Genomic DNA, 53,821 nt, shown 5'->3' with positions numbered 1-53,821 from the left:
GAATAGAACAGAATTTAGGGAATAGAATAGAATTTATGGAATGGAATAGAATTTAGGGAATGAAATATAATTTAGAGATTGGAATGGAATAGAATAGGATTTAGAATAGAATAGAATTTTATTGGCCATGCTCTCAGCGTACATAAAATCAAATAAACATTTGTCAAGAATCATGTGGTACGACACTTAATAATTGTCATAGGGGTCAAATAAGCAATGAAGAAGCAATATTAATAAAAACCTTAGGATATAAGCAACAAGTTGCAGTCATACAGTCAACATGGGAATGGAATAGAATTTAGAGAATGGAATGGAATAGAATTTAGGGAATAGAGTAGAATAGAATTTAGAGAATGGAATATAAAAGAATTTAGAGAATAGAATAGAATTTTATTGGCCAAGTGTGATTGGACACACAAGAAATTTGTCTTTGGTGCAGATGCTCTCAGTGTACATAAAAGATAAGTTCATCAAGAATCATAAGGTACAACACTTAATGAAACTCCAGGTACAAATAAGCAATAAAATCATATTAGGAACCAGTCAATATACATGGTAAGGATTGAGAGTTTTGTGTGTGAATTCTGGGAGTTGAAGTCCACAAGTCTTAAAGTTGCCAAGTTTGAAGACGTCTGCAATAGACCCCCGACCATCCTCTGGCATCCTGCAGGGACTACAACACCCATAGGCCTCCCCCAGCCTTTCCCCCGCGGAGACATCCCAGACGGTTTTGTGTGTGTTTTCTAAATTCGATTTACGACCGATTCATCGGGGGCCGCCACGCTGATGACCTTGCAACCGGGCGGAGACGATGGTGCAAATGCCCGTTGCAAGGGGGAGGACGCCAACGCCCATCATCCCCAGCTATCAGAAGCTCAGTCGTAGGGGGGGGGAAATGAGTGGCTGCTTCCAACGCTACCACGCAAGGGTGGACTCTACAAGAATAACAACAACAAAACAATAGCAACAATAAAACAACAATTAATATAATATAACAAGAAAACCACAACAATAAACATTAATAAAGCTCCGCCCAGCCAGGCAGCTCAGCAGAAGTTATACGGATGCTAAGACCCAGCGGAGGTTCGGCCACGGCGGCGGGAGCGCTCTGCGCCGCGATTGGCTGTCGCCCGCGGCAACGGCGGACGACGGCGCGCGCCTCTTTCGTCGGGCGCTGGGGCTCAACGGCCATCGGGCTGCGGCGCATGCGCAGAACCGCGAGCCCTCCTCCCAGGGGGCGGGGCCGAGGAAGCCCCAAGCAAAACAAAGCCCGAAGCCAGCCGGGCGGTCGCGGCGGCGGCGGCGGCGGGATGAGTCGCCGGCTGCCCGGGCTGAGGAGAAAGCGCGCAGCGGTGGCGGCGTCGGCGACCTGAGAGGCGCGCGGCGCTCTCTATGCCCCCTCCCCCCGCCGCGGCCCCCCCCGCCCAGCTTCGCCCGCCCCCCCTCCCGCGCCTCCCCCGCAGGTGGGTAAGTGGGTGGACGGCGGGACCATAATAATAATAATTTATTAGATTTGTATGCCGCCCCTCTCCGAGGACTCCCTGCCCGGGGGGGAGGCCCTGCTGAGCCTGGACTACAAAGCCCATCTTCCTCGGGGAGGGGGGAGGGGCTTGCTTCCCCTCCCCTTTTGGGTTGGGTGCCTAGACGGGGGGACTACACATCCCATCCTCTTCAGCGCGGGTGGGGGTCCCTGTTAAGAGGCACATGATCCCCTCCCTGGAGATTGGGGGAGCTTAGGAGGGACAGGGAGGATGGGACTTGGTTCCTCTGCCATTGTGGGTTTCTGGGTAGCTTGGACTACACACCCCATCCTCCTCAGCGCGGGTGGGGGTCCCTTTTAAGAGGCCTATGATCCCCTCCCTGGGGATTGGGGGTGTTTAGGAGGGACAGGGAGGATGGGACTTGGTTCCTCTGCTGTTGTGGGTTTCTGGGTGGCATGGACTACACATCCCATTCCTCTCTGAAGTCTTGGATGGCTCCCCGCCAAGAGACCCATGATCCCCAGCCTCCCTCCCTCCCTGGGGATTTGAGGACCTTAGGAGGGATGGACGGGGAGGATGGGAGTTGGTTCCTCTGCTGTTGTGGGTTTCTGGGTGGCTTGAACTACACATTCCATTCTTCTCTGAACTCTTGGCTGGTTCCCTGCTAAGAGACCCATGATTCCCAGCCTGCCTACTTGAAGACTACAGAGGATGAGGAAGATGAGACTTTGTTTCCTTTGCCATTGTGGATTCTTAGATGGATTGGACTAAAGATCCCATCTTGCCCAGCTGAGGATTGGGGAGGTTGGGGTTTCACTCCCCTGCTGCCGAAAGTTCTGTGGTTTGGATTCCACATCCCATCTTCCAGCCTCTGCCTTCTCCCCAACAAAACCCATTCTCCCCAGCAGATGCCTCCCTAAGGATTAGGGAACCTGGTTCTGGGAGGGCTGGGGAAGATGGGGCTTGACTCTCTTACGGCTGCGTGTTCTAAATGGCTTGGACTACAAATTCCATTCTCCTTTTCTTGGCCTGTCTGCACAGCCGCCCAGATCTCATCCTATTTGCTGGAGATTGGAAAACCAATTGCTGGGATGGCTGAGGAAGCCATGTTTCCTGTTTTGTGTGCGCGTGTGTTCTGGATGGACTACAAATCCCATTCCCTTACACCTTTGGGGCTGTCCCCCACCAACAAAGACCTATCGTTCCCTGCCAATGCAGCATTGAGAAAAACCAAACACAATTTATTTTTACTTATTTTATTGGATTTATCACTGCCCAACTCCAGACAGCTTCTGGGAAAGGCTAGACAAGACTGGACTACAACTCCCATCTGCTTCCAATCAGCCAGGCGACTGGCATCCCAGTGAGCCTTGGAAGAAGGAACGGTCCCCCTGGAATCCTCCCCAGCCCTCATCCGGGCCCACCAATCCACTTAAGAGCTGTGTTCAAGTGGGTTGCGCTATAAATCCCATCACGCCCACTGGCTTATATTTGGACTGGGTGCAATGGATTTATGGCGCAAATTTATGAACGCACAACGGCCTTTTCATTACGGAAACATCGGGCATCTTCCAGCATTATTCTATTTTAAAAACCGCACTGCAAAAATATCCGTGCACAAATGATTTGCGAGGACGTTAACGGCCCTCTTGCTCGCGCGTGTGCGCCTGAGACGTTGCCCCCCCCTCTCTTGCACATGCTGAAGCTTCCACCTCCCAAAGGAAGCATAATCTGGATACTACAAGGCGGTGGATCTAAAATACAGCCTGGTGTTAACAACTACAGCCTTGTATTGTGCTATATTATAAATGCACCGTGTTATAAAACTGCAAAACCTTCAGCCTCTTGCAGATTTCACACATGTGAAAAGCTTCGTCGACTGTCCTTGCTGATAAGCTATTATTATTATTAATAATAATAATAATAATAATAATAATAATAAGGTTTGTATGCCGTTCTTCTCCAAAGATTAGGGGCGGCTCACAAGATACAATATAAAACAATGCATACAAACAAATCTAATTACAGTAGTTAAAAACGACACACTAAAAACCCAATATATTAAAATCAATGATTTCATAACCCTTTAAAAAAAAAATATTGACACCCCCACAAACACACACGCACATCTTCCTTTGGAGGCTCAGGTGGCTTTGAGCGATCCCTGATGATGCAATTTGCGATCCAAGTTCTCTCGCTTCGTGGAGAAGGAAAGGAAGACCAGCCGTCTCAATGAATGAAACCCCGTCTTCGGAGAAGAGTCGGACCCTCCAAATGTCATGCGAAATTCCTCGGGTGACTTTAGAGCCCGTCCCGCATTCTCGCCTTCTTAAGGCTGCGGAGAGGAATTGCAGGCCAGTCGGAGAGAGCTGTGATATATACTGTGGCTTGGAAAGGCCGGTAGCGACACAACAGCCGATGCACAATAACAAACGCAAGGCCCTCCTGAGAGAGAGAGTGTGTGGTTTGTGCTGCAGGAGGCAAAATGTGCTTCCCCTTTCGGAAAACATCCGCCGTGTGCAGGAAAAGAGGGGTGGGTTGACGTGAAGAGGAGGCCAGGGACTTGGGATGGACAGGAATTGAGGATGATGGGGCTTTCCCCAAAGCCAGGATTATTGTTGTGCAGTGCATCCCCTGATCTGCAAGGCCTCTAAATTGTGAGTTTTATCGGGAAGGATCCTTTCATCCTAACCTCTCCAGACACATTCCTCTTTTTTTTCCTGCTTTTTATTGTCCCTGAATGGGTTTATTGGTTCATCCATGGAGTTGCTATTGGTTTTTTTTGACCCAGTCCTGTTTTGAAAACAGCAGAGTTGCAAATGTTTCAACTCAGTCCTGGGCTTTCAAGTTGCAAACCAGAGCTGGTCTCAACCAGGTCTCCTTTCCAGCTTCTCAGGGGAGGTTCTGAACTTGGTACCCTTGTAGAAAAGGAGTGGGGGGGCTTAAACCCCCCCCCCCAATCCAGCTGCTTTCCTGGGAGGTACAGGTGGTTTATTTTGAGCATGTGGTAGAGTCATCAACCTCCCTGGGTCTCTTTTATCTTCTCCTCCTGCCTCTGCCCCGTTGTCTTTGGTGAGTGTGCAGTTTGGGGAGGGGGGGGACAGTCTGAGCGATGATGATGTTGGTCGTCTGCTCAGAATCTGTGCATGTTCCTATGACGATCACGGTAAGGCACGGACAGACTGAGTGGGGGGGGGGAGGGGGGGACTCTTTCTACGTGCCGTCCCTTGTCCACTTGCTAATCGGGTCGGAGGCTGCGAGACCGCGGTCGGTGCCCCCGAGTCAAAACAAGGAGTCAAAACAAGGAAGCCCCAGAGGTAGGTGGGGAGGGCGAACTGTCACTCAGAGGCAGCTGATCTCTCTCTCTCTCTCTCTCTCTCTCTCTCTCTCTCTCTCTCTCCCTCTCCGCATTTGCGTCGCTGGGGGCTTTTCGACTCCTTGCCACTTTTTGCCTGCTTTTAATTTGAGGTTGAGTTTGTTTTGGTTTTTTTGTTTTGGTTTTTTTGTTTTGGTTTTTTGGATGGCTTGCAAGCTTTTTGGCCCATGGAAAGCCCTTTGTTGTTGTCCTTTGTTGTTCCTCCATGCAGTTGTGCACGCCGGTTGGGGTATAACCGAGGGGCCACGCTTTACATAATACAGCCTGTTCATTCACCCCCCCCCTCCAGCTCTGTTTCTTCACTTTAAGCCCCCTCCCCTGCCAGTGGCAAGCGGCTTCCTGCCGGTGAGACCAAGCTCTGCCGTAGCTGTTTGTCAACACTGTAGAAAGAACAGCATCTTGGGTCGGCTCTCTTGTTATTATTGTTGTTGTTATTATTATTTTATTATTATTATTTTTCTTTTCTCACTTGGATCCAGCAGGTGCTGGCTGGCTGCAAGAAGGTCTGAACACTGTCTGGGACTCGGTTGCCGCACGTTCGCCTCCTTCTCCAGGTGCCGTGTTGCCTAAACCAGGCTTGGAGGTGTCTTGTCTATTTTTAGCCAGCTGCCTCTTTTTGCAACGGCGGCGGCTACAGGGAGAGAGAGAGAGAAAAAAATTAAAAGTCAGATTCTCCTGCAAAAGCTCCTGCTGCCCACCAAGACCAGGAAGGAAGGAGGAAGATGCTTGGGTGAAAAAAAAAAATCAAGACTTTTTTTTTGCTTGGAGTCCCAAGCGATGCCGGATTGCTTGGGAAACCCCTGACGCGTCCGGGATCTTGGCTTGATTTGGGTTGCAGCCTGGTGAGATCTATTGTTTGGTCCTTTTCCTGGAGGGAGGGGGGTTTGATGTGTTTGCATGGAAAATGCCTACGCTTGTTTTGAACCCAGTGCCCTTTTTTCTCTGTCTCTCTGCTTTGACAGGCTCTGAAATAACTCTGGGTATTTTTTGCACCGGAATGCTAGCAGCGGGTTCAGTTTAGAGGCTTAGAGACCACTTGGTGGGCGACGAATAAAAATAAAGGCAATGGCTTGGCTCCCAATCAATGATCCTTTACAACGTCTGATTTAATAACCAGGGGCGCCTTTTCACCTTTAACAAAGATGAAATATTAAGTTCCCGCTGATTAATCCTAAACATACAAGGGATCGCCGACCCGATTGTAATAGCTCTTATTTTATTTTGTTTTTACCTGGAGCGGCTGTTGGGAGCTTGCCAGTTGTGCTCAGCATATTTTATCAATGAAAGAAAAGGGCTTTAATACTAACGGGTATGAAATGCATATTTATGACGGAGTGGTACGTGTGCCTCGAGGCCAATTCAAGTTTGACCTGTTGCTTTTGCGGGCTGGGTTTGGAGTGGCTGGATTCCTTTATTTATTTATTTTGGCAAACCTTGTTTTTTGTTGCAGGTAACATGCTGAAATATTTGTTTATACATCCGGGTGCAGCCGAGAGCCAGCCCTCTATGTTTGAAGATTGGCTACTGCTTGGCTACCAGCGGCTCTTATTTTCTTTAAATGATGTCATGCCAGTAGGCAGAATTGTACAAGGTGCCTGAATGGAGAGATTTTTTGGAGAATTTTAACAGTGCGCCTCAAAATATTGGGAGCGCATTGCTCCTCTAATAAAGTGGAGGAAAGAAACCAACGATCCGGCAAAGCGATTTAGCCTGATGTAAATTAAAAAATCCATGCCACAACTCCCCAAGAATCATTTTTTAAACAAATAGCTTTTGATCTCTGATTCTAGTGACTTTGGCTGGGCTTAAAATAGATTTTCTAGAAAGCCAAGCCAGTCAATTTGAATTTTCTCTCGCTTTCGAAGCAGTGCTAGCTGCGATGGCTTTTGTGTGTGTGTGTGCGCGGGCAAATGTTTAGGTTGTGTCCTTTGCTTTGTTGTCACACTTGTGCTTTGTCAGATGGCCCTTTTGTTCCAGAAAATTTGCATTGGTCAGGCAGTTAGAAGCAACCCGCCGTTGATATGAGCATGCCTAGCTTTGTGTGGCTTTACTGGAACTGAATTCATCGGGTTTGGTATTGTTGCTGAATTTGTGGTATGGAAGTTGTGAATTTGTGGTATGGAAAACGTAGGAATTGCAGGTACATGCAAGGGCCTTCCCGCTTTGCAAACCTTCCCAGGGCCCAACATCTTAAACATATGTTCTTAGTTGACCAACGCTCAGCCTTGCTGGATGCCATAATCCAGTCCTCAAAGTCTTGATCCCAAACACAATTGCACGATGCTTTCTGGTTTCTATATATCTCCACTTAATCCCTATATTACATTTAGTAGACTTGGTTCATCCCAGCAGGATTTCTAAGCATGGAACCCTTGCTTATTCTCTGAATTTGGTTGTTTTCTTCTGACATCTTATGACCCAACCAGGTAACATCATCAGAGATAGCAGGAGAAAAAACAACCAAGCTCAGAGAGCATCAAGGACCTCCCTGTTCAAACCTGAGCTGCAAATATTCTCTCCTATATTTCTAGATGTCCTAAACAATGGCCTTTTTTGCTTTACAGCATGGGGTTGTTCACCATCTTTCAATTGTAGAACTTATCAAGGAACACACCGTACCATAACTTCGAAGCACACCTGAGTCACAACTCTTTCTTTTTTTTAACACACAGTATTTTTCGGAGTATAAGACACACCGGAATATAAGACGCACCTTAGTTTTTGGGGAGGAAAAGGTTGTGGTTAGCTCTGGCCCAGCTCCTGCCCCAAGGAATGTGCAGGTGGATGTGGGGGAAACATCCACATGCCGCAGGCCTGTTTTGCTCCCGATGGAATCTGCCGACGAAGCCTCCTCTGACCAAGGAAGCGTGAGCGACAGGGAAGAGGGGAGTTTGGCAGACAGCCCAGGAGGAGATCAATCATCTGTATCATCCCTGGATTCTGAACAAGAATTAATGACACATCCACGCATGCATAGAGTGATGCATAGGAGACAACAACTGAAGGATTATTACAGGAAAAAATGAGGCCACCTGTGGTTGGGTGGGGCTGCTGTAATTAGTGCTACAGATAAAAGTGCAGCTTGGTGTTTTAGCCTCATGGCAGTTTATCTGATTCATTGTTTCGTCAAGATCGTGGTTTTTGTGCTGTTCAAGATTGTGTGTGGACTCTCTGGACTTTAGAATTGGACTCAATTTCCCAGTTATTGGGTGAGAAATTGGATTGCATTTAACCTGTGCCTTGTGTGTACCGGACAATCCCTTTGACATTTAAAAAGGGAGCTGTTTCTGTTTTTCTGTTGATAAATACTTTTGGGTTTTCCTTTTATCGTGTGGTGTGTGTCTTCCTGGACTAATTACCCTGTAATTACGGACAGTTGAAACATGCTGGCAGAACAGAAAATAGGGGATAGAATCTGCTTACCAGCTATTCATCTGGCTAGCATCCTTAGTCTGGTCAGTTTCAGCACATTATTTTATCCCCTGGTTAGGGCTTTAAAAGAAACTTTATTTGGAGAGAGAGTAACAATGAAAGAGCTTGCAAGCCAGTAAGAGCTGGGAACATTGTTAGAATCTAGTTAGGGCTGGAAAGAAAAATTCTGAGCAACAAGAAAGCAATGAAAAAAACTGCAAAGACTTAGGGCTTGGAAAACATTCTTTTCAGAGAATAACAATGAAAGACCTTGCAAGCCGGTAAGAGCTGGGAACATTGTTAGCACCTGGTTAGGGCTGGAAAGAAAGATTTGAAGCAAGTAGAACATTAAATAAAAGCTACAAAGACAGGGTTTGGAAAACATTATTCACAGAGAGTAACAGTAAAAGAGCTTGCAAGCGGGTAAAAGCTGGGAACATTATTAGCACCTGGTTAGGGCTGGAAAGAAAAGTTTGGAGCAAGTTAGAGCAATGAAAAAAACCTGCAAAGACAGGCTTGGAAAACATTCTTAGCAGAGAGTAACAAAGAGCTTGCAAGCAATAAGAGCTGGGAACATTGTTAGCACCTGGTTAGGGCTGGAAAGAAACTTACTTGGAACAAGTTAGAGTAAGGGGGAAAAAACCTGCAAAGACTTAGAGCTTGGAAAACATTCTTCCCAGATAGTAACAATGAAAGAACCTGCAAGATAGCACTTAGTTAGGGCTGGGGGGAGGGGGAAGTTTCGAAAAAAGCTGCATTCATAGTATAAGACGCACCTGAAATTTCAGCCTCTCTTAGGAAAAAGGTGCATCTTATAATCCAAAAATATGGTTAAAAGTTTTGAAGTTGAAGTTTCTACATTTTTTTCCCTTTTAGCACCGTTAAAAACTCCTTACTCCTTTAAGTTTTTGACTAAAAACAATACTTCATCGTGGATCATTGCTACACGAACTGGTCCTATTTTTGAAAAAAAATAAAACTCTTCTCATGAAAATGCATAAAATACTGTACTAGTATCTCTGAAAGTAATTTAAAGTAAAGTTTAATTGTGGTTTTACTGTTTTCCATTGTTTTATATTTGACGTATTGTATTATTGTACACTCTTATATTTGACTTATTGTATTATTTTACATGGTACACTGTACCATGTGTGTGTGTGTGTGTGTATTTGTTTTTGTAGATTTTCACATGTATAGGTATGTAGGTCTTGCCATATTCGGGTCTTTTCCCATGTAAAATTGATAGAATCTTGGTGATGTTTCGACAAGGTACTCTAGTCATTTCAGACCGGTGTTTTCAGCTTCGTGCTAGTGCGAACAAAGCTTTTTGTCACACTAGCACGAAGCCGAAAACACCAACTGAAGATGACGAGTGAGGCCTTGTGGAAACATCACCAAGATTCTATCAATTTTACACAGGAAAAGACACGAATACACAAAGACCTACATAGGTACATACATACGTATGTATGTACATACGTACGTATATGTGTAGATTGTTGTGAGTTCGGGTTTTTCCCCGTGTAATATTTTGAGTGTCTTTGCGACGTTTCAGCGAAATCACATTCGCCATCATCAGGCTGAAGTTATTGGCTTTGTGCTGCTTTGCTCACAACAATCTACATACATATACCCGTGAAAGTCTACGAAAACATATATACGCTGCTCAAAAAAATAAAGGGAACACTTAAACAACACAATATAACTCCAGGTAAATCAAACTTCTGTGAAATCAAACTGTCCACTTAGGAAGCAACGGTGATTGACAGTCAATTGCACCGGCGGTTGTGCACATTCAACTTTGTACAGAACAAAGTAGCCAAAGAGAATATTTCATGCAGTCTTTGAGTGTTCCCTTTATTTTTTTGAGCAGTGTGTAATATTTTTAATCTATTCCCTTGTCATTTTTCCGGTTATTAAGTAGTCACAACTTTTGCTTGTGGGCCTTCCTCCCTGATCTTGGCCTAGGTACCCCCCCCTTCCAAATTTCCCATTATCAATGCATTTTTTCAGCCATCTGAGACAGTTTGGGGCAGGGAGGGCCCGGGAAAACCTGCACGCCTTTGAATTTGGTCTTCTTCCGAAACGAGATAGAACAGATGGGCTTTAACTCTCTTGTCGCTCCATCAGTTGCTGTTGTGCTGCCATTTTCCTGCCGGGTTAATTTTTTTTAAAATAAACTAAAAAATTTTTGGGTGGCAGATGGGTTTCTTGAATGCATTTCCAGAATGGATGGGGAAGTGGCAGGGATCTTGATCCCCCTTTTCTCTGGGACGCCTTCTGGCAATTGGGCTGGAGAGCCGAAGACGCCGCAAAAGCCCATCGTGGTTTCTCATCCTTCTTCCTTCCCTCCCACCCAATCCCCCCCTCCCCAGCTGAATCCATCACAACAAAACACCAGCTGTCTTCCCCCCCCTCCCATCATGTGGCTGCTAGAGTCAAATCTCAGAAACTACATCTTTATTCATACTAGAGATTCAAGGCAAAGAAGCGTACCAAGGGAGGTTGGTTACGAGGACCAGAACGTGGGTAAACTCTTGGGATGTGGAAAGCACTGCACGGGGACCTTCACTTTCAACAGAGCCTTGAGCCCAAATCGGATAGGATGGAGGGGAACATTTATTTATTTATTATTTAGATTTGTATGCCGCCCCTCTCCGCAGACATTGGTAGCTCGGGGTTAGACTGTGGGGTCCTTGGTGATCCATAGGAAGGAGGCCACTGAGGAGGTGTCGTTGGTGACCTTTTGAGCTTGGTTGTTTTCTTGCCGACGTTTCGTGACCCAGCTAAGTAACACTATCAGTGCTGGAAGGAAGAGGTTTGAGGAACTGGAGGATTGTATGGGACCTTTGATGCTGTCGGAGCTTGGTTGTTTTCTTGCCGACGTTCCATGACCTAGCTAATAATAATAATAATAATAATAATAATAATAATAATAATAATAATAATACAATTCCATCTGTCCGTCCATTACCCTGGGGGGGGAATTATTGACCTCCTCAGAGAGGGTCTGCAACTTGGACGTCCTCCTCGATCCACAGCTCTCATTAGAGAAACATCTTTCAGCTGTGGCGAGGGGGGCGTTTGCCCAGGTTCGCCTGGTACACCAGTTGCGACCCTATTTGGACCGGGAGTCACTGCTCACAGTCACTCATGCCCTCATCACCTCGAGGTTCGATTACTGCAACGCTCTCTACATGGGGCTACCTTTGAAGAGTGTTCAGAAACTTCAGATCGTGCAGAATGCAGCTGCAAGAGCAATCATGGGCTTTCCCAAATATGCCCATATAACACCAACACTCCGCAGTCTACATTGGTTGCCGGTCAGTTTCCGGTCACAATTCAAAGTGTTGGTTATGACCTATAAAGCCCTTCATGGCACCGGACCAGATTACCTCAGGGACCGCTTTCTGCTGCACAAATCCCAGCGACCAGTTAGGTCCCACAGAGTGGGCCTTCTCCGGGTCCCGTCAACTAAACAATGTCGTTTGGCGGGGCCCAGGGGAAGAGCCTTTTCTGTGGCGGCCCCGGCCCACTGGAACCAATTCCCCCAGGAGATTAGAATTGCACCCTCCTCGCCTTTCGTAAGCTCCTTAAAACCCACCTCTGCCGTCAGGCATTGGGGAACTGAGATATTCTTTCCCCCTAGGCCTTTACAATTTATGCATGGTATGGTTTGTTTGTAGGTATGATTGGTTTTAAAATAAGGGGTTTTTAGTTGTTGTAGTATTGGATTTACATGCTGTTTTTATTATTGTTGTTACCCGCCCCGAGTCTCCGGAGAGGGGCGGCATACAAATCCAATAAATAAATGAATGAATGAATATTATTATTATTATTATTTATTAGATTTGTATGCCGTCCCTCTCCGAAGACTCGGGGCAGCTCACAACAATAATAATAACAATGTTACAATGAAACAAATCTAATACATAAAAACATCTAAAAACCCCATCATTTAAAAACCATGCAACACATGCATACCAAACATAAAATATAAAAAGCCTGGGGGAGGTGTCTCAGTTCCCCCATGCCTGGTGATACAGGTGGGGCTTAAGTAATTTGTGAAAGACAAGGAGGGTGGGGGCAGTTCTAATCTCTGGGGGGAGTTGATTCCCGAGGGCCGAGGCCGCCACAGGGAAGGCTCTTCCCCTGGGGCCCGCCAAACAACATTGTTTAGTCGACGGGACCTGGAGAAGGCCAACTCTGTGGGACCTTATCGGCCGCTGGGATTCGTGCGGTAGAGTAACACCATCAGTGCTGGAAGGGAATGGGGTTTGTGCAGGTGGAGGAGGACTGTGTGGGGTCTTTGATGCTCTCTAAGTTGTGTCTGCAGACTTTTCATGACCCAACTAAGTAACACCATCAGTGCTGGAAGGGAATGGGGTTTGAGGAGGATGTGGAGGACTGTGGGGTTTTTGATGCGCTCTGAACTTGGTTGTTTTCTTGCCGACGTTTCATGACCCAGCTAAGTAACACCATCAGGGCTGGAAGGGAATGGAGTTTGATGAGGTGGAGGAGGACTTTGTGGGGTATTTGATGCTCTCTAAGCATTTCTTGCAGCGTTTCATGACCCAACTGAGTAACATCATCAGTGATATGTGTGGTGGTGAGGGGAGGACTGTGAGCTCCTTGGCGCTTTTGGAGTTTGGCTGTTTTCTTGCAGAAACTGCACTGATGATTTTCCAACCTCCCCCCCCCCCCAATTTTGTAAAGCCCCTGAGGGCAGGGCAAGAAACAATGGATAGAAACTAATTAAGGAGTGAAGCAACCTAGAACTAAGGAGGAATTTCCCAACAGTGGAACAATTCCAGAGGTTCTGGGTGCTCCAACACTGGAAGCCTTTAAGAAGCGACTGGATGGCCACTTGTCTGATGTAGTATAAGATCTTCTGCTTGAGAGGAGGGCTGGGCTAGAAGAGCAGTGGCCAGTCCTCCTTCCGCTTCCACCCAGGTGGGTGGGCATAGGATGGCCTTGAACCACTCCAAAGAAAGCTTTGTGGCTGCATCTCTTCTCTTCATGAAAATCACCCCTCCCAAGTTAATAATAATAATAATAATAGTAATAATAGTAATAATAGTAATAATAATAATAAAAAAATTAGATTTGTATGCTGCCCCTCTCCGAAGACTCAGGGCGGCTCACAACAATAATAAAAACAGTATACAATGGAACAAATCTAATAATAAAAAATATATAAAAAACCCCAACTGTTAAAAACCATACCAAACATGAAATATAATAAGCCTGGGGGAGATGTTTTAGTTCCCCCATGCCTGGCGATATAGGTAGGTCTTGAGTAACTTGCGAAAGATAAGGAAGGTGGGGGCTGTTCTAAGCTCTGGGGGGGAGTTGATTCCAGAGGGCTGGGGCCGCCACAGAGAAGGCTCTTCCCCTGGGGCCCGCCAAACGACATTGTTTGGTCAACGGGACCCGGAGAAGGCCAACTCTGTGGGACCTTATCGGCCGCTGGGATTCGTGCGGTAGAAGGCGGTTCCGGAGGTACTCTGGTCCAATGCCATGAAGGGCTTTAAAGGTCATGACCAACACTTTGAATTGTGACTGGAAACCGATCGGCAGCCATTGCAGGCCACGGAGTGTTGTAGAAACGTGGGCGAATCTGGGAAGCCCCACGATAGTTCTCGCGGCCGCATTCTGCACGATCTGAAGTTTCTGAACACTTTTCAAAGGTAGCCCCATGTAGAGAGCATTGCAGTAATCGAACCTCGAGGTGATGAGGGCATGAGCGACTGTGAGCAATGACTCCCGGTCCAAATAGGGCCGCAACTGGTGCACCAGGCGAACCTGGGCAAACGCCCCCCTCGCCACAGCCGAAAGATGGTGTTCCAATGTTAGCTGTGGATCGAGGAGGACGCCCAAGTTGCGAACCCTCTCTGAGGGGGTCAATAATTCCTCCCCCAGAGTAATAGACGGATAGATAGAATTGTCCCATAAACATCAGGCCTTCTACAGATATTGTGGCAAGCCGTTAATTTCTCACCAACTTCTTCACTGGCTGGACACCCAGGGACGTCCAACTTTTAAGACCTGTGGACGTCAACTCCCAGAAACACTCCAGGGCTGGCTGGGGAATTCTGGGAGGTCCACAGGTCTTAAAAATGCCAAAGTTGGATAAGCTCTGGGTTGCTAGATCTGGGCACGGCTAGTTTAATGAGAAAAAGGACCAGGGGAGACATGAGGGCAGTGTTCCAATATCTCAGGGGCTGCCACAAAGAAGAAAGAATCAAGCTGTTCTCCAAAGCACCTGAGGGTCGAACAAGAAGCAATGGATGGAAACTAAATGAGGAGAGAAGCAACTTAGAACTAAAGAGAAATTTCCTGCCAGTCAGAACAGTTAATCAGTGGAACAGCTGGCCTCCAGAAGTTGTGGGTGCTCCAACACTGGAGGTTTTTAAGAAGATGTTGGATAACCATTTGTCTGAAGTATTGTAGGGCCTCCTGCCTAAGCAGGGGGTTGGACTAGAAGACCTCCAAGGTCCCTTCCAACTCTGTTGTTATTAAGGGAGTTTTAGTAGCATTCTACTTAGGCCATTCGTGGCCCTCCCCTCCAGTTTCATAATTTTTTTGTCTTTGCACCCAGCCTTTTTCTGCATTGGGTTTCCGGTCACCTGAAGGAAGGTAGAAATATAGAAACATAGAAGATTGACGGCAGAAAAAGACCCCATGGTCCATGTAGTCTGCCCTTATACTATTTCCTGTATTTTATCCTAGGAGGGATCTATGTTTATCCCAGGCATGTTTAAATTCAATGACTGTGGATTTACCAACCATGTCTGCTGGAAGTTTGTTATAAACGTCTACTACTCTTTCAATAAATCATATTTTCTCACATTGCTTTTGACTTTCCCCCCAACTAACCTCAGATTGTGTCTCCTTGTTCTTGTGTTCACTTTCCTATTAAAAACACCTCTCCTGAAACTTATTTAACCCTTTATCATATTTAAATGCTTCAATTCCCTCCCTTTCCCTTCTGTCCTCTGGATTATACAGATGAAGTTCATCAAGTCTTTCCTGATATGTTTTATGCTTAAGACCTTCCACCATTCTTGTAGCCCGTCTTTAGACCCGTTCAATTTGATCAATATCTTTTTGTAGGTGAGGTCTCCAGAAGTGAACACAGGTGTGTAGAGATCTGTTTAGATCCTTTTGGGGTAGGATCTGGTGCCCGCATGAAATACTCAAACGAGACCTCCTCCCTCATTTATTAAGCGGGGTTAGGCCTGCAAAAATCTGACCGTCTGACCCCCGTTTTCCTTCCCTTGCAGGTTTTAACAGTTTCTTCGGCATAGCATCTGTGTGGACAGGGCCACACAACCTCCACAACAACGACGGCTTTTGCCTGCATTTTCCAGTGTTTCTTTTGTCAGCAAGTTCAGCAAAATTGTTTCTCCAGTGCCAGCCCGGATCAGACCGAAGAGCCAGCGACAGAGATGGTCAAGATGACAAAATCCAAAACGTTCCAGGCGTACCTGCCAAATTGTCACCGAACCTACAGTTGTATCCACTGCAGAGCCCACCTGGCCAATCACGACGAGCTCATTTCCAAGGCAAGTCGCTAGACCTCATCATGCATTTGCTGTCGGGGGATGCCCCTTACTGTTCGAAGGGCCTTAAACCATACGGGAAGTTAAGACCGGCTTTTACACCTTGGAATTCTCTGCCTAAAATTCGGGGGATTGAAAATGCGGTAATGTGAAAAGTCAAGGAGTGGTGTTTTTCAAACCTGGCAACTTTTAAGATGTGTGGACTTCCCAGAATTCCTCAGCCTGGGGGTTGGAGTCCACACACCTTAAAGCATGCCACCTGGGGAATTCTGGGAATTGAAGTCCACTCCTCTTAAAGCATGCTGGGTAGGGAATTCTGGGATCTGAAGTCCACTCCTCTTAAAGCATGCTGGGAGTGATGGATTGCTTCCCCCAGTGGGTGGGGGACAGTGAAGGTAGTCTATGCACTATTTATTGAATACTTAATAGGGTTTTTTAAAATTATTATAAAGTTTTATTTATAAACATAATTACATGACACACAAAACAAGGACATTTAGAAACATTGGACATTTGTGTAGCAAATCTGTGTTACAGGTTAAGGGAAAATAGATATAAAATTATTTATTATTTATTGGCCAAGTGTGACTGGACACACAAGGAATTTGTAATTGGTGCTTAAGCTCTAATGTACATTAAAAAAAAAGTCCGCTTGTCAAGAAACATGTAACACTTAATGATTGTTATAGGGGTCAAATAAGCAATGAAAAAACAATCAATATTAATAAAAATCTTAGGATACAAGCAACAAGTGACAGTTATACAGTCCTCTTTGGGAGGAAAAGGATGGATAGGAATGATGAGAAAAAACTAGTAGAAATAGAAGTGCAGACTTAGTAAAAAGTTTGACAGTGTTGAGGGAATTATTTGTTTAGTAGAATGATGGCGTATAGGATTAGATATATAAATAAGATCAATGTGTATGACTTGTCTACAATAAATATGTAAAAATAGTCCTGTAATAGCTTATGAGCACAATAAGAATTAATAGTTTTTTTAATTGTCCTTCCTTCTCTAGTACCTTAGTGTGTTCCTTAATTACTTATAAAATAGGAAATAATTAAATAGTATATTTTTACCCATAAACGCTTTAATCATTTTAATCATTATCTAGAACTGAACTTTTATAGCAATGAAAGACAATTGAGCTACTTGCCTAATCTGCTATTTTACTGAATCTCGTAGTTTCAGTACAAAACCTTAAAATGTTGCTGTGCCACTCAACAAATAATGCTGCTTATCATTTGTCCTTTTTATGGCTATTCAAATAATATGATTTAATCAACTGAAAAAAGGGTCCAAGCACCTATTTGAAAGGTTATCTTGGTCGGTAAGCCCCTCCCACCCAGTCACATGACCTTTAAGCCGCCCCCCCGGTCACGTCAAGCCACTCCCCCTGTTCACATGGCCAGCAAGCCACTCCTACCCAGTGACATGACCATCAAACCACACCCACACAATAAGCCACGCCCACAGAGTGGTAGTAAAAAGTTTTGCAGCCCTTCACGGCATGGTGGCTGGGGAATTCTGGGAGTTGAAGTCCGCTCATTTCAAAGCATGCTGGCTGGGGAGTTTTAAAATGTGAAGTCTACGCATCATGAAGTTGCCAGCTTTGAAAAACAGTAGTTTATGATTAAGATTATGCCTTAGAAAAGACAGTGTTTTAAGGTGAATGGTTTAGTTCAGCTTTTTTTTCCACGCTTAGAAATAGAATCCCTTATATAAAACATAGCCAAGGAGTAATCCGTATCCATTCTACTACAAGGACATTTTATTCCCCTTAAACGTCTATGGAGACTCTCAATCATCCAGGCTCCTGGTTGTTCCAAGGGTGCTTTTTCAAGAGGCATCTGGATTTTCTTTGCTTTATTTCCCTCCTAAGTTGTTCAGCATATCAGAAGACACAGGGATCTGAATAACTTTTTTTTTTTAATGTCTTCCTTGGCTTTTTTCTCCCTAATCCATACTTGAAAAGACTTAAAAACTGAAGCCCCTGGAGAACTCTATATTGTGAACAAGATTCTTAGCAGCCCGTTTCCAAAATTCTTTATAATCCTTGTTTGGCTTCTTGAGATTTTTTTCCCCATCCACCCGAAAGCATATTTTTTTCTCTTTGGTGTATCTGGAGCTTTTTCCCGCTGCATTTATTGGAGAGCAATGTTGGACGGTAAGATGGAAAGTCACCTTGTAAGGCCCAGAATTTCCTTCTTAGCATTGACGTAGCTACAGCTGAGATCCATGTAGGAACTCATTCCGCATAAGTAGTCCTTGATTTACAACCAGCGTTCCCTGTAAGCTGCGCGCATGCGCACGCGCACTCCAAAATACCCCCTTGCGCACCCTTTTCCATGGGCGTGCGCTCCCCATCTCCCTGCCAGCCTGCGGGGGGGGGTGTGCGTGGGCAGGGAGGCGCCGGCAGTAGAAGGAAAGGGAGCTGCGGCCGCCCCTGCCCCTCCACGGTGCCTCCGGCCCGCTCACGCCCCTGGCCTCTCGGCCCTGCCCCCTGCTCACCCGATCCGCCCCCTCTCCTCCTCCTCCGCCTCCTGCCTTGGGGCACGACTTCTCCCACAGCAGTGGCTGCGGCTTCTCCTTCTCATCCGTGCTCCCAGCCAGGGGGCTGCGAGAGAGGGTTTTCTCTGCATGCTTCGGGAATGCCCGCCCTGCCCCTCTCACAGCATGCGCTTTCGTCCCGGACTTTCAGCAAGGGGGCTGCAATAGAGGCAAGGCAGGCGTTCCCAAAGCGCTCGGAAAAAGCGCTCTTGCAGCCCCCTCGCTGACAGAGAGAGAGAGAGAGCAACAGACAGCAAGAGAGAAAGAGAGAGTGAGAGAGAAAGTAAGTGAGAAAGAGAGAGAAAGAGAAAGGGGGAGAGAGAGATAGCAAGAGTAGAGAAAGAAAGCAAGAGAGATAGAAAGAGAGTGAGAGAGAAAGAACAATAGAGAGAGAAAGAAAACAAGAGAGAAAGAGAGAGAGCAAGAGGGGGAGAGAGGGAGAGAAAGTGAGAAAAAGAGAGAGAGAGCAAGAGGGGGATAAATATTTATTTATTTATTTATTTATTTATTTATTTATTTATTTATTTTTCTATGCCGCCCAGTCCCAAAGGGACTGCCGCTCAGACACTATACTTTTCCGCTCACACCGAAAAAAAATTAGAGGGAACATTGCTTACAACCGTTCCTTTAGTAGCCATTAGAAATTATAATGGGTTTAGGGAGGGGTGGAAGTGACCTATCACTCTTTCCCACATTTATCCCCACGGTCACGTGATCAAAAATTTGGACGCTTGGAAACTGGCATGTACTTATGATGGTTGCAGTGTGCCAAGGTCACGTGATCCCCTTTCGGACGAGGGAAAATCAGTGGGGGAGTCGGAGTCACCTAACGACCGTGAAACTAACTTAACAACGGCAAATATTTATCTCAGAACCATGGCTGGGAAGGCTGTAAAATGGGACAAAACTCACTTTAACCCCTGCCTTGCTTAGCAACGGAAATTTTAGGCTCCCTTATTGTTCTGTCGGGCTCTCTGGTAGAATCCTCCCAAAAATTCACAGGTACAAACTTCAGACACACACACGTTTGAAAATTCAAAACAATGTTCTTTATAATGGAAATCCACTTAAACCAAGCCCTCTTTTGGTATAGCAAAGAGCACTGTCTCCAAACAAACTGGTAATTTGTACAAGCCCCTTATCAGTTCTGAGATACTTAGCTTGCAGCTGTGAGGCAATTCACAGTCCTTCTTTCACAAAGTGAAACACACTTTGCTCTGGTTTAGTTTCAAAGCGGGGAAAAATCAGCACACAAAAAGTCAAAGTCAATAAAGCAGTTAGGAAACACAACGATCAGATAATCCTCCACAATGGCCAAACCCACAGGCTGCTATTTATAACAGCCTCACTAATTACCACAACCCCACCCAACCACAGGTGGCCTCATTTTCTTTGATAATAATCTCTCAGTTGTTGCCTATGCATCGCTCTCCGCATGCGTGGCTGTATCATTAACTCTTGTTCCGAATCCAAGGAGGAGCTAGATAATTGATCTCCTTCTGAGCTGTCTGCCCCACTCTCCTCCTCCCTGTCACTCATGTCTTCTTGGTCAGAGGAGCCTTCACCAGCAGATTCCACCGGGGGCAAAACAGGCCTGCAGCATGTGGATGTCTCCCCCACATTCACAGTCCTTGGGGCAGGAGCAGGGCCACAGCTAACCACAACACTTATGGTCATAAGTGGAGAACAACCCACCTTTTTTTAATGGCTCTTACTGTGATCGTTAAGCTCATCGTACCAAATTGACAGTTGATTGGTTTTTATTATTTTTCGTTTCCATGCAAAAAAAACCTCCCACAAGCCTCTGACAAAAACAGATCCCAGCACTTTCCATAAAGTGATCAGTAAACTGTCCTGAAAGGTTGTGTCTCCTGGGCATTGAAGCTGTTGTCAGATACAAAAAAAGTAAACCACTAGCAAACCTACAGAATGTTTTATTGATATTTATTTTATTTTATTTATTTATTGGATTTGTATGCCCCCCCTCTCCGTAGACTCGGGGCGGCTAACAACGATAAAAACAGCATGTAACAATCCAATACTAAAACAACTAAAAACCCTTATTATAAAACCAAACATACACACAAACATACCAGGCATAAATTGTAATGGCCTAGGGGGAAGGAATATCTCAACTCCCCCGCCTCGTTTTCCGCCTCTTCTGTTCTGCCCCAGCTAAGAACATAGCAAACACACAGCTTATCTGAACTTATTTTAATTGATTACCAACTACTAGGAACTGTCTTAGTAGAGGTCACACACACACAAACCTAACGGTAGTCTTTTCTTGCAAAAGCCCAACTGTTAATTAGTCGTCATTAACGGCTGGCATAAGTTCAGAAAGTCTTTAAATCATAGAATAACAATTAGTCTTTGATAGCTCACAAAGCTTGGCAAAATGCCCAGAAGTTGTCATCAATAAGTCGAAGCAGATAAGCAGAGCAGAGATTTTCCAGACAGGAGGCCCACGGTGCATACACAAATTTCAAACATTGTTTCCTGCAGAGATTCAGCTGCCTCTGCTATCCTTAAGTAGACTAGGGGAGTGGCCAGTTAGCCCCAAATCTTACTTCTGAGGAGACCTCCTCTGGAGTAACCATTCCTGCCTCTTGACAGCTCTGCACGCTCGTGCATCAGGAAGAGGAGAAACTTCTTCTTTCTCATCACTGCTGTGAGGAGCTGGAGCTTCAGAAGGTCCTGGCTGAACCTCTGCCTCTGGCATGGAGTCCTCGCCAGCCTCCTCACTGTCCGATTCGGGGGCCAGCTACACAGGCCGCTAGCGCATCACCAAGTCAGTTTCCTCTTGAACGGGATCCGCTATCAGCTGCACCGACTGCTGGCGGGCCACAGCATCTACATTGCTGGAATACTTACAAGTATGGGAGCTGATCTGGTGTATGTTTCAGATGCACAAGTATTCCTCGCCTTGCAACTACAAGAGAGCCCCAAATTTCGGTGGCTAAGTGAGACATCTGATGAGTGAGCCTTGCCTCATTTTATGACCATCACTAAGGGAATCCCAGCAGTTGTTCACTTAGCAACCAGTCGGTTAATCAATCCGGCTTCCCCTACTGCCTGATAGGTTGTTACAAAAGGAGAATACATGACCCTTGAGTGGGGGATACTACAACGGTCATAAATGTGAGTCAGTTGCCACGCGGACAAAATTTTGAATTTGGATCACATGACAATGGGGATGCGGCAAACGTTAACTCTGAAAAGAATGGTCACATGGCAAGAAAGATGCTAAAATGGGATGAAATTTCACTGAACAGCTGTCTTATTTACATGGGGCTACCTTTGAAAAGTGTTCAGAAATTTCAGATTGTGCAGAATGCAGCTGCAAGAGCAATCATGGGCTTCCCAAGGTATGCCCGTGTTACACCAACACTCCGCAGTCTGCATTGGTTGCCGATCAATTTCCGGTCAAAATTCAAAGAGTTGGTTATGACCTATAAAGCCCTTCATAGCATCGGACCAGAATATCTCTGGGACCGCCTTCTGCCGCACGAATCCCAACGACCGGTTAGGTCCCACAGAGCTGGTCTTCTCCGGGTCCCGTCAACTAAACAATGTCGTTTGGTGGGACCTAGGAGAAGAGCCTTCTCTGTAGCAGCCCCGAACCTCTGGAACCAGCTCCCCCCGGAGATTAGAATTGCGCCCACCCTCCTCGCCTTTCGTAAGCTCCTTAAAACCCACCTCTGTCGTCAGGCATGGAGGAACTGAGACATCTCCCCTGGGCCTATACAGTTTATACATGGTATGTTTGTGTGTATGTTTGCTTTTAATAATGGGGTTTTAGTGTTTTTTAAATTATTAGATTTGTTCTTACATTGTCTTTGTTATTTTTGTGAGCCGCCCCGAGTCTACGGAGAGGGGCGGCATACAAATCAAATCAAATAAATAAATAAATAAAAATTAACTATAGAAATTTATAGAATATAAATTTCTATAGCTAAATTCTATAAGTTTATAGAATATAAATAGAAATAATGTGTTTAATGGACGAGAATAATTTAATTGAATATTGTGTGTGTGTGTTAATAAAAAATATTTTTTAAAAAATAAAATAATAATTAAATAAAGAAATTTTAGGCTCCGTTGTGGCCGTAAGTTGAAGTTTCTACGTTTCTTTTTCTTTCAGCACCATTAAAAACTCTTTACTCCTTAGAGTTTCTGACTAAAAATAATACCCCATCATGGATCGCTGCTACATGAAGTGGTCCTATTTTTGAAAAAAAATAAAATAAAACTCTTCTCATGAAAATGCACAAAATACTAGTATCTCTGAAAGTAATTTAAAGTCAAGTTTAATTGAGATTTTACTGTTTCCCATTGTTTTATTTGACTTATTGTATTATTTTACTGTTGTAACCCGCCCCGAGTCCCATTGGGCGGCATATAAATCAAATAAATTAAATAATTAAATTAAATTAAATTTAAGAGAAATCATGAAATACAGTGTTCCCTCCATTTTCGCGGGGGATGTGTTCCGAGACCACATGCGAAAGTCGAATTTCTGCAAACTAGAAATGCAGAAGTAAATACACTATTTTGGGCTATGAACAGTATCCCAAGCCTTCCCTTAACATTTTAAACCCCTAAATTGCAATGTCCCATTCCCTTAGCAACCATTTAGATTATTACTCACCATGTTTATGTATTAAAGTTATTTTAAAAAATATTTATTAAAGTCGGATGAAAGTTTGGCAATGACATATGACGTCATCGGGTGGGAAAAACCGTGGTATAGGGGAAAAACCGTGAAGTATTTTTTAATTAATATTTTTGAAAAACCGTGGTATAGACTTTTCGCGAAGTTCGAACCCGTGAAAATCGAGGGAACACTGTACTGTACTAGTATCTCTGAAAGTAATTTAAAGTTTAATTGTGATTTTACTGTTTTCCATTGTTTTATTTGACTTATTGTATTATTGTATTATTTTACTGTTGCAAGCAGCCCTGAATCCCATGGGATTGGGGGGCATATAAGTCAAATAAATTAAATTCAGTTAGAGAAATCATGAAATACTCAGAAAAGCAAATATTACAACTTAACTCTTAAACTTTATTATAGACATCATGTCCCAAAGGGGCTTTTTCAGGAGGCCACTGGCCTTTCTTGTTTTTTCTTTTGAAGATGTTTCACTTCTCATCCTAGAAGCTTCTTCAGCTTTGACGTGGATAGTGGGGGAATGGAAGGATTTATACTCCTTGCAGAGAGCTGGTCAGTTGCATCCTTGGAGATTTATCTGTGTCCTCAGGATCATCTGAATGGTGCAAAGAATTCCTGCCGTCTGCAATTTTTCCCCCTCTGGAAATCCATTCCTTCTCCCACACCATTGCAAGGGGCTTCATCCCAAATTGCATTGCTTCACTACAGACTTCTAGCTATCATATACCATTTCTGGAAAAAATAACTCTAGTTGCTGGCTTCTTCTTTGCCTCCCTAGTGCAATCACCTTCCTCCTCCACCTAATAACATAATAACATCAGTACACGCTGCTTGACATAATCCTGGTTGTGGCTAAAATCCCATTTATTTTAGCCAGTGTATGTCAACTCTAAGGCAACTAGCAACATTCTGGACATTTTAAAACCGCTTCTAAGCTACACATAATGTATTGTAATCTGCTTTCAGGAGGCCGCCTGATGACATGAGAATAAAACCTAAATAAACTCTTCAAATCTGTTGCTCTGTCTGTGCATGGGTGTGTTTGTGTATGTTACTACACACACACACACAAACACAAACTGTTCGAGGACTGTATTTCCTTCTAGCTCTTACTAAAGGAGTTTGTAAGGAGTTGGGCAGCCTAATTGCATTAATAAAGTAATAATAATAAATAACTATTCATCATCATTAATAAAGCATTATAGCATTAATAAAATAATAATAAATAATATACCCAATCTGTATAATCTGGGGGGGACATTTAAACATTGTGAAAGAGTATCTGATCGCAGTTCTTCAGGAATGGTGTGTTGCTGTTTTCTGGACTTTGTTGATTTTTCACACCTTTGAAACCAAAGCAGAGCAACGTGTGTGTGTGTGTGTGTGTGTGTGTGTGTGTGTCACTTCCTTGGAAGAAGAAAGGGTGTGAAGTTTCTTCACAACTGCTAGCTAAGTACTTAATGACTGCTTAAGGGAAATTGTACAGACTACCTGGTTGTTTTGGGACCAGTGCTCTTTGCAATACAAAAAGAGTGCTTAGTTTATTTTGAATTTTGTGATAACATTGTTTTGAATTTTCAAATGTGTGTGTGTGTGTGTGTCTGAAATTTGTACCCTTGAATTTTCGGGAGGCTCCTACCAGAGAGCCCGGCAGAACACATCCTAAGATAAAATACAGGAAATAGTATAAGGGCAGGCTAGATGGACCAGGAGGTCTTTTTCTGCTGTCAATCTTCTATGTTTCTGTAAATAAATACTCCTCATAGCAAAGAGGTCAAACACATCAAAGTGCAGATAATCCTGGACTTAGAACCACAATTGAGCCCAAAATGTATGTTGCTAAGCGAGCCATTTGTTAAGTGGGTTTTGTCTCATTTTATGATCTTTCGGCCTCTCTAGGAATCTCCTGGGAGGAAACAAGGCTGGAAAAGGCAGGAGGAAGCCTCTGTGGGGCCTCTCTAGGAATCTCCTGGGAGGAAACAAGGCCGGAAAAGGGGGGACAGCCTCCATGGGGCCTCTCTAAGAATCTCCCAGGAGGAAACAGGGCCTCCACCCTCCCTGTGGTTTCCCCAATCACATGCATTATTTGCTTATACATTGAGTCCTATGGGAAAAATCGCTTCTTCTACTTTTCTACAACCCTTGCAAGCTTCTTGAGATGTCCAGGGCTAATTGAATAGACTTAACGTCTGACTCTATGGACTTATGCTAGCTATTCATGCCATTTAATTAACAGACCGTTTTAACTTGTGTTTATGTTTATCAGCTACTAAGCAAGATTATTAGAAGTCGTTAATTGAGTAAACGTAGGTTTGAACAAACTGCGTGTGTGCTACCTTCTTTCTGGTCCGTAGCTGGGGCACAACATCCAACAGGCTTAAAGTTGCCAAGGTTGGAGACCCCTGTGTTAGATGGTCCAGTCCAGGAGTAGGCAAAGTTGGCTCTTCTATGACTTGTGGACTTCAACTCCCAGAATCCCTCAGCTAGCATGATTGGCTCAGGAATTCTGGGAGTTGAAGTCCACATGTCATAGAAGAACCAACTTTGCCTACCCCTGCTCTAGGCAATGCTCCTTTCAAAGTTACCCCTGAAGCAGATACAGTAGATCTTCATTGAAAGAATGCTGTGACCTGATCTAACAGCAGTTTTTGTTTTAAATGTAAGATTCATGTCCCATCTCTCTCTCTCTTACAGTCTTTTCAGGGAAGCCAGGGACGAGCCTACCTCTTTAATTCTGTGTAAGTACCATTAAAGTGCTGCTTTTCGCTGGCATGGAAAAATGGTTTGGTATTGCTAGCTTGTTTGTGGGGTGGAGGGGGTTGGAGAGAGAAAGGGAGAGGGAGGGAGGGAGGAAGGGAAGAGAAAGAGAGAGAAAGAAAAAGGAGGGAAGTGAAAGAAGGAAGGAAAGAAGAAAAAGAAAGAGGGTGGGAGGGAAGAAGAGAGAAAGAAAATGGGAGAGGAAAGAAGACAAACAATGAGGAAAGAAAAGAGGAAGGAAGGAGAGAAGAGAAAGAAAAGAAAAGGAAGAGAAAAAGAAGGAAACAAAGGATGGAAGGAAGCGGGGAGGGGGGAAGAAAAAGGAAGCAAAGGAAGAAATTGAAGAAGGAAAGGGAAATCCGAGTCTTCAGAGAGGGGCGGCATACAAATCTAAATAATAATAATTATTAATAAGAAGAAGAAGAAGAAGAAGAAGGAAGAAGGAGGAGGAGGAGGAAGAGAAGAAGAAGAAGAAGGAAGGAATGAAGGAAGGAAAGGGAAGGAAGGAAAGAAAGAAAGAAAAAGAAAAAGAAAGGAAGATTGAATTACAGCTTCCAGGCAGCAACTTCACACAATCAGGATAATGCTAAGCAATGACAGAAAAGATGGATAGTGTGGGGCATCCGACAGGTCATGGGGGCTTCACTCTACTCTCCTAAGGTCCATGTAGTTGAGCCACGGGAAGCTTTATGACCCCCCCACCCCCATAGACGGGCATCCTGCGTTCAGTGACACCATCTGTGTTTCTCCCGTCCTCTCTTGCAGGGTGAATGTGGGCTGTGGTCCTGCGGAAGAGCGAGTTCTTCTGACGGGCTTGCACGCCGTAGCAGATATTTATTGTGAAAACTGCAAAACCACCCTCGGATGGAAATACGTAAGCCTCTGCGCTGGGCGCGCCCCTTGGTTATCTTGCTTGACGTCGGCTCGATGCGAAAGTGGGAGCCCGCTGCCCCTGGGCCAGTCCTTTACATTTTGGGTCAGTTGGTTGAGCTGGCGGTTGGAGGAGGACTCAAGCCAGTCACACACAATCCACACATCTGTACCGGTTGTGTTATGTTCTAGCACAGTGAAGGCAAACCTATGGCACAGGTGACACGCGGAGCCATATCTGATGGCACGTGAACCGTTGTCCTAGGTCAGCTCCAACATGGTGGTCGGGCGGTAGGAAAGGCAAGTAGGATGCTTGGCTGCATAGCTAGAGGTATAACAAGCAGGAAGAGGGAGATTGTGATCCCCTTATATAGAGCGCTGGTGAGACCACATTTGGAGTACTGTGTTCAGTTCTGGAGACCTCACCTACAAAAAGATATTGACAAAATTGAACGGGTCCAAAGACGGGCTACAAGAATGGTGGAAGGTCTGAAGTATAAAACGTATCAGGAAAGACTTAATGAACTCAATCTGTATAGTCTGGAAGACAGAAGGAAAAGGGGGGACATGATCGAAACATTTAAATATGTTAAAGGGTTAAATAGGGTTCAGGAGGGAAGTGTTTTTAACAGGAAAGTGAACACAAGAACAAGGGGACACAATCTGAAGTTAGTTGGGGGAAAGATCAAAGGCAACATGAGAAAGTATTATTTTACTGAAAGAGTAGTAGATCCTTGGAACAAACTTCCAGCAGACGTGGTTGGTAAATCCACAGTAACCGAATTTAAACATGCCTGGGATAAACATATATCCATTGTAAGATAAAATACAGGAAATAGTAAAAGGGCAGACTAGATGGACCATGGGGTCTTTTTCTGCCGTCAGTCTTCTATGTTTCTATGTTTCTAACATGCATGTGTGTGCCAGCCAGCTGATTTTTGGCTTGCACAGAGGCTCTGGGAGGGATTTTTTGCTTCCAGAGAGCCTCTGGGGGGATAGGAAAAGGCGTTTTTACCCTCCCTGGCTCCAGGGAAGCCTTTGGAGCCTGGGGAGGGCAAAACACAAGCCTACTGGGCCCACCAGAAGTTGGGAAATAGGCCATTTCTGGCCTCCAGAAGGCCTTTGGGGGGCGTGAAGCTGTTTTCGGCCTCCCCAGGCATTGAATTAGGGGTATGGGCACTCGCGCATGTGCGATAGCAGGTGCCCATGCTCATTTGGCACCCGAGGAGCCCCCCCCCCTCCCCCATTCCAAGACTGCAATGCAGATCACTGTGTAGATAATAAAAGGTTTACTTTGTACAAGGATTATTTATAAGCAAAGTTGCTTCAAATAAAATAAGTCTCTAAATGTCTTTGCCGAAATGAGCAGAGAAAGTCTTATCAGTTGGCTAGGGTCCCAGAGAGAGAAATAAACACAGTAAGAATTACCCCAGCTGTAATAGTGTTCAGAAGCACAGATGTAAAAAAATAATCGAGGTCCAGAGCTCTTCTGAAAGGCAAGAATGTCCGTTTAAAGACAAGCCGGATTACCACGAAGCTAGAAGCCAGAATGACATGTGTTGTTCTCTGCAAAGAGGTGTGGTCTGCCTCACACTTAAATAGTGTGAGGGTGTGACCCAATAGCCAGCAGTACTACCCATGGGTAAATCACCTCTTGGCAAACCACTCTTAGATGCCCTGCGCACTCTGGCATCCAGAAAAGGTTCCTCCTCTTTCTCCCGAATCACTCATCCCCGAAGTGCAGAAGGCCCTGGTTGTTCCATTTCCCTCCAAGTGCGAAGTGCGCGCTATAATATGATACCTGAATGCCAAGGGCAGGAATGCTGCCACGATTCATCGCAAATTCAAAACTCAGTGAGAAAAATCTTGAAAAATTGTTGAACGGTGATCAGGGAGAAGATTTTCCTCAATTTTTCTGCACCACGTCATTGGTCACAACAGATAACCGTCCACTTCTGTCTTCATCGTGAAATTTCCGTCCTTAAATTTGAACTTCCGTCACATGCTGTCTTGCCATTATGTCCTCTCCATAAACTGAAACGATTTCGACCAGTTAGGTCCCACAGAGTGGGCCTTCTTCAGGTCCCGTCAACGAAACAATGCCGTTTGGCAGTGCCCAGGGGAAGAGCCTTCTCTGTGGCGGCCCCGGCCCTCTGGAACCAACTCCCCCCAGAGATTACAATTGCCCCCACCCTCCTTGCCTTTCATAAGCTCTTTAAAACCCCACCTCTGCCATCAGGCATGGGGGAACTGAGATATTCTTTCCCCCTAGGCATTTACAATTTATGCATGGTATGTTTGTTTGTATGTATGATTAGTTTTACAATAAGGTTTTTTTAGTTGTTTTAGTATTGGATTTACATGCTGTTTTTTATTATTGTTGTTAGCCGCCCCGAGTCTACGGAGAGGGGCGGCATACAAATCCAATAAATAGATAGATAGATAGATAGATAGATAGATAGATAGATAGATAGATGATAGATAGATAGATAGATAGATAGATAGATAGATAGATAGATAGATAGATAGATAGATAAATTTAGGGAGCATATTACAGCGCGCACTTCGCACTTGGAGGGAAATGGAATGAGGATGCTCATTTCTAACCTTCACCACAACGCCAGTGGATAATCTACTGACCACTGGCACTGCTTGTTCATTCCTCTGGATTCCTGCTACACAATAGTACACAATGAGCTGAGGTGGCGCAATGGGTAGAGGGCAGTACTGAATGCCACTAAAGCTGACTGTAGATATGCAGGTCAGCGGTTCAAATCTCATCACCGGCTCAAGGTTGACTCAGCCTTCCATCCTTCCGAGGTGGGTCAAATGAGGACCCGGATTGTGGGGCAATAGGCTGGCTCTGTTAAAAAAGTGCTGTTGCTAACATGTTGTAAACCGCCCTGAGTCTAAGGAGAAGGGTGGCATAAAAAAAATAGAATACAGTAATACCTCATCTTACGAACTTAATTGGTTCCAGGACGAGATTCGTAAGGTGAAAAGTTTGTAAGATGAAACAATGTTTCCCATAGGAATCAATGGAAAAGCCAATAATGCGTGCAAGCCGATTAGGAAAATCCAAAACATTAAGGCTTAAAAAAAAAAAGCTGCCGGCAGACGAAGCTGAGGCGAACGGAGTGGGGGGAGGGAAACCCATGGAGATCCAAAGGGGAGAATGGGGCAGGAAAGAGTGGAGAAAAACGGAGGAAACCCATGGAGATCCAAAGGGGAGAATGGGGCAGGAAAGAGTGGAGAAAAACGGAGGAAACCCATGGAGATCCAAAGGGGAGAATGGGGCAGGAAAGAGTGGAGAAAAACGGAGGAAACCCATGGAGATCCAAAGGGGAGAATGGGGCAGGAAAGAGTGGAGAAAAACGGAGGAAACCCATGGAGATCCAAAGGGGAGAATGGGGCAGGAAAGAGTGGAGAAAAACGGAGGAAACCCATGGAGATCCAGAGGGGAGAATGGGGCAGGAAAGAGTGGAGAAAAACGGAGGAAACCCATGGAGATCCAAAGGGGAGAATGGGGCAGGAAAGAGTGGAGAAAAACGGAGGAAACCCATGGAGATCCAAAGGGGAGAATGGGGCAGGAAAGAGTGGAGAAAAACGGAGGAAACCCATGGAGATCCAGGGGGGAGAATGGGGCAGGAAAGAGTGGAGAAAAACGGAGGAAACCCATGGAGATCCAGAGGGGAGAATGGGGCAGGAAAGAGTGGAGAAAAACGGAGGAAACCCATGGAGATCCAGAGGGGAGAATGGGGCAGGACAGAGTGGAGAAAAACGGAGGAAACCCATGGAGATCCAGAGGGGAGAATGGGGCAGGAAAGAGTGGAGAAAAACGGAGGAAACCCATGGAGATCCAGAGGGGAGAATGGGGCAGGAAAGAGTGGAGAAAAACGGAGGAAACCCATGGAGATCCAAAGGGGAGAATGGGGCAGGAAAGAGTGGAGAAAAACGGAGGAAACCCATGGAGATCCAAAGGGGAGAATGGGGCAGGAAAGAGTGGAGAAAAACGGAGGAAACCCATGGAGATCCAAAGGGGAGAATGGGGCAGGAAAGAGTGGAGAAAAACGGAGGAAACCCATGGAGATCCAAAGGGGAGAATGGGGCAGGAAAGAGTGGAGAAAAACGGAGGAAACCCATGGAGATCCAGAGGGGAGAATGGGGCAGGAAAGAGTGGAGAAAAACGGAGGAAACCCATGGAGATCCAAAGGGGAGAATGGGGCAGGAAAGAGTGGAGAAAAACGGAGGAAACCCATGGAGATCCAAAGGGGAGAATGGGGCAGGAAAGAGTGGAGAAAAACGGAGGAAACCCATGGAGATCCAGGGGGGAGAATGGGGCAGGAAAGAGTGGAGAAAAACGGAGGAAACCCATGGAGATCCAGAGGGGAGAATGGGGCAGGAAAGAGTGGAGAAAAACGGAGGAAACCCATGGAGATCCAGAGGGGAGAATGGGGCAGGACAGAGTGGAGAAAAACGGAGGAAACCCATGGAGATCCAGAGGGGAGAATGGGGCAGGACAGAGTGGAGAAAAACAGAGGAAACCCATGGAGATCCAGAGGGGAGAATGGGGCAGGACAGAGTGGAGAAAAACAGAGGAAACCCATGGAGATCCAGAGGGGAGAATGGGGCAGGACAGGGTGGAGAAAAACGGAGGAAACCCATGGAGATCCAGAGGGGAGAATGGGGCAGGACAGGGTGGAGAAAAACGGAGGAAACCCATGGAGATCCAGAGGGGAGAATGGGGCAGGACAGGGTGGAGAAAAACGGAGGAAACCCATGGAGATGCAGAGGGGAGAATGGGGCAGGACAGGGTGGAGAAAAACGGAGGAAACCCATGGAGATCCAGAGGGGAGAATGGGGCAGGACAGAGTGGAGAAAAACAGAGGAAACCCATGGAGATCCAGAGGGGAGAATGGGGCAGGACAGAGTGGAGAAAAACGGAGGAAACCCATGGAGATCCAGAGGGGAGAATGGGGCAGGACAGGGTGGAGAAAAACGGAGGAAACCCATGGAGATCCAGAGGGGAGAATGGGGCAGGACAGAGTGGAGAAAAACAGAGGAAACCCATGGAGATGCAGAGGGGAGAATGGGGCAGGACAGGGTGGAGAAAAACGGAGGAAACCCATGGAGATCCAGAGGGGAGAATGGGGAGGAAAGAGTGGAGAAAAACGGAGGAAACCCATGGAGATGCAGAGGGGAGAATGGGGCAGGACAGGGTGGAGAAAAACGGAGGAAACCCATGGAGATCCAGAGGGGAGAATGGGGAGGAAAGAGTGGAGAAAAACGGAGGAAACCCATGGAGATCCAGAGGGGAGAATGGGGAGGAAAGAGTGGAGAAAAACAGAGGAAACCCATGGAGATCCAGAGGGGAGAATGGGGAGGAAAGAGTGGAGAAAAACGGAGGAAACCCATGGAGATGCAGAGGGGAGAATGGGGCAGGACAGAGTGGAGAAAAACGGAGGAAACCCATGGAGATCCAGAGGGGAGAAGGGGGAGGAAAGAGTGGAGAAAAACGGAGGAAACCCATGGAGATCCAGAGCGGAGAATGGGGCAGGACAGAGTGGAGAAAAACGGAGGGAACCCATGGAGATCCAGAGGGGAGAATGGGGCAGGACAGAGTGGAGAAAAACAGAGGAAACCCATGGAGATCCAGAGGGGAGAATGGGGCAGGACAGAGTGGAGAAAAATGGAGGAAACCCATGGAGATCCAGAGGGGAGAATGGGGCAGGACAGGGTAGAGAAAAACGGGGGAAACTCATGGAGATCCAGAGGGGAGAATGGGGCAGGACAGGGTGGAGAAAAACGGAGGAAACCCATGGAGATCCAGAGGGGAGAATGGGGCAGGACAGGGTAGAGAAAAACGGGGGAAACCCATGGAGATCCAGAGGGGAGAATGGGGCAGGACAGGGTGGAGAAAAACGGAGGAAACCCATGGAGATCCAGAGGGGAGAATGGGGCAGGACAGGGTGGAGAAAAGTGGAGGAAACCCATGGAGATCCAGAGGGGAGAATGGGGCAGGACAGGGTGGAGAAAAACGGAGGAAACCCATGGAGATCCAGAGGGGAGAATGGGGCAGGACAGGGTGGAGAAAAACGGGGGGAACCCATGGAGATCCAGAGGGGAGAATGGGGCAGGACAGGGTAGAGAAAAACGGGGGAAACCCATGGAGATCCAGAGGGGAGAATGGGGCAGGACAGGGTGGAGAAAAAGGGAGGAAACCCATGGAGATCCAGAGGGGAGAATGGGGCAGGACAGAGGGGAGAAAAACGAAGGAAACCCATGGAGATCCAGAGGGGAGAATGGGGCAGGACAGGGTGGGAAAAAATGGGAGGAACTCAAGTCTGGAGGTCGGGCATCCCAGCGGCCAGCGGCAGGTTCGTAAGGTGAAAAAAGTTCGTAAGAAGAGGCAAAAAAATTCCAAACCCTGGGTTCGTATCTTGAAAAGTTCGTATGACGAGGGGTTCGTATCATGAGGTACCACTGTACATAAATAGTAATACCAACTTCCCCCGAATGGTCCCCGCGAGTGCTATGTAACTTGTAACCTTTCTCTCCGGACAACCCTCGTAGAATTGGGGATTTTGCAGTAACCTCCCCCCTGCCACACCCACCATGGCACCAGACCAGATTATCTCAGGGACCGCCTTCTGCTGCACGAATCCCAGCGACCAGTTAGGTCCCAGAGTGGGCCTTCTCCGGGTCCCATCAACTAAACAATGTCGTTTGGCGGGACCCAGGGGAAGAGCCTTCTCTGTGGTGGCCCCGGCCCTTTGGAACCAACTCCCACCAGAGATTAGAATTGCCCCCACCCTCCTTGCCTTTCGTAAGCTCCTTAAAGCCCACCTCTGCTGCCAGGCATGGGGGAACATTTACAATTTACGCATGGTATGTTTGTATGTATGTTCGGTTTTATAATAAGGTTTTTTTTAGGTGTTTAGTATTGGATTGTTACATGCTGGGTTTTTTTATCACTGTTGTTAGCCGCCCCGAGTCTGCGGAGAGGGGCGGCATACAAATCCGATAGATAGATAGATAGATAGATAGATAGATAGAGAGAGATAGATATATATAGATGATAGATAGATAGATAGATAGAGAGATGATAGATAGATAGATAGATAGATAGAGATAGATAGAGAGATAGAGATAGATGATAGAGAGAGAGATGATAGAGAGATGATAGATAGATAGATATATATAGATGATAGATAGATAGAGAGAGATGATAGATAGATAGCTTTGAAGTCGAGGGCTAGCTGTAAATACGATGCGAGATGGCCGGGAGAGCTGAGCTGTGTTTTCTTCCCTAGGAACACGCCTTCGAGAGCAGTCAGAAATACAAAGAAGGGAAATTTATCATCGAACTCGCTCACATGATCAAAGACAATGGCTGGGAATGAACTGCAATACCATCCCTTGTTTCTGGACAACTGCATCTAGGGAGCTGGCTTTATTTTATATTATTAAAACAAAAAAAAAACAAAAAAGACTCGTGGGGGACCAAAGAAAAGAAAGGAAAAAAGAAAAAAAAACCCGGTGATGGTCGGGCGGCGATCCCAACCGCTCGGTGATGTGATGCTGTGGTCCTTCCCCTCTTCTCCGGATCATCTCTTCCCCCGGTTTGTTCCTTCCTCCACCCATCCCCTCCTCCCGGTGTAAATCCCTCCTTTTTTTCTATCTGTATTCCCTGTGCAAAACACGTTATTTTGGACAAAGCTGTTTTTCTAGACGCCCGAGGAGGAAGAGTTCCATAATTCCAAGTCACCTGTGCTAAGGTAGCCTCTCTCTCTCTCTCTCTTTCGACCGGCACTTCTGTGCCGTGCGTGTTTTCCTTGCTGATCCTCTGCTCCAGGTTTTTAAAGGAGGCAGCCCCGAGAATGTATCCAAGGATTATTTTATACCCCCCCCCTTTATAATTAGCCATTTCTGTGGTCTCTTTGCAGTGAGGAGGGTTGCAGTATTGTACTACTCATTGTTGTTATTATTATTATTTTTAAAGTGTACCACGGCCGGTTTAAGATATTATTTTGGTTAGGTTTGCGAGAGATTCAGTTAGCCGTCCCAGCTGAATCTAGCCAGGATTTGGTTGTCTGGTTTTGGTTTAGTTGTTGTTTTAAAAAAAGAGAGAAACTGTCAGAAAAGAGATTGAGTAATAATTTACAAGGCTAACTTCAAACTGTCGATGCAAATCAGATCCATTCTTAAAGCTTTTAAAGAAAAAAGACAAAAAATAATATAGAATGTACAGCAGGGTCTTTTAAGATCAAAGGGCTGGGGGAAAAAAATAAGCAGCTCTTATTTTTAATACGTCGGTTTAAAATTGTTTTTGGTACTGTACCTTGGGGAATGGGGAAAAGGGGGTACCGGAGGATTTCCCCCCCCTTTTTTTAATGGCTGGTTCCATGTAGTTTTACCTAGTTTTAATGCACTGGATGCGAGATAGCTCATTCATGATCATCCAAGTTCCCGGCTTTGGCAATACCGAAGCACACCCAAAATGTGCGAAAGTGTGAGTGTGTATGGGGAGGCTGTCGCTTAATCCATCTGGAACGGGTCGTTAAAAGGTTTCACGAGCGAATAAAAAAGCGACAGCGTAAAAACAGAGAAGGAACAAAAAAAACAAACCGAAAGAAAGAATGCATGAGTATAAATTTTGTTTTGTTTTTAAAAGGGGGTGCGTGATTTGCTGGCTGAATCGTCCCTAAGCACAATTTTTATAATAAAACTGTTAACGTCAAAGAAACATCATCTGGGAATTTTTTTTAAAAAACCCTCCCACTCCATAGTCAGTAGTTTGGGTCAGCGGGGGAAATCACCATTCGTGTGTAGCGTTTCTCTAGAGGAACTTTTTGTGCATTACCATTTCAAGCGTAGTGAAAAATTTGGGGAGGGGGTTGCAATTTCCCCCCCTTCCAAAATAATTCCAAGAGGTGGGGAGGAAATGCATAGGAGAACATTTTACCTGAATCCTACCGAACTGCTGACAGCATGAGTAACGATAACATAATAATATTATAATACTATAGGAAGCTTTACAATGGGAACGCTAGCGTACTTCTTAACCTGTTGCATTGTAACTACGGCTTTTTGTCTGTCCCTAATGGCTGCTAGTAAGCTCCTCTAACTGACATTCAGAACTCAAATTGCACTTTAGCTTCATCCTCTCTTATTATAAAAATAGCAACCACCTTCTCCTGAATGCTCCCTCCCCCCGTACCCCGACTCCCCCTCATTTCATTCCTCCGTCAATACTTTTGGGAAGAACGATTTTTACACTGTGATGCAAAAAAGAAAAAAAAGATATTGGATATATATCTTCTCTATTTAAGCGTGCGTGCGTGCGTGTGTATAGTTAACCTCTCACAGGCATTTGGATCCAAAGAGCTGTCCCTCCCGGGCAGCTAGTCTCAGATTTTGTATGATCTTATATTCTGGTGCTTCATTTAGTGTGAGTGAATTTAGAAACCCGGGTGAGGCTCTCCAGTCCGCAGCGGAAGTTGAGCGCATCCTCTCGATCCAGAACAGTTGGGAGTTTTCACTGGAAGACGAGAGAGCCTGGCTTGTGTCAGGGATGTTTGCTTGTTAGGGATGCTTTGTTAGGGAGTACTTTGGGGTGTGCAACGATTCGATTTAGGGCCACTAGATCGAGAGTCATCAACATAGGGACCATGGTGGCATCTGTTACAATGCCCTGCGAGTTTCCTGACTTGCGGCCCTGACAAAAGGAACCGGCGACGAAACCAGCTTCTCGTACTCCTCTCTTACACAGGCCCGGATCTCCTCTGCTGCTTCATAGCAGCGATGGGAAAACTGGACTAATTCCTTCCCCATGAGATCGGTGTTCGCCGCCATCGGCAAAAGTCCCGAATTTCTCAGTAGCCAGATTTTTTTCCCAGCGGTGTCGGCTGTCGCTTTCTCTCTCCTCCCGCCCCTTCATCCATGAACCCTTGCTTTGCTCTCGCCTTGATGCGTTTCTCAAATATCATCCGAAATATCGCTTTGTGGTGATTTTGAGAAGGTGGGAGCTTGAAGGGAGAAAAAAAACCTTACGAAAGAATGTATTTCAATCAGAGAGCGCTTGGGCCGAACTACACGTTACACACAACTGTGACTCTTTTTATTTCCTATAAAGCTGAAAATGTCACACGGAGTGGTCGAAATCCACTTGAAGTGGATTTTACACTCAGTCGCTGTGTGTTTCTCATAACGAAAACGCGACACCTCTTATCTATTTGCTGTAACGTGTAATCTGGTGGACCTTTTGAGTCTAGGCAGATGGGTGTTTTCCCTAGAATTTTTTGTTTGTTTAACCCAGATGCCAAAAAAATAAGGGAAAAGTGAAACATCAAATTGCAGCTTGAAATCCGATGCAATTTCTTTGTAGGGATAAGCATTTCAAGGTACCATACAGAGCAATATTATGAATTTTGAAACAAGGGATGTAAAAAAAAAAGGCTATAGGGAATTTTAAATCCGGAACAAATCGCGTAAGGTCTAAAGTAACATTCCTGTCTTGCGATTCCTGGGAATTGTCGGTCCCTCTTGGACTCGGCCTTGTGAGAATAATTCTTTAAAACCACATCGTTCAGACGGACAGATTTGGTGGATCCAGATACTGCTGGATGATTGGTTGAGGTCTAAAAAGATCAGTCTGGTTACTGAACTTTCCAGCATTACATTTAAAAAAAAAAGATACTTGAACATTTTACCAAGCATTTTCCCATTTAACCTGTGTTTTTTTCCTTTTTTTGTAACTATTTAAGAATTTGTGTGTGCTTTGTGGGGAAGTTTTAACCTTCCCCTTCAACTTGAGCACTTTCGTTGCTTGTTTTTATTACTGTTGATCTTAACATTTAATATATATATATATATGCACACATACATGTGTGTATATATATATATATTTATAGATATATATGCATAAGTACATATATGTGTGTGTGTATATTTATATACACATAAGTACATATATGTATGTATATATATTTATAGATATACATAAGTACGTATACTATATATTTTATAAATTGTAACAGCGATTTTTGTGAACATCTACCTACTAAGATCTCTCCTTCCCTTTTTGTGAAGTGGGTGAACTGACTACAAGCTGGTTCTTGAGATTGTTCATTGGCACTTAGAGGAACGGGCTGCCAACATTTCCATTTGTGAAAGTTGTGTCTGTGTGTCTGTGTGTTTGTTTTCGTTCTTGGGAGTTAGCAGTCGTGGCTCTTGTACAATAGCCACCCCATCCCGACCTGATTCAGAGCCAGTTCAGACAATTAAAAAAATAATAAGTCCATTTGGAGATTCCTAGACGTTATCATGTCTGGGAGAAAAATCCATAATTCTCGATGGACGTTTCAGAAGTTTTAGAACTGCTGGTTCAGCTATTCCTTCATCCAAATTGAACGTATCCTCTGAGAGCAGGAGGTGTGAATGCCTTCTTTTAGGGATGGTTGTTGTGCTGACTTCTAAAAACCACCGCACACTTTCAGAAGATTTGTGGACAGCGTTCATTAGTTGCCCCATCCGTGTTGTGAGGATGTGGGCATCTGGTCTGCTGTGATGCTTCGTGAATCTACGTTGGCTCGTCTTTGGATCTTTCCAAAGGATACCTCCAAGTTACACGGTCGCTTGTCGGGAGCTTACGCGATAGAACTGGCGTGGCAGATATCGCTCTTCAAATTCACTTGGTTCCGCAGGAAAGTTACACCTCCCAGGGCCTGTGTTCTCCAAGGAAAAAACCAATTGACCCATATCGATCAGCGTGAAAACCAGTACAAGGTTTTTGGCTCTTAATCTGGAACGGGAGGTTTGGGTTTTTTTGTTTTCTCATAACCTAAATCTATTTTATCCAGACTTCGAAAGATCTCATAGATCAGTGTTTCCCAACCTTGGCAATTTGAAGATACCTGGACTTCAACTCCCAGAATTCCCCAGCCAGCGTTCGCTGGCTGGGGAATTCTGGGAGTTGAAGTCCAAATATCTTCAAGTTGCCAAGGTTGGGAAACATTGTCATAGATAATGAGATTTTTTAAAAACTTGCGTCGGTAGGTCAATAAAGGGATGATTCAAGTGAACGGTTCGGTAAGCACCGTAGTCATTCTCCCGAGTGTAAGACCAACCAGTAGTGTGAGTTGTATTTTTTTTTAAAAAAATGATTTCACAGAAGCAAAACACGTAAATGTCGAACATGCATTTGGTGGCAGTTGGCGTGCGCCTCATTGCTGGAACAATTTGGGGTGGGTGGGAAAATGCTTTATTTTTTTGCAGCTGATGTGGCTTCTTCCTGGTTCTTGCCTCAGCAATACTATACACAATTTGTGGTTTCACTTTATTGTATCTCTCTTTGACAGTATCACAATAAAAACTTTCCGTTGTTTTGTTGAATGTGACTTTTTATTCTCTCTCTCTCCCTCCCTGCTTGGACCGGATTTTCCTCCCCAAATAAACACTGCTCAACACACACACACAAATCATTAGCAAAAGTATTATGTCTGTTTTATGGAGTTTGATGTGCCGATTCCAAAAATATGCTTAGTTTAGCTCTATCACATAGTGTCTGATATAGAAGCAATATTTGGTATTATGTTATTTCTGTTTTCTTAATGTCGACAGTACAGTGGTACCTCATGATACGAACCCCTCGTGATACGAACCTGGGGTTCGGAAATTTTTTGCCTCTTCTTACGAACTTTTTTCGGTTTACAAACCCACCGCAGATTGCAAAATGGCGCTCCGCTGGGCGCCGGCGCCCAGCTGTCACCTTTTAAAACAGCTGGGGGGCTTCTCGGCTTCTCGGGTTCGGGAGGCCGCTGAGAGATGCCGCCGCCCGGCTGTCACCTTCTGAAACAGCTGGGGGCTTCTTGGCGTTCTCCCGAATGCCGAACCCGGAAGTTCGAGTTCGGGTTCTGGAGGCCACCGAGAAGCGCACGGCTGTTTCAGAAGGTGACAGCCGGACGCCGCCACTCGGCGAAGTGCTTTTTTTTGTGATCGGCGGCGGCATTTTCGGCTGATCTGGAGGCTAGAAAGGAGGTGGGGAATCCCAATAGGGAATTCCATGGGCGGAGCTTTGACCAATTAGGTTCGTAAGGTATTACTGTATATTTCTTATACCTTATAATAACAATGCTGCTCCGTGAAAACTTTACCTGCTACAGAAAAACTAGATACATTTTTGAAATCAGAACAAAAAAACGATTCAAAAAACTACAAAGTCAACTGCGATGATTAAAAAGACCTGTGTAATAGATGCGTCCTTTTGGTTTGGTGGAGAAAGCAGACATGAGGCAGGATCGAGGATTTGCTTCTGTAGTCTTCGACTCATGACTGTTAATTGATCCCAGGATTCTTGTTGCTAAGTGAGATGATTTTGTCCCCATAATCAGTCCTCGACTTACAACTGCAACTGAACCAACAAAACGGGTCCAAAGACGGGCTACAGAAATGGTGGAAGGTCTTGAGCATAAAACGTATCAGGAAGGACTTCATGAACTCAATCTGTATAGTCTGGAGGACAGAAGGGAAAGGGGGGGACACGATCGAAACATTTAAATACATTAAAGGGTTAAATAAAGTTCAGGAGGGAAGTGTTTTTAATAGGAAAGCGAACCCAAGAACAAGGGGGCACAACCTGAGGTTAGTTGGGGGAAAGATCAGAAGCCACGTGAAAAAACTTTATTTTACTGAAAGAGTAGTAGATGCTTGGAACAAACTTCCAGCACACATGGTTGATAAATCCACAGTAACTGAATTTAAATATGTATGGGATAAACATCCATCCTGAGATAAAATACAGGAAATAGTATGAGGGCAGACTAGATGGACACTGAGCTCTTTTTCTGCTTTCAATCTTCTATGTTTCTATGTCCCATTGGCTTTTTTTCTCATTACTTTTTACTTATGTTTATACAATCTACTATCCTATACATGTTTGACAAATAAAATAAAATAAAACCAGTTTGGAAAACGGGTGCTGTGTGTTTTCTCCCCGCCCCGCCCTCCCTCCCTCCCAGTGTGGAAACAACACAAAGGACGATTGTCACAACCCCTTGCTGATCTGGTAGAAAGATTCCCTTTCTTTCTGTCGCAGCACTGATCTGGAGGCGACGAGACACGGGCCAAGAATGAGTCAAAACTGCTGGGCACAAGCCACACAATGCTTGGCGCTGTTTGATTCTGCTCGTGGGCAGCGGACCGTGTCTTCTCCCAATGACGCTCGCTCTCCCGCCCTTATCGGAGCTGCCCTTCCATCTGTAATCTCCGCGCCGGGCATCTTGAATCCTGTCGGATTTCTCCTTTTGTGTTTTGGGAGAGCTTTGAGCTATCCCCGTTTAACTTCATACGTCCGGTATCTTGGAAAAACTTCCAATCGGTGCCCGGAAACGTGAGCTTATTTATTACATTTATATGCCGCTCGCTGTCAAAGCGGGCTTGTCCAAAATTGTCCTTTCGTCTTTAATCTCGGCGCGGAACGTCCCGAATTGAACCTTCCTCTGTGTTTTTGGGGAGAGCTTTGCGCTATCCCTGAACTGCAGAAACTTCCTTCTGGCGTGCGAAGAGAGACGCTTTGGACTGAATCCCAATGAATCAAGGTGTGCTGTCCCACTCGCGCACACCCACTACTAAAGTTTGTTGCAAAAATCAAAACCGGAAACACACAGATGACCGATTCAGCTGGATTCATAAACCTCTTTATAAACAGTACTATATACTGCTCAAAAAAAATAATAAAGGGAACACTTAAACAACAGAATATAACTCCAAGTAAACCAAACTTCTGTGAAATCAAACTGTCCACTTAGTAAGCAACACTGATCAATTTCACCTGCTGTTGTGCACATTCAACTTTGCACAGGACAGAGTATTCAATGAGAATATTTCATTCATTCAGATCTAGGATGTGTTCTTTGAGTGTTCCCTTTATTTTTTTGAGCAGTATAGATATTTAGAGAACAGTCAGTTTCATTTCAGCAGAGTTTAGAGTGAGAGTACAGAGTGGGCAGAGAGCAGAGTGGGCTGAGCCACACCCATCCTTAAGCTTACGTTCGTTTCGATTCTCTACACAGACTTAGAAGCTCACTCTTAAATAGCCAAAAGGCGTGGCCAAGTATTCTAGAGATCTATCCACGCAGAGACCTCCTCTTGCTCAGCCACTCCTGCCTTTTAACAGCCCTGCGCACCCTGGCATCAAGAGGCTGCTCCTCTTCTCCTGAGTCACTCATGTACACCTCTGAAGGTGCAACAGGCTCCAGTTGGCTTTCAGACTCTGACCCAACATCCCCTCTGATCTCCTCGCTATCAGACTCAGGTTCAAAGTACACTGGCCTAAGATACAAATCCACACCCGTCTCTCGATCCTCAGAATCCACGGTCAGCTGCGCAGGATGTGGACGGGCCACAACAGTGCCCAGAAAAGTTTATTTATTGAACTAATATGCTGCTCCTTCTTTCACAAAGTGAAACACACTTTGCTCTGGTTTAGTTTCAAAGCGGGGGAAAATCAGCACACAAAACGTCAAAGTCAGTAAAGCAGTCACGAAACACAAGGATCAGATAACCCTCCACAATGGCCAAACCCACAGGCTGCTATTTATAGCAGCCTCACTAATTACCACAGCTCCACCCAACCACAGGTGGCCTCATTTTCTTTGATAATAATCTCTCAGTTGTTGTTGCCTATGCACCGCTCTCCGCATGCGTGGCTGTATCATTAACTCTTGTTCTGAATCCAAGGAGGAACTAGATAATTGATCTCCTTCTGAGCTGTCTGCCACACTCTCCTCCTCCCTGTCACTCATGTCTTCTTGGTCAGAGGAGCCTTCATCAGCAGATTCCACCGGGGGTCAAAACAGGCCTGCAGCATGTGGATGTCTCCCCTACATCCACAGTCCTTGGGGCAGGAGCTGGGCCAGAGCTAACCACAACAGGGATTATCTTTCCATTTTTATTTGGCTCTGCTTGGTCGTTCCGTGCCGAACAATTGTCTTTTTTCTGATCAGGACATTATTTAGGAAATCATGCATTAGAATCTTCTATATAAAATTAGAACTTTCCAATAAGACATAAATAATATAACCAGCATAACCTCTCTTAATAGGAATGACTCACTTGGCTCTAGACATTAAAAGCTTTCGTTAAATGCTCTTTATGGACAAATGGTTACAGCCACTAATGGTGGGTCCTTCTGGCCTTTCAGAGTGTATCTCTGTCCCAAAACCATTTTTCAGATTCTTATATATGCTGGCTGGCTTTCTTCCTCCAGACGTCCAATGGAACCAATAAGGGATTGGAACAACTCCATCCAAAGGATGCAACAAAGGATGTAATAAACAAACAGAACCTATAACAAAGGAGTTGCTATAGGTTTTTCTTGAGGGTAGCTTTGTTATTTTCTACCGGACGTTTCATAACCCGCCTAGGTTATGCCATCAGTGGCTAAACAGAAGTAGGGTTTGCAGAGTGGTGGTGAAATAGGGAAGAGGAGAAGATGGGGAGGAAGAGGAGGGGGAGGAAGAAGAGGAGAAGGAGGTGGAGGAAAACTGTGGGGTCCTTAGTGCTCTTGTTGTTTTAGAAACATAGAAGCATAAAAGATTGACGGCAGAAAAAGACCTCCTGGTGCATCTACTCTGCCCTTATACTATTTCCTGTATTTTATCTTTAGGATGGATATATGTTTATCCCAGGCATGTTTAAATTCAGTCGCTGTGGATTTACCAACCACGCCTGCTGGAAGTTAGTTTCAAGCATCTACTATTGTTTCAGTAAAATAAAGTTTTCTCACGGGGCTTCTGATCTTTCACCCAACTAACCTCAGATTGTGCCCCCTTGTTCTTGGGTTCACTTTCCTATTAAAAACACTTCCCTCCTGAATCTTATTTAACCCTTTAACATATTTAAATGTTTTGATCATGTCCCTCCTTTCCCTTCTGTTCCCCGGACTATACAGATTAAGTTCATAAAGTCTTTCCTGATAAGTTTGATGCTTAAGACCTTCCACCATTTTTGCAGCCCGTCTTTGGACCTGTTCCATTTGATCCATCTCTTTTTGTAGGCGAGGTCTCCAGAACTGGACACAGTATTCCAAATGGGGTCTCACCAGTGCTCTATACAGTGGGATCACAATCTCCCTCTACTTGTTATACCTCTAGCTATGCAGCCAAGCATTCTACTTGCTTTCCCTACCGCCTGACCGCACTGTTCACCCAATTTTGAGACTGTCAGAAATCACGACCCCTAAATCCTTCTCTTCTGAAGTTTTTGCTAACACAGAACTGCCAATGCAATACTCAGATTGAGGACTCAGCTTGTGTTTTGCAGCAGAATGTTTCATGACTAAACAATATCATCAGGGCTCTGATGCATTCACATGGTACTGATGATCTTACATTTTTGGGGTTCAAACTGCCCTAAACAGTTTTTGCAGGATGCCTTCCTCCTACAGCTCAGCACCCTTCTCTGCTAAGCACTGTAGACTCACCACCCATCAGTGACTTCACTCTTCCTCTGTTGGCCTAAAAAAAAACCAATCTGCAGGAAACAAGAGTTGTTTTCCTTCTTACAACGTATTCATACATTTAGATCATTCTGAACTTGGCAAGATTCCCCAGCCTCCTTTCAAGCTTCGTCATTTTCCTTCCACCTCTTGCCCTGCCTCCTTCTTTCTATTTTCACACGCAGGCAAACTTACAATCTTTTCTCTAAAAGTACTCAAGGTCCCTGTTATAAATCTTGAAATAGAAGAGTGATAAGAATAGAAATTGGAGTAGAATAGAATAATGGAATGAAAGAATAAGAATTAATTAGAGTGGAATAGAATGGAATAGAATAGAATAATGGAATGGAAGGATAGGAATTAATTAGAGTAGAATACAATAGAATAGAACAGAACAGGATAATGGAATGGAATGGAGGAATGAGAATTAAATAGGATAGGATAATGGAATGGAGGAATAAGAATTAATTAGAGCAGAATAGAATAGAATAGAATAATGGAATGGAAGAATAGGAATTAATTAGAGTAGAATACAATATAATAGAACAGAACAGGATAATGGAATGGAAGAATAGGAATTAATTAGAGCAGAATAGAATAGAATAGAACAGAACAGGATAATGGAATGGAATAGCAGAATGAGATTAAATAGGATAGGATAATGGAATGGAAGAATAGGAATTAATTAGAGCAGAGTAGAATAGAATAGAATAATGGAATGGAAGAGTAGGAATTAATTAGAGCAGAGTAGAATAGAATAGAATAATGGAATGGAAGAATAAGAATTAATTAGAGTAGAATAGAATAGAATAGAATAATGGAATGGAAGAATGGGAATTAATTAGAGCAGAATAGAACAGAATAATGGAATGGAAGAATAGGAATTAATTAGAGTAGAATAGAATAGAACAGAATAATGGAATGGAAGAATAGGAATTAATTAGAGCAGAGTAGAATAGAATAGAATAATGGAATGGAAGAATAGGAATTAATTAGAGTAGACTAGAATAGAATAGAATAATGGAATGGAAGAATAGGAATTAATTAGAGCAGAATAGAATAGAATAGAACAGAACAGGATAATGGAATGGAATAGCAGAATGAGATTAAATAGGATAGGATAATGGAATGGAAGAATAGGAATTAATTAGAGCAGAATAGAATAGAATAGAATAATGGAATGGAAGAATAGGAATTAATTAGAGCAGAATAGAATAGAATAGAATAATGGAATGGAAGAATAGGAATTAATTAGAGCAGAATAGAATAGAATAGAATAATGGAATGGAAGAATAAGAATTAATTAGAGCAGAATAGAATAGAATAGAACAGGATAATGGAATGGAATAGAATAATGAGATTAAATAGGATAGGATAATGAAATGGAAGAATAAGAATTAATTATAATAGAGTGGAGTGGAATAGAATAGAATAGAATATAGAATACAGAAAATAGGACAGGACAGAATAGAATATAAAAAATAGGACAGGACAGGATAGAATAGAATAATGGAATGGAAGAATAAGAATTAATAACAGTTTAGAATGGAATGGAATAGGAATAGGAGCTGGAAAGGACGTTGGAGGTCTTCTAGTCCAGCCCCCTGCTCAAAGCAGGAGAACCTAGACCAATTTCAGACAAGTGACTCTCCAGTCTCTTCTTAAAAATATGGGCGACTGTTTTTCTGGCAACCAAATGACCGGGCTGGAAGAAAATCCCGAGTCGGCAGTCTTCTGAGCGAGGGGAGCCCCAAATTCACAATCAGGAAACCAATGAAAACGTTAAACTTTAATGAAAAAAACCAGCCCATGTAATAATCCCATCCCGCTTACAAATTTCGTGAGATGGGAACTTACTTGTACAAAAAGAACGCTGCCACGGGTTAAAAATGTTTCAAAGAACGCTCTTTAAATTTGTACGGCGTAGATAAACCCCCGTTTTCTCCGCAAATCCCTGAACAGTCCAAAATAATAACAATAAGAAGAAAAAGAAGGAATTCAGTGGCTGATGGGGCGACAGTAGCTATAATCTCTCTACCCAGTTAGCCCCATGACTCAGGCGGACCGATTGTACCCGAAGCAAACTCTTTATTTTAGCTCTGGGGGGAAATGTGGCAAGTTCTCATTTTTAGCATGAATGGAGTTAATTGTCATTTTCTCCCTCCTGCTGCAGAACATTTGTCAATGAGATCATCGCTGAAAGAGAAAGGGGTGGGCGATTGTTTTTTCTTTTTAAAGAAAAACCCAACCTTCTTGTAGTTGGGAAGCTTCTGCATTACCTAGAAAGGGATATGAGAGGCATCGGGAAGTTCACGCTGGACTTGAACTTTTTCCAACATTGGTCAGATTGAAGGACAACTCTTGAGACATCTAGAGCAGTGTTTCCCAACCTTTTTTGAGCCGCGGCACATTATTCGTATTTTCAAAATCCTGGGGAACACTGAAAGGGGGGGGGGGGGCGGGCTAAAGAAAAGTTTGGACAAAAAAACCCTCTCTCTTTTCCTCCCTTTCGCTCTATTTCTCCCTCTTTCTCTCTTTTCCTTCCTTCCCTTCATTCTCTCTCTCCATCCCTCTTTCTTTCTTTCTTCCTCTCTTTTTTGCTCTCTTTCTCTCTCCCTCCTTCCCTTCCTCTATGTCTTTCTCTCTCCCTTGCTCTCTCTCTCTGTGTCTCTTGCTATCTCTTTCTTGCTTTTTTCTCTCTCTCTTGCTCTCTCTCTCTCTTTCACTGTCTTGCTATATGTCTCTTTCTTTCTCTTTGCCTCTCTTGCTATCTCTCTTTCTCTCTCTGTCTCTCTTGCTGTGTCTCTCTTTCTTTCTCTTTCTCTCTCTCTCTGTGCCTCTCTTGCTAAGTCTCTCTTTTTCTCTTGCTATGTCTCTCTTTCTTTTTCTCTCTCTCTGCCTCTCTTGCTATGTCTCTCTTTCTCTCTCTCTTTCTCTATCTCTCTTTCTCTGCCTCTCTTGCTGTCTCTCTTTCTTGCTCTGTCTCTCTTTCTCTGCCTCTCTTGCTATGTCTCTCTTTCTCTCTCTCTCTGCCTCTTATATGTCTCTCTTTCTCTCTCTTTCTCAGCTGACTGCAAGCGGGAGCCCTGACGGCGGCAGCTGGACGTGGTGCTGGACACCGTATATGCCAGGCACGCAGCGCCAGCATGTACGACGTCCAGCAGAACGTCCAACCGCCACCGTCAGGGCTCCCACTTGCAGTCAGCTGAGAGAGAGCGAGCGAGCGATCCCTCTCGCCGCCGCCATCTCCCCCGACTGCCTGCGGCCGCTGCGGCCCTCCCCCCCCGCTCCCATCGGACACTTGCCGTCAACGAAAGAGGAGCTCCAGCTGGGCGGGGCGCTGCCGGTACTTCCGTCCTGGGGCTCCCGCTCGCAGCTGTCCCCCGCCTCCTGCTCGATGCCGCGGTTTTCGGCGCTCCAAAGAAAGAAGGCGGGACCAGCAGGAGAGCGCCGAAAACCGCGGCATCGAGCAGGAGACAGCTGCGAGCGGGAGCCCCAGGACGGAAGTACCGGCAGCGCCCCGCCCAGCTGAAGCTTGGCGGCACACCTGGCCATGTCTCGCGGCACACCAGTGTGCCGCGGCACACCGGTTGGGAAACGCTGATCTAGAGATCTCTCTAGGTGTCTGTTTTCCAGAATCCTCAAGCGGGAATTTCAGGAATGGATCAAACCAGACTGGACCTCCGTTTTCTGTTTTGAGGTGGACCAACTAAACACGTACAATGTACAGTAGCTCCATTTTGGTGGAGATGGGGAAACGAAGCTTGGCCATCAAAGGTTACTTTGAAGGGCAGTGAGACGAAGGGGCTAAAATACCTTCGCTGTTTGGGGAAGATCCTTCAACCCTCATCATCAATTTTTAACGACCCCATCATCCCTTGCATAGGGGCTGGAGTCTGAATGGAGCTAGCAGAGCGTTTACTGGCCCATTGCCTTTCCTGTTGCCAATATGGAGTTTTCGTCAGCCGACCTATTCTCATTGTGCCCAGAGAGAGAGAAATATCTGCTTCTACCTAGGATCGAACTCACAGCCTCCCGATGGTGAGGCGAGAGCTCCAACGCTAGGCCACCGCACCACTCCAAAGATCCTTCAACCCTTCCTTGTTGCTGTTTTGCCTTTTTTCAAACAGTTCCCCAGTGACTGTTCTCTGCTCAGGTTTGATCCCTGGTAGCAGGAAATCAATTGTTTACACTCTTTGGCTTTGGATCATAAATCTAAGAAATAAATTAGTTTCCTTCTAGGGCAGTGATGGCAAACCATTTTTTGGTGAGCATGTACACTAGCACGTGCTCACACCCATGCCCTCCCCCGCGCATGTGCCCAAACCCCCGCCCCACACTGCCTACCACGCATGGGTCAGGCCTCACTGAAACCTTTGGACTCCTGAAGCCTGGGGACGGCGAAAAACAGCCAAATGTAAGATAATTTCCCCAAACTTCTAGTTTGCCCTTTGGGCCATTTTTCGCATTCGGGAGGCTTCAGGAGGCTTTAGGTTCCAGGGAAATCTCTATGGCCCAACAGGCAAACCAGAAGTCCTTCTTTCCGAACTTCTGGTTTGCCTGTTGGGCTGTTTTTCACACTCCAGAGGCTTCAAGGAAGCCTCCTAAAGCCCCAGCAGGACAAAAACAGCCTTTCCCAACTCTCATGCATCGTAGAGCTGACATAGAGCAACGTCTCGCGTGCCCTCCGATGTGGCTACATGTGCCATATGATGGTTTACCATCACGGTGACTAGTCCAGAAATCTCTCTCTCTTCCAATAGAAGGGGGCTCAAATCCCCCCAAAGAAGTAAGTAAGAACTGGCTTGGCTAGGCCAATAATCAGAGGCCTAAAGCCATGGGGAGATTTCCTCAAGGTCTTCTCAAAATATTTTAGGCTACACATCAGAGAGAAGATGGACCACCCCTTCTACTGTAGCTAAGGGAAACTGAAGCTGCAGTATTAGGTAGATATGAGAGTTTATTCTGACACAGCATAATTCTCACTAAGCAATGGCCGAGGATCTGGGTCCATCCCTTCCTCTAAGTCGGCTCTTCTATAACAAATGGACCAACTCCCAGAATTCCTAAGCTAGCATGATAGGCTCAGGAATTCTGGGAGTTGAAGTCCACAAGTCATAGAAGAGCCAACGTGACCTACCCCTGGCTCTAAACCAAGATGTTGGCTTGGAATGTCTAGGTGAGAAGTCACCAGATTGCAGAGATCAAAGTTTGGGGAGGGTGGTGGTGTTTGAAGAGCATCTTGGCAGCTCTTGGGAAGTCCCCCTTGGGAAGGACCATGGTGTCTTCTCCCAAATCCGTCCATCAAAACAACGACGAAAGGGTAGGTCTCTCCTTTCTTCTACTTGGATCACGCCCCAACAAAGTCTGTTAATTTCTTGGAGTTGTCGCTGGGCTTACAGGCACTCTGTGAAAACCCCTGTCTTTCACCAAAGCCCCTCACAACCGACCAGGGGCGGCCAGGGAAAGATGATTAAGGGAAAGGTTACGGTCAAGAGTCTCATATTTCTGTGACAGTAGCGGAGGCACAAACCTGGCCTTCTCCACTCCAGTACAGATGGTTTGGAGGTGGTCCTCCTCCGTGGGCTACCACGAGCTGAAGTCTCCAAAGCCTCCGGTTTTCTTCTCCTTCTTGGCGACCCCGCTGGTGGACGGTCCGTCTTCCGCCGCTCGCTTCCTGCGTCACAAAATGCCCACGTCACCCCAATTCCTACCAACAGACTCTGGCTTAAGGTCACAATACAAACAGGACCCCACCCTTGAGGTTCTCCAGAAAAGATGGAAAAGAGGAGCTGAAAGTTACAAGGGGAGAGACGAGGATGCAAGTTAAGTAGCTGAAACCAATTAGATTTCCCCTACTTTAGTGGCTGAAAATAAAAATAAAAATCTTTATGCCTCCTCCTTTCAGAGGAACCAGATTTGGAATTTTTTTTAAAAAGGGAAGTGTGACAAGTCCTAACATTGTTTTAAATGGGAGGTCAAGAGAAGCTTATCTGGTCATCTAATTGGCTCTAAGGTGCCTTCCTTTGGGGCAAACTGATAATTCTATTTCTACTTCTATTATTATTTCTATTCTATTCTACTTTGTTCTGTTGTTTTCTGTATTATTCTATTCTATTCTATTCTAATTCTATTCTCTCCTATTTTTTATTCACTATTCTGTTCTGTTTTCAGTTTTCTATTCTATTCTTTTCTGTGTTATACTTTTCTGCGTTCTTGTATTCTATTCTATTCTCTATTTTTATTCACTATTCTGTTCAGTTTTCAGTTTTCAATTCTATTCTTTTCCGTATTCTATTCTGTTCTATTCTATTTACTGACCCCTCACATCCTGGACACAAACTGTTTCTACTCCTACCCTCAAAACGTCGCTACAGAGCACTGCACACCAAGACAACTAGACACAAGAACATTTTTTTTCCGAACGCCATCACTCTACTAAACAAATAATTCCCTCAACACTGTCAGACTTCCTACTAAATCTGCACTTCTATTCTACTAGTTTTTCTCATCATTCTTTTCACCCATTTCCTCCATGTTGACTGTATGACTGTAACTTGTTGCTTATATCCTAAGATTTTTATTAATATTGCTTCTTCATTGCTTATTTGACCCCTATAACAATCATTAAGTGTTGTGCCACATGATTCTTGACAAATGTATATTTTATTTTATGTACGCTGAGAGCATATGCACCAAGACAAATTCCTTGTGTGTCCAATCACACTTGGCCAATAAAAATTCTATTCTATTCTATTCTATTCTATTTTTTATTCTCTATTCTGCTCTCTGTTCTATTCCATTCTATTCCATAATTTTCTATTCAATATCCTATCTGTCTATCATCTATCTCTATCTCTCCTTCTTTCTCTCCACCCACCCACCCTCACTACCTACCTATCTCTCCGTCCATCTGTCCTGTCCTATCCTATTTCTATTTTTCACTGCCTGAACCCACAAAAACGTTTGCACAAATTCAACAGGATCAACTGGCAAAGGTTATTTTTCCACATGGCCTACACATATAGTACTTGCTTTATCCTCCCAGAGAAAAAAGACTAGAAATTCAAAAAAAGGGGGGTGGGTGGAATACAACCAGAACTTACGCTGCTGCTATATTTATGTATTTCCCAACTCCTGTGCGGTACGTTTTTGGTGCGGGAGGTTCTTTCTTTGGGACTTCTTGGCTTTCTCTCTTTGTGGCCTCCTCTTCCTGCTGGGCTTTCTCTCTTTCTTGGGCGACCTTGGAGAAAGCGAAGGGAGAACAGATCACTCTTCCCAAACAACCTTGAAAAAGAGGTTTCAAACAAGCCACAGAGCACAAGTCGGCTGAAAACGTGAGAGGGCCGATGGTTGCTTATTTTTTTAGATGAGCAGCTATAGGAAGGAAGGAAGGAAGGAAGGAGGGAGGGAGGAAAGGAAGGAAGGAAGGAAAAAGAGAAAGGAGAAGGAGCGAGAGGGTAGAAGGAACAAAGGAAGGAGGGAGGGAGAAAGTAGCAAGAGGGTGGAAGGAAGGAAGGAAGGAAGGAAGGAAGGAAGGAAAGAAAGAAGGGGGGAGGGAGGAAGGTAAGGAAGGAAGGAAAGGAAAAGAGAGAAAGGAGAAGCAAGAGGGTGGAGGGAAGGAAGGAAGGGAAGGAAGGAAAAGGGAGGAGAAAAAAGGAGAGGGGAAGAAAGGAGAAAGGAAGGGAAGGAAAGAACAAAGAAAGGAGGGAGGAAGCTGAAAAAGGAAAGAAAGAAATCTATCCATCTATTATGTTTCCCCCAAAATAGACCCAATCTGATATATTTTTTTGAACCCTGAAATAAGCGCTTGGCCTTATTGCCATGCACTCAAAAGCCCGATTGAGCTTATTATCAGGGGAGGTCTTATTTTGGGCAAAACAGGGTAATATACAAGAGAATTTGGGAGGGTGAAGGCCCTCCCAGTAACCTGCAGTCAATCTTCTTCCTGAACTCTTTTGAACTCTCACCTGGGCATCTGCCTCTTCATATGGATCAACAAAAACTGTTGTGGAATTGATTTTTATTTCCTCCTAAAAGAGAGAGTGAGAAAATGAGGGGGGGGAATTGCACAGGATTTTCACTGCTGCTTTGGTGCAAAGTTGAAATCGTGAAACACAGTCGAGGCTGTTTCGATCCAGGGCTGGATTCTCTTGCTGATTGATCTTTTCGCCCAAAGAGACTTGACTGACCTTCGGACGGTCCGTTTTGATGTCACTCTCCACGTTCTCCATCGCAGTGAGGGTCTCAAAGCCTCCAACGACTCTGGGGAAAGGGAGGGAGAAAACCCACGTGGAGTGTAAGGACATAGTTCTTAAAAATGTTCGGAAACTTCAGATCATGCAGAATGCAGCTGCGAGAGCAATCATGGGCTTTCCCAAATATGCCCATGTTACACCAACACTCCGCAGTCTGCATTGGTTGCCGATCAGTTTCCGGCCACAATTCAAAGTGTTGGTTATGACCTATAAAGCCCTTCATGGCATCGGACCAGATTATCTCAGGGACCGCCTTCTGCTGCACAAATCCCAGCGACCAGTTAGGTCCCACAGAGTGGGTCTTCTCCAGGTCCCGTCAACCAAACAATGCCGCTTGGCAGGACCCAGGGGAAGAGCCTTCTCTGTGGCGGCCCCGGCCCTCTGGAACCAACTCCCCCCAGAGTTTAGAATTGCCCCCACCCTCCTTGCCTTTCGTAAGCTACTTAAAAACCCCCCTCTGCTGTCAGGCATGGGGGAATTGAGATCCTCTTTCCCCCTAGGCCTTTACAATTCTATGCATGGTATGTATGTATGTATGTTTGGTTTTTATATTAATGGGTTTTTAATCGTTTTTAGTATTAGATTACTATTGTACACTGTTTTATTGTTGCTGTTAGCCGCTCCGAGTCTCTGGAGAGGGGTGGCATACAAATCCAATAAATAGATAGATAGATAAATAGATAGATAGATAGATAGATAGATAGATAGATAGATAGATAGATAGATAGTACGAATAACCCAACCTACTTCAAAATTTGGGAGGAGGAGGAGGGAACTGGTGCGGTCAACGGAGGAAGGAACAGAAAGTGGCTCAATGGGGGCCTTTGTAAGTCAAAATGAAACCATAAGTTCTGAATGGAAGACAGCTGGAGTGTTTAACATGTCTTCATTTAAAATGAAATGGGATGGAACAGAACATAGGATAGGATAGGATAATAGAAAAGATTAGATTAGATTAGATTTATTGGATTTATATGCCGCCCCTCTCCGCAGACTCGGGGCGGCTCACAACAATGGTGAAGAACAATACCTAGTAACAAATCTAATATTTAAAAATCTAGGTTACAGTTTTAGATTAAAAAGTCCAAAAAAAGAAACCCCAATATATAAAAAACAACGCACAATCGAATCATACACAAAATCTACATGGGCAAGGGGGGAGATGTTTCAATCCCCCATGCGTGACAGCAGAGGTGGGTTTTAAGAAGTTTACGAAAGACAAGGAGGATGGGGGCAATTCTAATCTCCGGGGGGAGCTGATTCCAGAGGGTCGGGGCTGCCACAGAGAAGGCTCTTCCCCTGGGTCCCGCCAGACAACATTGTTTAGTCGACGGGACCCGGAGAAGGCCAACTCTGTGGGACCTAACCGGTCGCTGGATTC

The 53,821-nt window shown here is 44.9% G+C and overlaps 2 protein-coding genes across 5 annotated transcripts in view; one reads left to right on the top strand and one right to left on the bottom strand.

Moving 5' to 3' along the window:
- The first annotated feature begins 1,233 nt into the window (after positions 1-1,233).
- YPEL1 (yippee like 1) lies at positions 1,234-35,431 on the top strand. Of its 4 annotated transcripts, none has more exons than XM_070762858.1 (6): positions 1,234-1,463; positions 5,340-5,699; positions 15,555-15,836; positions 25,753-25,796; positions 26,581-26,689; positions 33,999-35,431. In XM_070762858.1, the coding sequence occupies exons 3-6, from the start codon at positions 15,720-15,722 to the stop codon at positions 34,086-34,088; spliced, it is 360 nt and encodes a 119-aa protein (XP_070618959.1). In that variant the 5' UTR covers positions 1,234-1,463; positions 5,340-5,699; positions 15,555-15,719; the 3' UTR covers positions 34,089-35,431. The 4 variants fall into 4 exon arrangements, with proteins under 4 accessions (XP_070618959.1, XP_070618961.1, XP_070618960.1 ...); XM_070762860.1 differs by having other exon boundaries at positions 1,234-1,467; positions 5,337-5,699; XM_070762859.1 differs by having other exon boundaries at positions 1,247-1,463; positions 5,337-5,699.
- Positions 35,432-49,124: 13,693 nt separating this feature from the next.
- PPIL2 (peptidylprolyl isomerase like 2) overlaps positions 49,125-53,821 on the bottom strand; it is a 41,039-nt gene continuing 36,342 nt past the window's right edge. The window contains exons 13-16 of the mRNA XM_070761994.1: positions 52,375-52,447; positions 52,153-52,215; positions 51,289-51,425; positions 49,125-49,859 (exon numbers count right to left, since the gene is read on the bottom strand). Of these exons, the coding sequence (XP_070618095.1) occupies positions 49,769-49,859; positions 51,289-51,425; positions 52,153-52,215; positions 52,375-52,447 (364 nt within the window). The 3' untranslated portion in view covers positions 49,125-49,768. The remainder of the gene's footprint in view (positions 49,860-51,288; positions 51,426-52,152; positions 52,216-52,374; positions 52,448-53,821) is intronic.

This window comes from Erythrolamprus reginae, chromosome 10 (genome assembly GCF_031021105.1).
Source record: "Erythrolamprus reginae isolate rEryReg1 chromosome 10, rEryReg1.hap1, whole genome shotgun sequence".
NCBI classification, from domain to species: domain Eukaryota; kingdom Metazoa; phylum Chordata; class Lepidosauria; order Squamata; family Dipsadidae; genus Erythrolamprus; species Erythrolamprus reginae.
The sequence above is the reverse complement of the archived record's forward strand: the minus strand, read 5'-3'. Positions and strand labels throughout refer to the sequence as shown.

Coding starts and splice junctions, on each gene's coding strand:
- YPEL1 (XM_070762858.1), top strand. CDS start 15,720: ATGGTCAAGATGACAAAATCCAAAACGTTCCAGGCGTACCTGCCAAAT. Junction 15,837..25,752: donor ACGACGAGCTCATTTCCAAG/GCAAGTCGCTAG, acceptor TCTCTCTTACAG/TCTTTTCAGGGAAGCCAGGG. Junction 26,690..33,998: donor CCACCCTCGGATGGAAATAC/GTAAGCCTCTGC, acceptor TTTCTTCCCTAG/GAACACGCCTTCGAGAGCAG.